This window comes from Hylobates moloch, unplaced genomic scaffold, assembly GCF_009828535.3.
Source record: "Hylobates moloch isolate HMO894 unplaced genomic scaffold, HMol_V3 SCAFFOLD_5, whole genome shotgun sequence".
In the NCBI taxonomy this organism is placed as follows: Eukaryota; Metazoa; Chordata; class Mammalia; order Primates; family Hylobatidae; genus Hylobates; species Hylobates moloch.
Window position 1 is genome coordinate 55,103,976 of NW_026652280.1, and position 61,869 is coordinate 55,165,844.

Here is a 61,869-nt window from a genome sequence, read left to right on the forward strand (position 1 = left end):
GCTCATCTTTGATGGCTGCTCAGATGCTACCTTCTTCAGGAAAGGTTCTCTGAACTCCTTCCCTCCCTGCCCTCCACACCCCAACCTGATCCAACCTCTCCAAACCTCTGCAGCACTGCATACCTGTCTTATGACACCTCTCCTCTTCCCATGAATTCATGAGATGCAGAACTATTTATGTTGTCACTTTCTTCCCTCTTCCAGGCTGTAGACACTATGAGGCAAGCCTATGTTTTGTTCAACTTTGTATGTCCCCACACCAACTCATGGTCAGCACCCAACAGTTATGAAATTCCATTCAAGTCAGCATCCAGGTGGATATGACTTCTCACAAGTATTGCAACTATCATTAAAAACAAATCAATATGGCTGGGCACGGTGGCTCACACCTGTAATCCCAGCACTTTGGGAGGCCGAGGCGGGTGGATCACAAGGTCAGGAGATCAAGACCATCCTGGCTAACACGGTGAAACTCTGTCTCTACTAAAAAAAAAAAAAAAAACATACAAAAAATTAGCTGGGTGTGGTGGTGGGAGCCTGTAGTCCCAGCTACTTGGGAGGCTGAGGCAGGAGAATGGTGTGAACTCAGGAGGTGAGTGAGTACAGTGAGCCGAGATCACACCACTGTACTCCAGCCCGGGTGACAGAGCGAGACTCCATCTAAAAAAAAAAAAAAAAATGTTATTTTTCTTAATCTGGGTGGTGTGTTCAGAAGCATCACTTCACTTTATTATTATTATTATTGTTATTATTATTCACTCTTTAATATGCCTGATATAATTTTTTTTGAGACAGAGTCTCACCCTGTCACCCAGGCTGGAGTGCAGTGGTGCAATCTTGGCTCATTGCAGCCTCTGCCTCCTGGGTTCAAGCGATCCTCCCACCTTAGCCTCTCGAGTAGCTGGGATTACAGGCATGCACCACCACGCCCAGCTAATTTTTGTATTTTAGTAGAGACAGGGTTTCCCCATGTTGGCCAGGCTGGTCTCGAACTCCTAACCTCAAGTGGTCTGCCTGCCTCGGCCTCCCAAAGTGCTGGGATTACAGGTGTGAATCACCATGCCCGGCTGCATACATTTTTTTTAAGCAAATAGGAAAACTAGAGCCTGAGCTCTCATAGATTCTCCATCATTTACACATTGCTTTCATACATGAAGAATTGCTTAAAATGTAGAGGGTAGACAATTCCCTGAGATTAATTCTGCTCTGGATTTCTCATATGCTCCTTAGAGCTGGGTCACTGCTACCTTAAGAAAGCACTCGTTGAAACTTAATGCCTATAATTCTTAATTACAATTGCATTGCTGGCTTTATGTGCATCTCTGCTCATTTAAACTCAATGCTGACTGACAAATTGTGCTCGTCTGCCTATTCGACAGTAATTTAGTCAGGCAACCCGCAGCTTGCACCAGATTGATGAGCAGCTGTTGGATCTGTTTGGGGGATGCATTGTTGTTTTCTTGGTGTAGGCTGCTTTGTGCGGCTGCTGAATGGATGAATGGTTTTGTCTTCTCCAGTGACATTGTGGGCACTCTGGATAGCCACTCCTGGAACTCCAAATGCACATTTCAAAAAAATCAATCACCCATCGTTCCAAACACACCCTCACTCAGAGGAGCAGGATGGAATGGCCCATCTGATTCAACTCAGATTCACATTGCTGTTTTCCAGGCCAGCGAAAGGTCAGGTTGATAACCAAAATGTGGCCATCCTTAGCCTCAAATCAAAACCTATTTAATTTGCTACACATGGTGACTTGTCTCTGAAGAGCTTTAGTCTAGCATAAATAGGCTTCCAGTACAATAACCCTGTGCACAGCTCCTGGGCTCATGCAATTCTGAACCATGCAGTCTCCCTCTGCCATAGCTCATGGCCTTCAGCCCCTTAAGCATGTTGAGGTTCTGAGTTAATTGTCTGAATCTCTTCAGCTGTATTTATCTCCCTCCCCCCAATCATTCACACTTGATTATTTTTCCAGTTCAACTGGTTTTTCATGGTGCCTGTGGCCTGCATATAGAGTTAAGGAAAAGTGTCCCTAAGGTATGAGCAACAACTTTATTGAGATATAATTCACAAACCACTCAATTCCCCCATTTAAAGTGTAAAATTCAATGGGTTTGGTATATTACAGTATTTTTTAAAATTGTAGTAAAATATATATGACACAAAATCTTATATTTTAACCTTTAAAAAAAAAATGAAAAGGCTGGAGTGCAGTGGTGCGATGTGGGTGTCACTATAACCTCCGCCCTCCAGCTCAGGTGATCCTCCCACCTCAGCCCCCTGAGTAGCTGGAACTTCAGACATGAGCCACTTTGCCCAGCTAATTTTTCAATTTTTTTGTAGATACTGGGTTTTACCATGTTGGCCAGGCTGTTCTCAAACTCCTGACCTCAGGTGATCTGCCCACCTTGGCCTCCCAAAGTGCTGGGATTACAGGTGTGAGCCACTGTGCCCGGCCCAGTTTTGGATATGAAAATAAGCTGACACCACCACATTTCAAGGAACTTAATCTAGGTCTGCTTTAATAATGATATTTTTCAGTGGTCTCATATTATGCCCTGAAACATTCAGAGAGGACACTGGGGACCCTAATGTCACACAGATCCTTCCCACTTGCAAATATGCTCATTGGTTCCTGTCAAGGGACAACATCAAGTGCACTGGGGAGTCACCCACAGGTGGCAATAAAGTATGAGTACCTAACAGTTAATACATTTTATATGTGTAAGGAAGTTTCCCAAAGTTGAAGACAAATATCATGGGGGAGACATTCAACCACTGAAATGGGGCAAGTAAGAATAAAAAATATGTGCACTTTTTCAAACTCCCAACCCCACACCAACCCAATATCACAGCCAATAATGTTGATTTCCTCTTCACTGAGAAAAGCAATTCACGTGGGCTCCTCAAATCTTCCTCTTCCCGGTTGAGCACAGTGGCTCAGGCCTGTAATCCCAGCACTTTGAGAGGCCAAGGAGGGCAGATCTCTTGGGGTCAGGAGTTCCAGACCAGACTGGCCAACATGGTGAAACCCTGTCTCTACTAAAAATACAAAATTAGTCAGGCGTGGTGGTGGGCGCCTGTAATCCCAGCTACTCAAGAGGCTGAGGCAGGAGAATCAATTGAACCTGGGAGGCAGAGGTTGCAGTGAGCCGAGATCAAGTCACTGCACTCCCACCTGGGTAAGAGAGCAAGACTCTGTCTCAAAAAAAAAAAAACCTCTCTCTTCCCCATCAAAATGTGTCTTTATCTTCCTGCTCTCCCTGCCTCCTCTCCTGCTGTCTGGAGGAGGTACCCCCTCTCCTTCAAAACTCCTTTCTTCTCATTGCCTCCACCCTTCTCAGATGCTAGGCCCCCACCAGCTTCGTCATCCTTTCTCCTCTATCTCTTCCCTCCAAAGACACAAACATCCTGACTTTTCTCACCTGGCTTCTCTCCCTCAAGCTGCTATTCCAGCTCTTCACCACACAAATTCTTCACAAAAACCTTTTCCAGTTGTTCATCTCATACAGACTTCTTAAAGCTTTGCAGTCTGGTGTTTCCCCTGGGCAACCCCCCTGGAACAGGGAACATGGAACAAAAGAGCACTGTGCAGGGCTGAATGAGGTCTAGAAACCAAGAAGGAAGACCAATGAAGCCATGAACTCAGAATGGCTGTGATGGCGTTGGGGGCAAAGATGCAATAAAAATAGAGAAAGAAATGTAGACAGACATACTGGCAACAGCACTCAGAGTTGACTAGTAATCGAGTCAGGCCCCTATTGTAAGGCTCCTGTCATCTTGCTCATAAGTACAAAGGGAGCTAGGAGAACCGAGCTCATTGGAACACTCTACCGAGTTCACTAATGACATCCTTCAATTCAAGTCATAGTTAGGATTGTCAGATTCAACAAACAAAAATGCAGGATGCCTAGTTAAATTTGACTTTAAGATAAACAATTTTTATTCATTATTTTATTTAGTTTGTCAATATTTTATTCATAAGTATGTCCCATGCAATATTAGGGTATCCTCAGCATAAGCATGTCCCAAATATTGCATGCCACTTACACTAAAACAAAATTTCATTGTTCATCTGAAATTTAAATTGAACTGGGCTTTCTGTAATTTACCTGGCAACGCTAGTCACTCTCCATACTTCACTTACAGAATTTTGACCAACCTCTTCCTCAATCCTCCTCCTCACTTGACTTCCAGAACACTACTCCATCTCAGTTCCTGTCAATGGCTTCTCTTCAACCTGGTCCTTGAATGCAGGGATTCCACAGGGTTTGGGCTGCAGGCCAGGTCCTGCTTGGCTCTGTGTCTTCTCCCCAGTCTGTCTGTTCCTAGGTCTTCCTCATGCCACACTTACAGCTGATCATTTCAGAACTTCAGAGCTGAGTCACTTCCATCTTTTTTAGACATCTGCACTTAGAATTGCTAGCCCTATGTCAAACCCAACCCATCTAAAACCAAACTCACCATGCTGATATACCGCCAGAATCGGTCCCCAGTTTCCCCCACTAAGCCATGGTGCCAACATCCTCCTGATCTTGCATCCAGGAAATGTCAGATCCAAATTCGATTCTTCCTGTTTCATTGCCTATATCCAGTCACCAAACACCTTTCATTCCATCTTTGAATATCTGTCATCTCTGTCACTGGGCCTCACCCTCTGATGTCTTGCTTGAAAAAATGTGACTCCTAGGCTTCCATCCCCCATCTCTCCAGTTTTTCTTCAAACGACTGCCATACAACATCCAAAAATGTTTTCCAATTACATCATTCCCTTCTGGAAGGTCTGCACAATTTCCACTGACTCAGAATAAGCTCCTACTTGGGCCTCCCTTCTGGTACAGAAGGAGCCTTCTTAACCGTTATGGCACCAACACCTATGAGAGTCAACCATCTACCTTCACCCAATTACAATGTAAATGTACATTTCTCTTTTTTTCAACTTGCAGAGAATTTGAAAATACAGAAAAGCTTAAGAATAAAATTCTATTTTTTAAAAGAATGACCTTTTATGCCAGGTGCGGAGGCTCACACCTGTAATTCCAGCACTTTGAGAGGCCAAAGCAGGCAGATTACCTGAGGTCAGGAGTTGGAGACCAGCCTGGCCAACATGGTGAAACCCCATGTCCACTGAAAATACAAAAATTAGCCGGGCATGGTGGCAGGCAGCTGTAATCCCAGCTACTCAGAAGATTGAGGCAGGAGTATCACTTGAACCCAGAGAGGTGGAGCTTGCAGTGAGTCGAGATCGTACCACTGCACTCCAGCCTGGGCAACAGAGCGAGACTCTGTCTCAAAAAAAAAGAAAAAAAAAAGGGAAGAAGAATGATCCCTTTTAATCCCTTAATACGGTGAAAGTTTCCATGATCTGACCCAGGCAATGTCTGCAGGCCCATCTCCCAGGGGGTACTTCCAAATATCTGAAACTAAGCCTCGAGGTTTATTCCTCATTTCCCAAATATGCTACCCTATCTCCTGCCCATGTGCCTTTTCCCAGCCTGAAATTCTCTTTTGCCCATTCCTCACCTGCTCAACTTCCAAAAGCAACTCTTCTGTGAGGCCATCCCTGGTTTCTGACCCACACACCCCCAACTCCTAGTTAGAAGTAATTTCTCTTTCTCCTAAATTCCCACAAAATTTGCCCCCTTATTTAGCACAGATTTATTTGTCTCCCCACTAAGTTGTTGAGCAAACGTGGACTGATGGGTCTGTTACTGGGACAGGGGCTGGGAGAGGCAGGATTGGTGAAGACAGCAGGACAATGAGACTTGGGGAGGGCAGAGGGTCAGGGAGGGCATCGTGACGTCAGCACATCTGGGCTCACATCAGGTGTCCCCACTCCCTGGCAGCAAGGCCTTGGTGGACTCGCTCAATGCCCCACCCAGAGCCCCTTGGCGAGGGCTCTCACCTGTGGTCTTCTCTAACTCATGGCTTCTTGACCTATGAGCCTGGGAGGTGACGTGGCCCCCAGGGAGTGCCCCATCTCCTTTTGATAATGGCTAATTCTGGGGTACAAAATCCTGACTCCTTTGCCCAAGTTGCACAACTTTTCAGTCCGATTTGGGTTCCAGAGACCTTCTCCGCAGCCCTCCACCCTCGGCAGGCCAAGGTAGACTCCACCTGAAACCTCACTTGCTCAGCTCCTTCCCGTCCCTCTCTGGGTGCCCTCACTCCCGGGGGATTCCCAGGGAGAGCACCCTCAGAAAGTCCCAGCACCTAAAGTCCTGTCCCATCATTTGGCCTTGTATCAACTTTGTGTTCTCTCTTTGACCTATCCCACTATCTCTGAACTGGAGGTAAAGTTCTCTCCCACAGTTGTGAATAAGGACTGTGGAAGCACTTAGCTGGAGACTGGGAAGTTACAGTTCCATTCAATGCTCCGGGCAACTGAACCTGAGCCCTCAGGAACCCAGTCCCCAGGGGCAGGCAATTAACAGTGCTGTGGTGGAAGTGGGCGTGAGGCGTCCTCCCTGGAAGGGAAGGAGAGCTTCACAATGAATGCAGTTCAACCTCACACCCCCCCCCCCCTTCCCCCTGCCTCACCTTAGTGAATTTTAATCATCAGTCTACCTTTACTGTTGACTGTGAACCTATCTTTCCTTTTTTTGTTTTGTTTTGTTTGTTTATTTGAGACAGAGTCTCACTCTGTCACCCAGGCTGGAGTGCAGTGGCGCTATCTCAGCTCACTGCAACCTCCACCTCCCAGGTTCAAGCGATTCTCCTGCCTCAGCCTCCTAGGTAGCTGGGATTACAGGCACCCACCACTACATCTGGCTAATTTTTATATTTTTAGTAGAGACGGCGTTTCACCATGTTGGCCAGGCTGGTCTTGAACTCCCAACATCAGGTGATCCACCTGCCTTGGCCTCTCAAAGTACTGAGATTACAGACGTGAGCCACCACACCCGGCCTCATGAACCGATCTTTCTGGATTCATTCATAAATTATTTCTAGTGATTGCTGTGTGACCCCAAGAAACTAGGATTTCTAGGCACCCCATTGTTGGTCAATAAGCACTGACTTAATATTAAAATCATCTAGTGAGGGGAACACTGACCTAGTTTCAACCTGTGTGCTCGTAGCAAGAGGACAATGGTGTAGAGTCTGATAAGATGAACGCACCGCAGAGGAGATGGGGTGCTAGCCCAGGGATTTAGGGCCCAGGAGGAGAGAGACAGGAATGGCTCACATTTGTCTGCAGAATACATTTCCCATTTGTTTCATGGCACACTAACCACTGTGCAGCTGTGACTTGCGAGTCTATTCGGTCCTTGGCTGCTTTACAATTTGATTCTTAAGCACTGAGGATTCTGCTTTTTCGGACTTGAAAAGCTTTGACCATAGAATGTGTTCATTTTCAAGTAGGTAAAAGATCTTCCTACAGATCAACCAAGAGCATTTCATCTTTTCTTTCTGTGATACCCATCCCAAGGCATACGGCACAATTCAAGAAACAGACATCATCACTGTAAAACAGAACCTAACCAGATGGTTTTCCAGTTCTGGCTATCTAAATACTGTGTCATCTGTGTTACATAATTCTTACAGAACGCACACTGCTTTAATTGTGCGGCATGGATCATGACAGATTGCTCCATTTTTTGACATCATTTTCTTCAGTGTTTGCTCTGCTCTGAGCTCAGGGAAACTAATTATGTCCAGGTGGGGTCCAGGTGCAGATATGTGTGCTAACTCCAGAGGGCCTGCTTATATATGAAATGGTTTTGCTGGAGTGTTGTAGCTTTGAAAACTTGCTCTCTTGGTCCTTTTTAATAAGTGCTCATTTCTCTCTAAATATTCCCCCATCCCCATGCTGACATGAGTAATTGAAGCTTTCAGGGAATGGGACCAGCTCTGAGAAGGAGAAGAGCATTCTCAGACTGGATTGCAGACAGTGGGCTGCCATTCCTTAGAGTCTCTCAGAAAACCTGTCTTTAGTGCACATGGTCTCACTCTTTAAATTATCACTCTCATGAACGATGCTGAGATGATTTAGCTTCACTTCAAGTTTAGAATGGAAAATCATACTTGTTATGAAGATGTATTTCCTGTTATGAAAAGGAACTGGATGGCTGGAGGTAGATGGTAGTGATGGTTGCACAAAAGTGTGAATGTACTGAATGCCACTGAACTGTACCCTTTAAAATGACTAAGATGGTAAATTTTGCTATGCATATTTTACCACAGGGAAAAAAAGGAACTGGTACTGTTTCCAACTTCAGGAGGTGGGATCCACGGAAATTAGAGCAATATGCCAACTTCAGATCTGTAATATTTACAGAATCCTTCTATTCTACTGGTTTTTGCAGAGACTTACACCTTACATTGGCATAGAATTGCTGTATAGTTTGAAAACCACTTTTATATATGCTATTGTATTTTATCCTCTCTGTGTATACAAGAGAAGTAGGTTTATCACCATATAACAAATAAGGTTTGTTGCATTATCTTTGCTACCTAAGAAATGACTCCAAGACCTAGCAGCTTAAGTATAATACTCATTTCGGCGGGGCGTGATGGCTCACACCTGTAATCCCAGCACTTTGGGAGGCCAAGACGGGCAGATCACTTTAGATCAGGAGTTCGAGACCAGCCTGGCCAATATGGTGAGACCCCATCTCTACCAAAAATACAAAAATTAGCCAGCCATGGTGGTGCATGCCTATAATTCCAGCTACCTGGGAGGCTGAGCTACAAGCATTGCTTGAGCCTGGAAAGTGGAGGTTGCAGTGAGCTGAGATTGTGCTACTGCACTCCAGCCTGGGCAACAGAGTAAGACCCAGTCTCAAAAAAAAAAAAAAAAAGAGAATACTTACTTATTTTACTCCACAATCTGCAATTATGTTCAGAGCTTGGCAGAGATGGCCACGTCTGCTCCATGAAGCATCATTTGAGGTGGCCCAACAAGGACTAGAGGATCCACTTCCAAGAATGGCTTCCTCACATGGCTGCCAAGTTGGTGCCAGCTATCAGCTGGGATCTCAGTCAGGGATGTGAGCTAGGCGTCTGAGTTCTTCTCCACATGGGCCCCTCCCCAGGACTGCTGGGGCTTTCTGCAGCACAATGGCTAGGTTCCAGAAGTGGGTGTTTCAAAAGATAGGAAGAGGTAGCTCCCAGTCTTTGAAGACTTGGGTGCAGGAATGTGCACATCTTCACCTGCACCGTATGCTCTCGGTCAAAGCAGCTGCAGGGCCTACCAATCTCCTGGGAAAGGAGACATGGACCCAATCTCTTGAAAGAAAGATTGTCAACCAATTTGTGTCCATCTTTAATCTGCCTCAAGGATGTCAAGACTTGGAATAGGTTGGCTGTGATTACTCAGATATGTGACCCTTCGTTTTCTCCAGGAGATTTCTGGATTGGTGTGATTATTATGCACTGAAGTCCATCTAAGTCACTTTAAATGATTTTCTTCGCATGAAATCTGTTGATAATCATGCTTAAACCACTTTCCCTCCTTTAAGTTACAGTACAAGAGTGAGTTCTTGAGAGTAATTTTTTCTACTATAGAATGCTTTGAAACACATCTCTTCCAGCTCCAAGATCTACATATATTCATGAAATCCTTAACTTAGTTTCTGCCAATGATTTAAACACTATTTTTATCATACTTATCACCACCAAATGTATATAAATGCCAAATCATATGTCCTAAATCAGTTTTAATGTCATGAATGATGTTTATCAGATTATCTCAAGTAAGAAGTGAATTCATTTGATGTTACCTAAAAATCTTAAAGATTATAAATGTGTTATTACAGTTGTGTTTTTATGATATGAAGCTCCTACTTTAGAGTGAAGCTCTTGTAGGTGAAATAACAATTTTCTTTGAAGAATTTTACCTTGCAGCTAAATTTGCTGGGAGTAAACCATTCCATCAAGTGGGAGATACCGGCCTATGAGTGCTGCATATTGACAAATAAGGTTGTTAAACTATGGAGACCAAGGAGAACATTCTTTACAATGAAGCGGTTGAGGTGGTCACCACCTTAACCAAACAATCAAACTCCACAACCACATCACTAATGGTGTAACAACCTGATGTTAAATGCTTCCCAGCATGATACAGTAGGAAGTAAAGGGTACCAACTGTAAAATAATCTTGCCCCAAATGACTTGACTCTAATTGAGCCTTAATATCTTTCAGTAAGCCTTTCTCAGCTAGTTCCTCAACTGAACCATGGATCCACAGAATATGAGTTGAGTGATGATTGTCAGTTCTCCTAAGAATGGAACATAACTAGTACTATTCTAGTTGCATGGGATAGAAGTTAATTCACAACCTAAAATGAGTGCCTTAGGACAATACACCTCAATTCTCTCATGGGTCCCCAGTTGTGAAGGGTCAAGTTCAATGAGAAAATAATCAGACAAATCCAGAATGTGACATATTCTACAAAACAATTCATCTACTTTCTCCAAAGAGAAAATATCGTGGGGGAGAAAAAAAAAAACATGATGATTATTAATTAAAGGAGTCTAAAGACTTCAGTCACAGTCGATGATAGTTTATGCCTCTTTTTGGCTTTCATCTACAAGGATTCATACAGTCTGTGCTCTTGTATCAAGCTTCTTTCACTCAACATGTCTGAGATTCATCTATGTCATTGCAAGATGCAGTGTCTCTTTCCTTTTGTTACTGTGTAGCATTCCTTCATATATACATATGCCACAATTCAGTTATCTATTTTATTGTTGATGGATATCTGTGACATTTCCAACTTGGGGACATCGTGAATAAAGCTGTTGTAAGCATTCTTGCACGGGTCTTTGATGGCATATGCAACTCTGTGGTGTAGACTTAGGAGACGAATTACTGGTTCATAGAATCAGTATCTATGGAAGGGTTTTAAATACTGCCAACAATTTTCCTAAGTGGTTCAACCAATTTGCACTTTCAGCCAAAGGATCTGGGAGGTTCAGTTGTTTCATATCCTTGCCCCTTCTAGGGGATGGGGAAGAGGTCATAATGACAGAGAAACAGCTTGGGGCAACCTTCAGGGGCGATAAAAATATTCCATATATCAACCTGGTTGGTGGCCATATAAGGGTCATAATTTTTACATAAGTATGCAAAAATTCATCAAGGTACAGGTTTAAGGTTATACCCTTGTATGTAGGTTCTACCTCAATGAGAGATGAGAGAGCAGGAGATTAAAAAGACAACGACCAAATGTAACGGATGAAACTTGATTGGCTCCTGGTTCAAAACAAAAAACACTTATCAAAGACAGTTTTGAATCACTTGGAGAAGTTTTCTTTCTTTTTTTTTCTTTTTTTTTTTTTTTTTTTTTTTTTTTTTTTTTTTTGAGACGGAGTCTCGCTCTGTCACCCAGGCTGGAGTGCAGTGGCGCAATCTCGGCTAACTGCAAGCTCCGCCTCCCGAGTTCACGCCATTCTCCTGCCTCAGCCTCTCCGAGTAGCTGGGACTACAGGCGCCCGCCACCACGCCCGGCTAATTTTTTGTATTTTTAGTAGAGACGGGGTTTCACCGTGGTCTCGATCTCCTGACCTCGTGATCCGCCCGCCTCGGCCTCCCAAAGTGCTGGGATTACAAGCGTGAGCCACCGCGCCCGGCCGAGAAGTTTTAATACGGCCTGGATATTAGATGTTATTAGGGAATTCTTTTTCATTATCTTAGGTGTGATCACTGTATTGGGGTTATTTAGGAGAATGTTCGTATTAGGAAATGCATGCTCGGGTATTTAATTAGGGGTAAATTGTGCTGCCTGTAACTTACTTTCTAATGTTTCAGCAAACGTGTCTGTCTGTGTGTGTGTGTGTGTGTGTGTGTGTGTACACATAGAGATAAATACAAAACAAATATGGAAAAAAATGTTAACCATTGTTGAATCTAGGTGGTGGATATGAAGTTGTTATATTATTTTTTCAACTTTTCTGAATATTTAAAACCTTCCAAAACAAAATAAAATGTGTTTGGGGGAAGATATAGAGAGTTGAAGTGACCAGCTTAAAATGACAAGGTAACAAGGAGAAGACCCTAAAAGAAAACTCTAGCAATCTTGACCCTCTCTGTGCCATCCTGTATATAGTAGCTTCCCGGTGTTAAAGACTGATTGTTAAATTTGACTATGTTTTTTAAATTTTATTTCCTTCTTCAAAGTGCTTCCAATAGTCTAACAGGAAAGCACAAAGACGCCCTCAGATTTCTCTTACAAATAAACTTGCATTCTGCCTGCAACTCAAACCTCCCCCGCCCCCATCTCTCGCCTGTTACACAGCTACTTTCAAAATCACTCCACAATCATTTGACCCATGTCCATATTCCCTTTTTCTAATGCAAAAGCTAAATTGAAAGCTAAGCGGCCCTGGCAGCCCACAAAACCCCATGATTTCTGCCCTGAGCGGGAGGGGACCCGGTGAAACGCCGCGCCGCTGTTTCAGGTTCACTGCCCAGCTGCCACGCTCAGCAGAGCTTCTCAGGTGGCTGAGCCACTTTGAAGGTTTACTTTCAATTAAAAAAAAAAAAAATAAGAAAGAAACCAAATCAGCAGCTGTCAGGGATGCAGGGGAGATTTATTCCAGGTGGTCAAAGGGGAGCGTGGCCAGCAGTAAAGGCCTAAAGGTAGGCAGGAAGGAAATTCAAGCTGGAGAGAGAAATTCCTCCTGGCAAGGTCAGCCGATGCTGGCCTAGTCCTTCTGGGTAAGGCTGCCCGATTCCTATTGCTGGACCTGCTCAAAAGGGAGCAGAGGAGTCGGCTTGCAGACACTTGGAGAGTGGGCTTGGGGAGGGAGACTGTCCAGGGGGAGCTTTGAAAGCAGAGCTTATTAATCAGATGAAACCAGGCCTGAGGGATCCAAACATGACTGATTTTCAAATTGCTTCCTGATTCAAAAGCTGGTGTTGCCCACCTCAAAATGTGATGAGAGGTGAAGAGGCCAGGTCCCTGGGCAGTTCTGCACGCATCGAGCTTCCATTGAAGTCGCCTGTGTGAAGAAGCAGAGCAGCTGTGCAGAGCGGAGCTGGAGTGGGGGCTGTGGTTTTATCACCTTTCATTTCCTGTCTCAGTTCTGATATGGCTTTAGACGTTTCACATGCGAGTGTGAAAACTAGCGTGTGCTTTGCAAAAGGAATCAGCCAAGCGCCCCGCTAACCCTGATCAATGCCCTGGTAACTTCTAGAACCAGTCAGTCAAGCTACATGCATGGGTTTTAAACTATTCTCAGCCCCTCTCCCCTGTTTACGGCCATGTTATTTATCCACGCAATCCCAGAAGTAATCGGAATACAGAAGCTCGAGTGGGTTCTATGCCCTCTCCATTTTCTCTGGACGTACTAATTATCCATGTTATACGTGCTTGCTTCTTACCATGGGTAATAAGGGTTATCACTGACGCTGTTAGTTAAGCTAATAGACATTGCCCAGATATCCCAGACCTCATTAGGTATTTAAGATACATATATGTTTTTTATATTTTTATGTATATTTCAAATACCTATATTTATTTTATATTTGTATGCATTTTAATTACCTAATGAGGTATTTAAAATACATATATGTATTTAAATAAATAAATATATGTATATATAAAATACATATAAGTATTTAAATACATACATGTATATAAATACATATATGCATATATAAAATACACATATGTATTTAAATACATATATCTATATAAAATACATATATGTATTTAAATATATATGTATTTAAATACAGATATATGTATTTAAATATATATGTATTTAAAATACAGATATATGTATTTAAATATATATGTATTTAAAATACAGATATATGTATTTAAATATATATGTATTTAAAATACAGATATATGTATTTAAATATATATGTATTTAAAATATGTATATATACACATATAGACAGAGATTTAATTTTTTAAAAGCAAACAAAATTATGATGAATTAAGCCCATTTTGTTGGATTTCCAGACGTTGCCCTTCTTGTATCTCTCCTGTCATTTCTGACAGTTCCCAAAGAGAGGCCCTTGCGCACGTCCATAAACCAGTCTGTCAAAGGAAATCAGCCTGAAGCAGCCACCCTCTTTTGAGTCATGGCTCTGGTTGTCACTTGCCCTAGTCCACCACGTGGACCTTCTGGGTGGGAAGCCCCAGCGCTTCCAGTGCCTATCTGGAGAATGCAGTGTTTATGCAGGCCTCCAGATGACACGTTTCTTCCATGGGAGCTCCACATTCCAGCTGGGTTGTCAAAATGCTGGGTTCCTTGCATCATGGACGAAAATGACTTCCTCTCTGGCTCTGTATCACATCATGACATCTGGTCACTAAGGCACCTCTGTTATGCCAAGAGAATCACAAAGTGTCTTTTGAAAGGTTTTATCAACTTCTGCATTTGTAAAGTAATTTCATAACTTCTGGTCATCATTCCTCTCTCCAGAGGAGTTCAAATATAAGCCAGGAAGATAATTACATTATACGCTGCTTTCTTTGTCTTCCTTTTTCTTCCCAGCTCCTTTTCCCCCACTTTTATTCCCAGATTTTCTTCTCCAAAATATATTTCTTTCTCTTTCCCAAGTTACAGAACAAAATCTCATAAGATTTAGTATACAAAACAGATATTGATAGAGATGGAATGAACGTATTAACACTATCTGGGACTGTCCCTAGTCAGTTGCAATTTTTAATAAATCTAAAAAGCCAATCTGGGCACGGTGGCTCACGCCGGTAATCCCAGCACTTTGGGGGGCCACAGTGGGTGGATCACCTGAGGTCAGGAGTTCGAGACCAGCCTGGCCAACATGGTGAAACCCTGTCTTTACTAAAAATACAAAAATTAGCTGGGCGTGGTGGCCCGTGCCTGTAATCCCAGCTACTCAGGAGGCGGAGTCAGGAGAAGCACTTGAACCTGGGAGGTGGAGGTTGCAGTGAGCCAAGGTCGAACCACTGCACTCCAGCCTGGGTGACAGAGCGAGACTCTGTCTTAAAAAAAGAGAAATAGGCTTATTTTGTGAATTATAAATAATGCCTACATTATGAAATAAATCAATCCTGAAAATTTGACCTTAGAACAATTTTCACCAAAACATACGTTATTTCCCCCATTAGCATCTATTATATTATCAAAGACAGAGTTCATAAAAGCAAAAATTTGGGTGTAACAGATGCCCCAATTTAAATAATATAAAATATGTGAGGTAAGATAAAGATTTGATGGGGAAGGGGTACCATATGTCTTTATGTGAAGGAATGGCACAAATGTAAAAGGTTAAGTAGATGTTTTGGTACAACTTATAGAAACAGTAAACGTCACCCCAACATGCACGTGCTGCCTCAGTGACCAAGAAGGAAGTCGCCCCATGGCTAAAGATAACGACTTAAAATGTGTAATTAGAGGCCGGGTGCAGTGGCTCATGCCTGTAATCCCAACACTTTGGGAGGCCAAGGTGGGCGGATCACTTGAGCTCAAGAGTGGGAGACCAGACTGGGCAACATGGTGAAGCCCCATCTCTACAAAAAAAAAAAAAAAAAATTAGTCAGGTGTGGTGGTACTTGCCTGTAGCTTCAGTTACTCGGGAGGCTGAGATGGGAGAATCACCTGAGCACAGGAGATGGAGGCTGCAAAGAGCCGAGATTTTGCCACTGCATTCCAGCCTGGGCAACAGAGCGAGGCCCTGTCTCAAAATAAATAAATAAATAAAATGTGAATTAGATTCATGGAACATGGTGTAATATGAAATTAGAAACTATTTTTGTAATAAAAATCATATCACTGTTTATACCCTGATCATATAATTACAAAAGAAGCTCTGTTGCTTCTTCTGGGGTTGGGCATTAACTGAACTGAGCTACAATACCAACTATAGCCAGTAGATGGTGCTTTCATAAAGGAAGAAAAGACTGGAAGCTGAAAATTCTGCTTCTGGGGAGATATTTGAAGTTAGAGATCTTGAATTTAATGGATACTTTAACATGTGGTTTCTACTAAGAAATAGCTACTTTGAGAGCTCACTGGGAACTGTGGATGTAAGAGCAGATATAAGAGAAATGCCAACAGAAGAATTGTTTAGGAAAGATGGACATAGGTTTGTGAATGGGTAAGATAAAAAGTACCTTTTTTCAGTGGATTTTGAGGAAGTAAGATTTTTTTTCAAGTTTTGGAGGTCTTGGAGTGTGGCTATTTTTTAAAAGCCAAAAGCTTTTAGGTGGGGCACAGTGGCTCACGTCTGTAATCCCAGCACTTTGGGAGGCCAAGGTGGGGGTGGATCGCCTGAGGTCAGGAGTTCGAGACCAGCCTGGCCAATATGGTGAAACCCCATCTCTGCTAAAACTACAAAAATTAGCCGGGCATGGTGGCAGGCTGTAATCCCAGCTACTCGGGAAGCTGAGGCAGGAGAATAGCTTGAACTTGGGAGGCAGAGGTTGCAGTGAGCCAAGATCATGCCACTGCACTCTAGCCTAGGCGACAGAGCAAGACTTCATAAAAAAAAAAAAAAAAGCCGGTAGCTTTTAATATTGTTAGGAAAGATTCAGGAATAACACTAATGACATAGATACAGAAAAACTTTTCTACTTACCTTATAGTCTCAGGGGATTTTAAGGGATTCTTGATTGTGATTCTGGTTTGTAATGTCACAGGGCAGAGAGGTGTGTGTGTGTGTGTGCGTAATGTGGATGGGAGGTGGATGGGGTGGGTTTTGTGGTGTGTGGAGTGGATATTGGGGGTGGATATGTGTGGGTTGGTGTGGGCCTGTGTCTGTGTGGATGAGAAGAAGTGTGTCACGCGTGGAGAGGGCAGGTGTGGGGGTGGATGCAGCGAAGTGTGTGTGTGTGCACACGTATGCCCTCATGTGAGCACCTGGGGCAGCCTTACCTTCTAGCAGGGGAAAAGGAGAAGTCATTGCTTTATCATTTTTTAGAGCGTTTATGTAGCCTTAACTGATTTTCTGAGTTTAATTTAATACAAAAAATTGAGAAGTGAGGGGGGTGCTGTGATCAGACTGCTTTACATTGTAACACAAAACAACCCTACCGGTGTACTCAGTAGCTGCACAGACAGAACTAGAACAGAGAAAAACTACGTGGAGCTACTGACATCTGGTGGACAACATAGAGACTGCTGATGTGGATGGGAGAAAGACCCTTAGATAGGGATTTTGTTGATTTAGATTTGCTTTTTAGTTTTGGTCTTGTTTGCTTGGGGTTTGTTTGTTTGTTTGTTTGTTTGTTTGTTTGTTTGTTGTTTTTTCTTTTTTGAGACAGAATCTCTCTCTGTGGTCCAGGCTGGAGTGCAGTGGAGTGATCTCGGCTCACTGCAGCCTCGACCTCCTGGGCTCAAATGATTCTCCCACTTCAGCCTCCTGAGTAGCTGAGACTACAAGTGCTCACCACCACGCACGGCTAATTTTTGTTCACCATGTTGTCCAGGCTGGTCTCCAACTCGTGACCTCAAGTGATCCACCCACCTTGGCCTCCCAAAGTGCTGGGATTACAGGCGTGAGCCACCGCGCCCAGGCAATTTGTTTTGTTTTGATTTGATTTGATTCGGTTTTTTGTTTGGTCCACTTACCAGTCACCTCTTTCTACGTGCTCTGTCTTATTAACTTCCCTATGTAAGAATGGTGTGAACAGAGCCTCCTGAGAGTGGAGAGACAGTGTGGGACGAAGCTTCAGCACCTGGACTCAAGTTTCAGATCCCTGAATTCAAGTTCTGGCTTCAGCACCTGCTGATTGTGCCGCCGGAGGCAAGTCAACTACTCTCTTCATCCATTTGTTTCTAAGGAATGAGGCCATTCATCCCCGTGCTGGTGGAGTAAGTACCGTACCTAAATTTCTGCATTACCATTATCCATGCAAATCCTATTTCAGCCTTCTCCAGTCAAAGCCTTGTCTGTACAATGTCCAAGACATCAGCTACACAGCCTTGCTGTGGAAGGACTGGGTTGCCTGAAAAGATAGAGGGCCAAGCAGGGCTGCTCTGCAGTGGGGCAGCTGTAGGGCACTGCCCTCTCTTGCATCCCTACAAATAGTACTACAAAAGAAACAATTAATCAAGCTATGTCACTTCACTGCAGCGCACATTCATGCTCGCGTTCCTGTTGACTCTGTGCCAGGCGATCTCTAACTCCTTAAAGGCAAGCGCTCTGCCTACCCCGTCCCCTAGTACCCACTCCGTGCATTGAACCTGGCTAGGGGCTGTTGTCTCAAAGCAGCAGGGATTTTCCTCAGTCTCGAGAATGGGCTAGAAGAATATGGCCTTCAGAACTTCAGATCATCCATGTGACGCTAGACGGAAAAAAAAACAAAATAAGAATTGTACTCACACCAACTTGATTCCAGAAATGAGACGCCAGGAAACGTAGAACATGCAACCATCCACCTAACTGGGCCATGACCCAGATGGCCTGCATTGGAGGCGAGGAAACAGGAAAGACAGAGTAATAATTTTAAAAACATTTGTTTCCAGCTATCTAAGAAGAAACTGGTAAGTGTCTTCCTATGGAGGAAAAAGCATATCTTTTTTTTTTTTTTTTTACATCTTTATCTTGCCTACTGGAAATTTTCGGTAAGGGTGAATATCAGAAAAATGTTCACAATTACCCTAAACTTATTTTGCAGGTTGTTTTCTTTTATGATCAACTGTGACCTTTAGTAAGAGAGCAGAGAACAGGCGGTTTGGAAATTTGAAATAAGAGATAAAGCCGACTCCTTCTACTAATCCTTTCACAAGAGCTACTAATCTTTCACCAAATGGGCTGGTTCTCTTTAAGGTCCCCTTTCTTCTTGCATTCCCTCACAGAAGTAGAAGCATGTGAAGAAATGACTATGAACATAAGCAAGGAGAAATGCATTTTTTAAAAAGGCACTATTTAATACAAACCGCATAACCAGTCCTTAGGTTGCAGTATATGACTTAAGGTGGAAACTTGAAGAGACTGAATGAGGTAATTCAGGGAAAGATGCTTATAGCTAAGAACAGCTTGTTTTTCCCTGCGATGCCCTTCCTCTTCCATTCTCACGGTACAATTTTACTCTCTTGGGTGCCTCTATCCTACTATTGTTATGTTGTGTAGTTTACGATATTTCAAAATCAATTATCTTTACCACTAAATCATTTCTCAATGAATATTGAGAAATAGCCATGACCTTAAAAAAAAGTTGGTTCTCTTGCATAATAATGCTCAGTAGCTTCTGTCTTAGCTATCACACAAGAATAAGCAATGTAAATATCTGCTTCTCTTTTCTACTCAACTTTCGGAGGCTGTTCAATACACACCAGGGTAAGTGCTTGACATGTCAGTTAGCTATTGCTGAATAGCAAACACTCCCAGAATGTAGTCTTATCATTGCTCAGGAGTCTCTGGGTCAGCTGGGTGGTTCTTCTTGTCTAGGCCATGATAGGCTTCCTTCAGCTGACCTCATTTTGCCTGGGATTGCCCACGCAGCTTCAATCAGCTGCTGAGTTAGCCTGAGTGAGGCTGGCTGGTCTAAGATGGCCTCACCTAAGACACCTTGATTCTGCTCCACGTGGTCTCTCATCCTCCAGGGGTCTAGCCTGGGGCATGTTCACCTGGCAGCTGGGAAAACTGCCAAGAGATAGAACAGATGACAGCAGTCTGTTGGCCAAAGCAAGTCACTCTTGAAGGAAGGAGCTACGAAGTCAGAGTGCAAAGGTGGGGGATACAGTCATGGTGCAAAGGCTGTGGAAGGTCTGCACATCGTGGAAGGTCTGCACAATGTATGAGGAAGACAATCAGATCTTCACGACAGCTCCAATTTTTGAATACCCCTCAGGGTAGATGTTTATTATCTCTACCTCCTCTTTTGTTTTTTCTTTCCCACTCTGTCACCCAGGCTGGAGTGCAGTGGTGCGATCATGGCTCACTGCAGCCTAAGACCTCCCAGGCTCAAGCAATCCTCTCATCTCAGCCTCCTGAGTAGCTGGGATCACAGGCACACACCACCAGGCCCAGCTAATTTGTTTGTAGAGATGAGGTTCTGCTATATTGCCCAGACTGTCTACCTTCTTCTTCTGGTAACCGTACACCCCTTCATTTAAGGAAATTGTTCCTCCCTCTTCTGCTCACCTGGTTTGAGCAGATCCTACTTCCCTGCCAGGAAGAGGAACTGACACAGGTGGGCAGTCCTGGCATCCACCCTCCCCTCTAGAGACTGGTTCAGTGACATGCACAAGATACCAGCTGGGCACTCTATTGATTTTTTCCAGCATTTTTTTCTCAATGTTACTAGGAGAGACCCTTTTTCTATCCGATTAAGAGGAACACAGGCATCCATCGTTCCAGCGCTGTGCAGAAGGCAGTCTGAGAAAACGAAGTTGTTGGAGTCTCTCGCTTTGGCCTTCCCTGGGGTCAGCTCCCACCACTGTCTTTATGTACTTTGGTTGTAAAAGCCAATTAGCTCACTTTTGCCCAGGTGGTTCAAATTGTGTTTCTATCATTTGTATCCAAGAGAATCCTAATTGATGAACCCCCAAGAACATAAAATTTCCAACAGAAAAGGCAATGTTTGTACTTTCCAGGGTACTCACTAAAATAATTTCATGAATCACATTCTTTTTACTTGTAGAGTAGGGGTTGCAATCTGGATGTCGAAAGGGAAGAAATAGGCACATGAAAAGGCCTAAATGAGGAAAGTGGAACCCTGGGGACTGACGGGTGTCTCTGTCCACTATCGGATTCAGCAAATTGTTTTCTTGAGAGAATGTGGGCCCAATATCACTGAATCTTTCCATTTTTTTCAGGCAAAAAAAAAAAAAAGCTAAAATCCCAATTTTAAGGAGAAATTTTCCCCTTTATAATTCATGACAACAAATTCAATTCATTGTATTGACCAAATGCATCCATGAACTCTTGGAACCTCTGTTATGAAATAGAGTGAACTCACCAAATTCAGAGCTGAGCCACTGCTCCACACCTTCTTGGAGTTCCTCATCTCTCCCTCACTTCCTTCACCAACACAAAAATGTTAGACACTTCGTAAGCATTGCTAACAAGAACAGAGAAAACTTCACCGCAACAAGGGTGCTAGGTTTAGCAGCCAAGTCACTCAGCATACCCACCTAATGGAACATGATTTGAATTTGTGCCTTAAGAAAAATACAAATTACTAGCCGGGGGCAGTGGCTCACACCCGTAATCCCAGCACTATGGGAGGCCGAGGCGGGTGGATCACTTGAGGCCAGGAGTTCAAGACCAGACTGGCCAACATAGGGAAACTCCATCTCTACTAAAAATACAAAAATTACCTGGGCATGGTGGCTCACGCCTGTAGTCCTAGCTACTTGGGAGGGTGAGGCAGGAGAATGGTTTGAACCCGAGAGGCAGAAGCTACAGTGAGCTGAGATTGTGCCACTGCACTCCAGCCTGGGTGACAGAGTGAAACTCTGTCTCAAAAAAAAAGAAAAGAAAAGAAAAAGAAAACTACAAATTACAATATGTAATGGAGTGGTAGGCTGCTTACGGTACAGTTGAAACTGTAGGTGTGAAATCCCTAAAGGCCAAAGTTCTACATTATTATGCTTAAACACACGATGCGTTTGCCAGTTATTTCTCTGTTGTCTATAAGCTTCAAGCCCACCTTTTCAGATACCACACCATAAGGCTGGAGCTAGGAGTCACACCTATTTCTCAGACTCTCTTGTCAACTGGTTCTCAGTTAGCTTCCACCAATGGAAAACACGGGCAAGAAATAGGAAGATGGGAGGTACTGAGAAGAAATTCACTTAGTGCTTCTAGCGTGAGCTAGCATCTCTCCAGCAGCAGTGCACAACAAGCCTCCTACTTCAATGTACCCCATCCAAGGGACCAGCAGCAGCCGCTACAGCTGTCCCCTCAACCCCACGTGGCAGTCTGAGCACCAGCTGGCCCCATCCCTTGGGATGCCCAAGCCCTAACCACAAAGCATCACAAATCAATCAGAAATCTAAGCATCAGTCCTCCAGATACTTCTCCAAGATCCTAGATTTTGATAACATCACTTCTCCCCTTATATTTTCTCAATTCCTAAGATGTTAGCTCTTTTCTGAAAGTATTAACCTCTGGGTTAACCAATTCCCCGTATTAAATTTCTTCTGCTTGAAATAATTAACGTGGTTTCTCTTTTCTTCATTCAACTTTGACTGATAGCAATTATTAGAATAAAAATTTTCTTTGTATTCTAGAATTTCTTTTTCTGAAATCATAATGTGAAAAAACGTTTCTTCAAATACCAAGATCTTTACTACAGGAAAGTTGTTACCAAAAAGCCACAAAAATATTTCTGTAAAATCCCAATTAGGGCCAGATGCGGTGGCTCATGCTTGTAATCCCAGCACTTTGGGAGGCCGAGGTAGGCAGATCACCTGAGGTCAGGAGTTCAAGACCAGCCTGGCCAACATGGTGAAACCCTGTGTCTACTAAAATACAAAAATTAGCTGGGGCTTGTTGGCAGGCACCTATAATCCCAGCTACTCAGGAGGCTGAGGCAAGAGAATCACTTGAACCCAGGAGGCAGAGGCTGCAGTGAGCCTAGGTTGCACCACTGCACTCCAACCTAGGCAACAGAGTGAGACTCCATCTCAAAAAAAAAAAAAAAATCGCTGTTAGGATACTTCAGCTACTTATGTCGAAAGCTTCATGACCCATAAAAACACTTGACCAGCCAGGCTCAGTGGCTCACACCTGTAATCCCACCACTTTGGGAGGCCGAGGCTGGCAGCTCACCTGAGGTCAGGAGTTCAAGATCAGCCTGACCAACATGGCGAAACCCCGTCTCTACCAAAAATACAAAAATTAGCTGGGTGTGGTGGTGGGCACCTGTAATCGCAGCTACTCGGGAGGCTGAGGCAGGAGAATCGCTTGAACCTGGGAGGCAGAGTTTGCAGTGAGCCAAGATCATACCATTGCACTCCATCCTGGGCGACAGAGCAAGATTCCATCTCAAAAACAAAAAAACAAACAAAAAAACACTTGACCTACAGTGTCATTCCTAATCAGCATTTATATCCCAAAGCCCTTCTTCACTCTTCAGGGGTCCATTTCTATACACACCAACTGAAGCCAATACTTAGGAGCCAATAGTCTTAGGAATGTTCTGCCAATTATGCCAGTGGATTTGGATCTGGATTTAGGATGAGCAAATAAATATTTAAAAATCAGATTTTATAAGCCTGCCATGTTTGGGGGAGAGAGCAGGAATTACTCATTCTAGAACAGAAGGCTTCATTTTATGAAAGCGTTTGCCTGAAGATATCCTTAGAAATTTATATATGCAAATATGTGTTTCCAAAAAATGAGATTACATTATGTTTTTTTTTCTTTAGAAACATCTACACTGATATGGTTTGGATTTGTGTCCTCGCCCAAATCTTATATCAAATTATAATCCCCCATGTTGGAGGAGAGGCCTGGTGGTGATTGGATGATGGGGGCAGATTCCCCCTTGCTGGTCTCATGATAGTGACTTCTCAACAGACCTGGTTGTTTAAAAGTGTGTAGCACCTTCCCCTTCTCTCTCTTCCTCCTGCTCTGGCCATGTAAGACATGCCTGCTTCGTCTCCACCTTCTGCCGTGATTGTAAGCTTCCTGAGGCGTCCCAGCATGCTTCCTGTACAGCCTACTGACCTGTGAGTCAATTAAACCTCTTTTCTTTATGAATTACCCAGTCTCAAGTAGTTCTTTATGGCAATGCTAGAACAGACTAATACACTCACCAAACTAATAATTATGGCTACTCTTTGTATATAGGAATTGTTTTAGTATTGTCTTTTCTTCTTACAATAAGTACACATTACTTTTATTATAATGGAAAAAATATTCTAAAGTTCTTCTAGTGCAAATTTTAAATACTTGAATTTTAAAGCTAGGATTCATCTTCTGTTTGAATGAAAATGCCTCAAGTATGCCTTTTCAGTAAGCATCTACTGAGCATCTATGGAGTGCCGGGTGGTGTACTAAGAGAAGCCCAAAGAAAAATTCCTGTTCCTGGACAATCTAAACCTTATTGGCACGGTTCACAGGCATCTTTACAACAAGTAGCTAATACATGATAGACGATAGACCTTCAATAAACACTTGTTTAATAAATATATGCATGTACCATCATAGGATTTATTTTTCAAACTCTCGTTTCACAGAGAATTAGCCTTGTTCAATTCACTTATCACACACACATCATACTTCATCACTTCTAAGACACATATTGTCCACATCTCAACTCGAAAATCAGAATGAAGCTTATTGTCAATGTGATTTTTTAAAGTATTGTATCAGACAATTTGCAGGATTTTCTCTTTCATAATGGTAAACGATATGGTTTGGCTGTGTCCCCACCCAAATCTCATCTTGAATTGTAACTCCCACAATTCCCATGTGTTGTGGGAGGAACCTGGTCGGAGGTGATTGGATTATGGCAGTGGGTCTTCTCTGTGCTGTTCTGGTGATAGTGAATGAGTCTCACAAGATCTGATGGTTTTAAAAATGGGAGTTTCCCTGCACAAGCTCTCTCTCCTTGCCTGCCGCCATCCATGTAAGAAGTGACTTTCTCCTCCTTGCCTTCCACCATGATTGTGAGGCCTCCCCAGCCATGCGGAACTGTAAGTCCATTAAACCTCTTTTTCTTCCCAGTCTTGAGTATGTCTTTATCAGCAGCATGAAAACAGACTAATATAGGGACAGCATTAGGAGATATACCTAATGCTAAATGACGAGTTAATGGGTGCAGCAAAACAACATGGCACATGGATACATATGTAACAAACCTGCACATTGTGCACATGTACCCTAAAACCTAAAGTATAATAAAAAAAAAGAAAACAGACTAATATAGTAAATGAAATAACAATATGTCTTATCTTGACAGCATCTTAGATTGAATGAAATACAATATGTATTTTATGTCTACTTTAGAAAATACATGTGAATACTTGGGCACACACCCCCTGAGGTTCAACTGGGAAAAGTTTTCATAGGACCACTCCATTCCATGAACGTTCAAGCCCCCAGTGATCACATGAAATCCACAACTAGTAATTTATATAAATGTGAAAATCAACAGCAGATAAGTAGCAAGTTTATAAAAATGTGTGCATTTATGAGTTTATTTCTCACATTTTTAAAATTATTATTGAATGTTAAACATGTATTTCTCATATTGAACTTTAATGTAAGGCATAAGTGTATATAAACATTATGTACATTTCTAAGCACTCATGTACTTAAAAGACTTTTGTATTTTAATGTTTGAAGTTAAAGGTTTAAAGTTTCTAAGAAACATGAAAATGACTAAACAGTGTAAGAACTGCAAAGTTATAAAAGAAACACCAATAAAATCTTATCGGAGAAATGAAATTAACTATGAGAAGAATGAAATTTTGTGACAAAGACAGGCAGAGAACACTTCAAGAAGAACAACAATTTAAAAAATTTTTTAGTGGGGCATGGTGGCAAGTGCCTGTGGTCCCAGCTACTCCGGAGGCTGAAGTAAGAGGATTGCTGGAGCCTAGGCAGTCAGGGCTGCAGTGAGCTGAGAGCATGCGACTGCACTCCTGCATGGGCAATAGAGCAAGACCCCCATCTCAAAAGAAAATTTTTTAAAAGGACAAAACATCACCAAACTAATAAAATGTGAATCATCAAAAAAGTATAACCTATACTAACCACATAATAAAAGAATACCTCTGAGCAGTACAATGTAAAATATTGGGCAAATGCATTAAAGACACTAAGTAAATACAACAATATTTTAAAATAATAATTGACATCCAGGCAATAATTATTTTGGTGGCTTGTGCCTATAATCCCAGCACTTTGGGAGGCCAAGGCGGGAGGATTGTTTCAGCCCAGGAGTTTGAGACCAGTCTGGCCAACATGGCAATACCCTGTCCTATCAAAATTAAAAAAAAAAAAAATTCCAGCCTGACCAAAATGGCAAAACCTCGTCTCTACTAAAAATACCAAAATTAGCCAGGCATGGTGGCATACACCTGTAATCCCAGCTGCTCAGGTGGCTTGGGCACAAGAATCGCTTGAACCCAGGAGGCAGAGGTTGCAGTGATCCCTGATCATGCTACTGCACTCCAGCCTGGGTGACAGAGCAAGAATCTGTCTCAAAAAAACTTTAAAATAAAATTTTTAAAAAAATAATTATTGACATCCAGGCTGGGCAACACAGTGAGACTTCATCTTTACAAAAATAATTTTTTAATTATCCAGGCGTGGTGGCCAGTACCTGTAGTCCTACATACTTGGGAGGCCGAGGCAGCAGAATTGCTTGAGCTGAGGAGTTCAAGGCTGCAGTGAGCTATGATTGCATTACTACACTCCAGCCTGGGAGACAGAGCAAGATGCTGTCTTAAACAAAAAAAAATTTTTTTTTTTTTTTTACAGAGAGTCTTGCTCTGTTGCCAGGCTGGCAACCTCTGCCTCCCGGGTTCAAGTGATTCCCCTGCCTCAGCCTCCCGAGTAGCTGGGACTACAGGCATGAGCCACCACAACCAGCTACTTGTTTTTAGTACAGATGGGATTTCACCATGTTGGCCAGGATGGTCTCGATCTCCTGACCTCATGATCCACCCGCCTTGGCCTCCCAAAGTGCTGGGATTTCAGGAGTGAGCCACCATGCCCCACCAACAAATAAAAAATTTTTTAAATAATAATTATTGGCATCTACTAGTTCAGTGACTGCATACCAGGTCTACCTAATTTAATCATGTAGTCTCTTCACCATCTCTTAGCCTTCTTCTTCTATATGTTCTCAAAAAAGGAAGCTGATGTGGAAGCTGGAAAAACAGAACAGGAAGAAATGGGACAAGCCATACTTTCAACCATTGGTGACCACTGCCTATTCCTTGCCTTCTGATCCTGTGACCACCAGGGCCTCCAAAATAACTTCACTGAGAACCTTTGAGAACTGCAGTCATCAGCTCTTTCCTCTCCCACACTACACTTTCTTCCTTACTGGGATTAGGAATATAAAATCTGGACACACACAGGAGCTCACCTGGGCACATTCCTGTTCACTGCTCTTGCCAACTCAAACCCTACCTCACCCACCCACTGATCAGCACAGAGTTGGGCAGTCCCAGCCAGGAGGTTCTTTTTCCTATTGCATGCTTTAGGGAATGATTTTCAAACTGGATAACTTTCTATTACTATAAAATAAAAAAGAGAAATTCACTTAAGACTGTATTATACATGGAACATAGAAAACAAAACTGGATTTTTGTAATCAGCATGATATTAAGATCTAAAAGACAAGGAAGAGGTGAGGACTAAGAAGAATATAGTACTATTATGACTACAAGTTTACAAAAATATTATCAAGTCATAATATTATACTGCTGTTATTCACTGGAGTAATTTTCCATTGACTTCAAAGTGCAGATCTGTTGGTAGAATGAAAAGGGCAAGATAAAGGGCAGACCTAATTCATTTAGGTGAGATTGAGACTAAAATTTACAGAAGTGAGAAAATTGTCTTTAAGAAGATACTGACCGACTGTGTGGTGATGGTAGAGGTTGCTTTTTTATACAAAATATTTTCAAGAAAGCCTTTTGAAAGCGCTTGTGACACAATGGATACAAAAGAGGATTGACAAAGGAATTGAACCACTGAAGCCAAAATGCAATTCTGTACCAAACTGATTTAGGACCTGTTGCGGAGGAGTAAAATGAAAGGACAATTGTGAACAGAGAATACAGAGCCCAGCAAACAGCAAAAACCCCTAAGAGAATGGCCAGTGACTTGGCTAATCTCCTGGCTCTAAGCAGTTCAACATGTTCCCTTTGGTGAAGAGCTACAGAATCTTACTGGGAGAAGGAACCCATTTTGGAAGCAATTGTATTGCTATTCATCTTGGTTCTTAAGGAAAACATGAGACTGCTCTTTCTCCTCTGTCTCTCTGAATGAAGAGATGCAGGTACTTCTGTCGATGCAGAAAGAGATCTCCTTGAAGATAGTCTACCTCTGAATGAGTGTCCACAGATGTTGGAAGAGACAGCAGTCAGTCCAGGATGGCTTTGGCACCTACTGAGATGATCACGCTTCCACAGGCTCCAATAAATATTCATGTTGAAATAAGCAACTAAGATGACTGGGATCAGGAATTCCAAGAATGATGTGATGGCAAGGATGTACCATTCCAAAAAACATCCAGGTTCACATTCACTACCTTCATCCTTCCAAGACTCTGAAGCTCGAATCATTGGCCCATGCACTAAGAAAGCCAGCACCCAAACGGCCACCATCAGAGTGACAATCTTCAAGATCCCAGTATGTTGAGTTCTATAAGACATCTAGAAGAAACCAAATTATTTTCAATATAATGAATGTACATTGAATGCATAAAGTATCTCATAGGTCCTTAGAAATTTCAGGGATGTGCAAAGGATGGAGACATTAACTAACCTGGGTATCATGATGTGGACCATGACAGAGGGTTTGACTTCAGTGGAGCCTGGACCAAGAGGCAGACTTTCTTAATGGTTTTCAGGGGAGAAGACTGTGACTTTCAAGGTTAAATCCCTGAATACTATAGAAAATGTCAAGGCCCATGTGTAAAATAAGAAAGCAGTTTTTCCTAATTGACACTAATCTGAATGTCAAACAACTGAAGTTGGACGCACCTTACCACAGTATTGCTCAATCTGCAGGCTGAGCATGACCAGATCTTTTTAATGAAATTGAATAGTTGATGTCAGAATGCATCACATATAGTGAGTGTAGGTGTTCTTTAATGATGTTTCATCAAATAAAGCAATATGTTTTTGGGAACAGAGATACATATATATAAATAAAGAGAAATGCAGTTTCTCTGAATCACAGCACCAAATCCATTTCTCACTGTGATCATGGTCAAGAGTTTGAAAGCCATTGCCTTATCTGATTCCAATATACAGAAAGAATCTACTCTGTGGTTTTTGCTGAGACTTCAAGGTGGAATCAAAAAGAGAAAGGACTCTCATCACTCCCAAGAAGATTAACCACAACAAAAAGACTTTTTTTTTAGTTTTTATTTTATTTTATTGACAGAGTTTCGCGCTTGTCACCCAGGCTGGAGTGCAATGGCGCAATCTCGGCTCACTGCAACCACCACTTCCCAGGTTCAAGCAATTCTCCTTGCCTCAGCCTCTTGAATAGCTGGGATTACAGGTGCCCACCACCACACTCAGCTAATTTTTGTATTTTTAGTACAGATGGGGTTTCACCATGTTGACCAGGCTGGTCTCAAACTCCTGACCTCAGGTGATCCGCCCACCTCAGCCTCCCAGAGTGCTTGGATTACATGTGTGAGCTACCGCACCTGGCCCAAAAAAGATTTTTAAACCTGCTGCAGATAAACACGACATTGCTATTAAGCATTACCAAGTCATTTCTTGGTGTTTGTTTGTTTGTTCATTTGTTTATTTCTGACAGGGTCTCGTTCTATTGTCCAGGGCTGCAGTGCAGTGGCACAATCACAGCTCACTGCAGCCTTGACTGCCTAGGCTCAAGTGATCCTCCTGCTTTAGCCTCCCAAGTGGCTAGGACCACAGGTGTACACCACCACACCCAGCTAAATTTTTTTGTTATTTGTAGAGATAATGTCTCACTATGTTGTCCATGCTGGTCTCAAACTCCTAGATTCAAGTAATCCTCCTGTCTTAGCCTCTCAAAGTGCTGTGATTACAAACTTGAGCCCACCCACATTACTTCTTTATGCAAGTGTTTCCACCTGACAAATAACAATGTCAAAGCTGTGACGACCAGCCACTTTGAGAGATACGACTGTGGCTAGTGCCACCATCTTTTTTAAGGATGAAGAATATTCTAACTCCCCTTGGTCACAAGGACAGGCTTCTATAAAGGAAAATGAGATTCTATGAGTGAGGACTGCCCTCCCATCACAGGACCCACAATCCTTATGTCAATCCTGAAATCTTTAATAATGTCTTCTAAATCTAAAGACCCCTAAGACCAATCACTCTATGAGGGATAAGGAACTCTTTATGAGGGATAAGGAACTCTTTATGAGGGATAAGGAACTCTTTAAGGTGACCTGGAACAGACAACCTCTCTGAACCTCATTTAAATCAGTAAGGTTTCGGCCCAGCATGGTGGCTCACGCCTGTGATCCCAGCACTTTGGGAGGCCGAGGCGGGCAGATCACAAGGTCAGGAGATCGAGACCAGCCTGGCCAACAAGGTGAAACCCTGTCTCCACCAAAAATACAAAAGTTAGCCATTTAAATCAGTAAGGTTTCGGCCCAGCATGGTGGCTCACGCCTGTAGTCCCAGCTCTTGGGAGGCTGAGGCACAAGAATCGCTTAAACCAGGGAGGCAGAGGTTGCAGTGAGCTGAGATGGAGCCACTGCACTCCAGCCTGGTGACAGAGTGAGACTGTCTCAAAAAAAAAAAAAAAAAAAAAAAACCTGTAAGGTTCCAAGTTTCTTTTCAGCTCTCTTGTTCAATGTTTCTCTGATTTCCTCACTCACAGGCAAAAAAAAATGGATCTACCCATGAAATTGGTACATGCTTCCTTTTTTCTGTTTCTTGTATCATATTTGATCTGTGAGATTTTAAGTCTCGTTCTGCATGGTTTAAAGGGGTGCAACATTGCCCAGCACTCTTTCTTTGATGGATCCTACAGGCTGAGAAGACCTCTATTGTCTGGAGGTAAAAGAAAGCTAGTTAATAATTTAAAAATAGAAACACTAAGTTCTCTTTTTAACTGTAGGGAGATGGATTTGGTTGTTTTGTTTTGTTTTGTTTTTTTTCTCTCTCAAATTGCTGGTCTTTCTGAGGCTAAGCTAAAATGCATATGGTGCTGACCACAAGCTCTCACATGCAATACACTTTTCTTTTTTTTTTTTTGCCTTCTGCTTCCTGTGCCACTAATTAATACATCTCTTGCACTAAATCTAATGATTATGAAGATGGTAACAATACCCAGATGGTCCTAAAGCTGCATTTAGTTTTTTAATTGCTCTGCTCAGCCTTGGTAATGATATAACACAATATGTTGGAAAGTGATCTCTCTTCCATTATGCATAAGGTCAATTGAGATAATGGACAGCCAAGGAGCTGTGAAGAGGATGCTGATCTCTGCATCTCCGGGGAGCGTTTTCGAAAGATAGACAGTTCAAGCATTGCTTGAATCCAGACTTAGGCTGCGTGGAGTGGTGTCCCTGAAACACCGCAGTGGCCTAGCTCTTGCCCACTACAGAATATGCCCATTATTCAGGACACTGTCTCTTACTCTAGTTTTTCCCCACCCCAATAAAATATCCACACCTTCTGTCAATCAGGTTTTTTTGGCGAGGCCGAGCGGCCTACTAGAACTTGTTGGTGTCAGTAATGAGATGGATTTCAGGACCATTCTAAGTGCCTGTTGTGGGTTAAATTATGTCCCCCAAAAAGGTATGGTGAAGTCCTAAACCCCTCAGTACCTGCGAATGTGACCTTATTTGGAAATACGGTGTTTGCAGATGTAATCCAGTTAAGATGAGGTCATACTGAATTAGGGGTCACCCTATCTAATATGTCCTCATAAGAAGAGAAAGCAGAGACACAGACACAGATCCAGGGAGACAACACCACGTTACAACAGACGTAAAGACTGGAGGGATGCATCTACAAGCCAAGGAATGCCAGGGGTTGCTGGCAACACCAGAAGCTAAAAGACAGGCACAGAACGAGGTGTCCTGGAGCCTTCCGAGAAAGGATGGCCCTGTCAGCACCTCGATTTCAAATGTCTAGTCTCCAGAACCGTGACAGAATAAATTCCTGTTGTTTTCAGCAACCCAGTTTGTGGTCTTGTTTTGGTAGCCCCAGCAAACAAACACAATGCCCCAGTGTGTCCTCCCAGCCATGAGATTTCCTGTGGTCTTGATTTTACTGTCAAGTTTCTTTCTTCATCTGCAGGTAAAGAAATACCCTTCTTTTACTATCTTAATTCTGTATACTTTTTTGTACTTTTTTTTTTTTTTTTTTGAGATGGAGTCTCACTTTGTCGCCCAGGCTGAAGTGCAGTGGTGTGATCTTGGCTCACTGCAGCCTCTGCCTTCTGGGTTCAAGTGATTCTCCTGCCTCCGTCTCCCGAGTAGCTGAGATTACAGGCGCCCACCACCAAGCCCGGCTGATTTTTGTATTTTTAGTAGAGACTGTGTTTTGCCATGTTGGCCAGGCTGGTCTCGAACTCCTAACCTCAAGTGATCTGCCAGCCTCGGCCTTCCAAAGCCCTGGGATTACAGGCGTGAGCCACCGCACCAAACCCTTTTTGTACATTTTAATTCCCATTCCCTCCAGCTACCATGAAGCCCTGCTGTTCTCATTCCCCACCCAACTCTGACTTCAGCCACATGGAATCTGCCCCTCCAGAAAACCTCTCTGAGGACTGTAATCATGTGCTCCACCTGCACTGGGCTTTTCTTTTCCAAATTATTGGCAGATTTCCATTTCCCAGGCCGCCCATCCCTTTCCCCTATCACACTGTCTCCTGTACTTTCAGCTACAGTAAGAGTTCAGCTTCCCCACTGCTACTTCCTATGGGATCCCAGTGGTCTTTGAAGGCTTCCTTCTGTTTTCACATGGCTGCATTTGAACTATTCGCCAGCAGAGGTACAAGGTCTGCCTGAGCACCCCTGCCAGCATCCACACATTCATTTGTGGAAACGCTATGTATTCTACTCTGTGCTGTGCACCGGGGACCCAGGATCTAGCCAACCCATCCATCACCAAGTTTACAGCCTGAATTGCCAGGGGAATTATTCAAGACAAGACTAGGATTTAAAAACAAAAAACAGGCCGGGCATGGTGACTCATGCCTGTAATCTTAGCACTTTGGGAGGCTGAGGGGGGCGGATCACTTGAGGTCAGGAGTTCGAAATCACCCTGGCCAACATGGCAAAACCCTGTCTCTACTAAAAATACAAAAATTAGCCAAGCATGCTGGCACGCGCCTGTAATCACAGCTACTCAGGAGGCTGAGGCACAAGAATGGCTTGAACCCGGGAGGGGAAGTTTGCAGTGAGCCAAGATCTTGCCACTGCACTCCAGCCTGGGCGACAGAACCAGACTCTGTCTCAAAGAAATAAAAATTTAAAAAAATAAAAACAAAAAACAAAAAGAAAGTCTACATTCCCTCTGGGCATCATCCCTCATCTCTCTGTAACCTCTAAGCACTTTTCCCAACTGGGTAAGCTGTCCCTTTTCTGCCCACAAACCTGAGAGTAAATTCAAAAGCTGGGACATCCAGAGAAGGAAGCCCTAGGAACATCCAGTGGAGATTAAAAAGAAATGTTAACCCAGAAAGAAAGGAAGTTTTGAAAGTACAAATGGGAAAGATTCTGAATTCGAGCATTATTTTTCAAACACTTGACTGTCATCTAAAGTAAAATTATAGTGTATATCACAACCAAGCACAGGGACGAAGTATTCATAAAACAGTATTTACTTTTATTATGTACAAGATAATCTGAAGTTTTCTAATTTTTTTATTTTGTTCTATTCCATTTCTTTTTTTTTTTTTTTTTTTTTTGAGTTGGAGTCTTGCTGCAACACCCAGGCTGGAGTGCAATGGTGCAATCTCAGCTCACTGCAACCTCTGCCTCCCAGGTTCAAGAAATTCTCCTTCCTCAGCCTCCCAAGTAGCTGGGATTACAGACAAGTGCCACCACGCCTGGCTAAATTTTTGTATTTTTAGTAGAGGCGGGGTTTCACCATATTGGCCAGGCTGGTCTCCAACTCCTGACCTCAAGAGATCCACCTGCCTTGGCCTCCCAAAGTGCTGGGATTACAAGCATGAGCCACCATGCTCAGCTGTTCTATTCTGTTTAATTCCATATTTTTTTCATTGAAAAAAGAAAGGTCACAACCCACTAAATTGATATCATAAATCAATAATGGGTCAAGGCCAGCAGTTTGAAAAGTATGAGACTATAGGCATTTGAATTGTTAATCCAAGCTCATCTGCACTCTCCACATACAATACAAACTGCAGTGGTCCCTGGCGCCAATGAAGTATGCGATGCTAAGGAGGAGACATAGCTGGCTGTCCTCCCACGTCCATTCTCCCCTCCTTCCTAACTATGTGGTGGCTCAACTAGAGTTTCCCAGCTTCCTTTGTGGCGAGATGGGACCATGTAACTAAGTTTCACCAATAAAATGTAAGTGGAAATGACTGTGTGACTCTGCACTACTTAGTTAAAAAATAAAAAAAAAAAAAAATTCCCTTGCTCTGGACTTCTTCCCTTTCCCAGAATCTAGTATGACAACAGCCTGACTTTGGCCATGCAGAGGAGGAGAATGGCCTAAAGCAGAGGCCAGAAAACTACTGTCCGTGAAACAAATATGGGCTAGGTGCAGTGGCTCATACCTGTAATCCCAGCACTTTGAGCACTTTGGGAGGCAGAGGCAGGTGGATCACGTGAGATCAGGAGTACAAAACCAGCCTGGCCAACACAGTGAAAGCCCGTCTCTACTAAAAATACAAAAATTAGCCAGGCTTGGTGGCGTGCACCTGTAATCCCAGCTACTCGGGAGGCTGAGGCAGAAGGATCACTTGAACCTGGGAGGCAGAGGTTGCAGTGAGCCAAGATCATGCCATTGCACTCCAGCCTAGGTGACACAGCGAGACCCTGTCTCCAAAAAAAAAAAAAAAGAGAAACAAATGTGGCCCACCATCTGTTTGGGCAAATAAAGTTTTATTGGAATAGAGCCAAGTACATTTTTGTATATATCATCTATGGCTGTTTGGGGGCTACAATGGCACATTTGAGCAGTTGCAACAGAAACCATAGGTTCTACAAAGCCAAATTATTTGTTATCTGGCTCTTGATAATGAAAGTTTGCCAGTCCCTGCCCTAAAGGGTGCAGAGCCACCCTACCAGCAGGGTTCCTGGGTAAGTTCCCGGAGCAGAGAATCCACTCTTTCATGGACTGTTATGTGAGAGAAAAATAAACTTTTATCTTGCTTAAGCCTCCACATTTTGGAGACTCTTTGTCACAGCAGTTTATCTATGCCTGATCTAATAAACCTTCTAATCCTATCAACCTCCAGCTGCACAATCATCCCAGGCTAGAGCTGTCACTGTCCTCTCAACACCCCAGGACAGCACTTAGTCCATTGTACTGAACCGACTTGTTCCTGAATCTGCCTCCACGTAGATGACTACGCTCGTCAAAAATAGAGACTCACACAAAAAAAGAAACAATAGATACTGGGGCCTACCTGAGGGTGGTGGGTGGGAGGAGGGAGAGGATCAAAAAACTACTGATCAGATACTGTGCTCATTCCCTGGGTGACAATCCCTACACCAAAACCCCCGCGACACACAGCTTACTCATGTAACAAACCTGCACACGTACCCCCTGAAGCCAAAACAAAAGTTGGAAAGAAAAATAAAATGGAGACTCTGCATATTCACTTCCGTATCCCAGCACTTAGCAAAATGCCTATCACACAGTAGTCCCCCAAACAGTTGGGTCCCTGAGAGGGGAGTGAAGGAAGTTTCCCATCTAGGCCTCAAAGGTTTCAGATCACTGCCCCACATTTCTATGGCCCCCTTGTCCTTACTTCAACCTTATTCTCTCTTTTGATCCATTGCTGAGAAATTTAGCTGACTTAAAAATTTCCACTAACTCATAGATGAGGCTATTCCAAATCTTGAGTAAGTTCCACCTTTCTTGGCCCAGATTCTAAAATGGCACGAGGACTTGATCTTTCTGGCTGGTCCCACTGTGTAAACTGTAGCTTCCCTATATACTGTCTTTTCCTTTGGCCATTCAGAATTGATTTTCTCATCACATTTCAAAGTATGGGATTCTTTCTACTGCCCTCCAAGTTCCATTCCGAGGAATATATTTAGGTCGCAATATGTCTGTGGAGTAGAACCCATAAACCTGTCATGAAGGTCGTGTCTATCCAATCTACTATAGACTCAGTATACCAGTTGGGACAACTTGCCTTGGGTTTTCTTTGATTCCTTCCCATTTCAATGGCACATAGGTGAGTGAATTATCCAAGTCACACAAACTAACAACCAGCAAGGACTTTATGCCAGACAACAAAAGGATAGGCCTCCTCTAAGGCCTGTCGATTAAATTAAAAATTAGGTTTAAAAGAATTTTTGCTTGGGGACCCATCATGTACATTTACATAATCTTCTAAGGGGGATAAATTAATGTTTTGACTTACAGCGTTTGAGACTGACAGGTATCGATCATAGCTGATGAGGACAATGTTATACACAGATGCTGTACATAAAAGATAGTCAGTAGTGAGCCAAAATACACAGATTTCCTTTCCAAAATCCCATTCGAACAGCGTGTGAGGGATGTACAAAGGAATGGAGATCACACCTGCACAGGAAAAACATAAGTGTAAAAACATAGCACACATCAATGAACACAAATGGGCATGTTTTAATGGCTACACAACACGATGACATATCTGAATTCACAACAAATGATTTGTCTCTGATTTAGAAATTCACGGTATTTCATCAAGCAGCTCAGGACTGATTTTCTACACACTCCTTAAATGCCATTTTTAGAAGAGGGGTCATGAACATTGCACAATGGGCCCTCCTTATCCGTGAATTCTACGTCTGTGGATTCAACCAACCACAGATAGAAAATATTTGGAAAAAACTGCATCTGTACTGGACATGTATAGACTTTGACTAATGGTAATGACTTCTGGTCATTATTCTCTAAACACTACAGTATAACAGCTATTTACATAGCGCTCATATTGTCTTTGGTATTATACACAATCTACTGATGATTTAAAGTATATGGGAGGGGCCGGGCGTGGTAACTCACGCCTGTAATCGCAGCACTTTGAGAGACCACGGTGGGCGGATCACTTGAGGACAGGAGTTCGAAACTGGCCTGGGCAACATGGTGAAACCCCATCTTTATTATCAAAAATAATAATAAATAATAAAGTATATGGGAGGATGTACATAGATTATATGGAAATACTACAGCATTTTATATCAGGGACTTCAGCTTTCTTGGATTCTGCTATCTAAGGGGATTCCTGGAACAAACCCCCCACAGACACCAAGGGGTGACTGTATTTTCAATGGCTCCTTTCTACTTTCCAAATTAAGTACAAGTCTTGTATTTCTAGCCACAGGCAGCATAAATCATCTTTACTTTTTTCATGCTCTAACCCCAACAGGATGGACCACCCTTCCTCCAAACACATGGCACATTTTCACATCTCTTTTTTCTCTGCCAACATCATTCTTTCTTCCTAAAATGTCTACCTGTCTTCTACTAAAAGGTCAATTCAGGCCGGGCACGGTGGTCCACACCTGTAATCCCAGCCCTCTGGGAGGCCGAGGCAGGTGGATCACCTGAGGTCAGGAGTTCAAGACCAGCCTGCCCAACATGGTGAAACCTCATCTCTACTAAAAATACAAAAATTAGCTGAGTGTGGTGGTGCACGCCTGTAATCCCAGCTATTCAGGAGGCTGAGGCAGGAGAATTGCTTGAACCCAGGAGGTGGAGGTTGCAGTGAACTGAGATTGTGCCACTGCACTCCATCCTGGGTGACAGAGCAAAACTCTATCTCAAATAAATAAAAAGTCAATTCACTTCTTTCTCATTTTTCACTGAGACCAAAAAGTGACCTCCTCCATGTCCTCTTTCTTGGAGCTTCCTCAGAGGAAGTGACCCCTCTGTCCTCTGCACTTTCCTGGTTCTTTGCTCATGTTTCCCTCTCTCATCCATTAATTACATTCTACTTTTATATCATAGTCATCTTTTTAGTCTGTCTCTCCTGAGGATTAGGGTCATATCGCAAATCAATGTTTGTATTTCCTGCAGCCTCTAGAGTTGGCCAATGACTTATACATTTCACTTAAATTAATAACAGCTAATATGTCTTATACAATTACCATATGGCAGACCCTGTGCTGTGTGCATTGCAAATGTCACCTCATTTCATCTTCATAGAAACTGTGTGAGGAAGGGACCATGCTGAGTTAACAGTTAAAGAACCTAAAGCTCAGAAAAGAGACAATTAGACCAAGGTCCACTCAACTAGCAAGTGAAGAAGATTGCATGTGAAACCAGGGATTGTGATTTCAGAACCTCTGACTTTATCTACAACTCTTCACTGCATGAACAAATAGATAAGCTCTACCACAGTGATTCAGCCCAGCATAGAAACTGCTTAACTGAAAAGTGACGAAACAAGGTTCCTTTCCCTTTAGCTTTTAGGGGTTTTTAATTGCATTGGCATTTCAAATAGGTATCATTAGTTGCTAAGAATATGATCTATTAAGTGGAAGCTGAGATGAAATCTTAATTTGTTGAGTTACTTCAAATGTATCAGGTACTTCCAGGAATTCCCATTTTTTCATGAGAACCGAATTAGTCTATTATTAAGAATAGCAAAGATAAAGGAAAAGGAAAGGAAGAAGGAAAGCCTGCATTCTCCAAAAACAAGACCACATGAGGCTATAACGGCATGGTTTCAGAACCAGTGGAAGGTAGTGCTAAACCCTCGTATTCTGTCCCTAGGTTTACATACAAAGATGAAAGACAAGACACCACAGAGATGAAGAGCTGCATGGTCAGTTCTTATATGTAGTTTAAACAACCTGTTTGTTTCATGTTTCAATTATATTTTTAATGATAAGTAAACTTCCTAGGGTGCCTTTCATCTCCAGGGTATGTGTGTGTATGTCTATGGTATAAAACAGGTCACTGGCTGAGAGTGGTGGCTCATGCCTGTAATCCCAGCACCTTGGGAGGCTGAGGCAGGTAGCTCACTTGAGCTCAGGAGTTGGAGACCAGCCTGGGCAACATGGCAAAACCCTATTTCTACAAAAAAAAAAAAATACAAAAATTAGCTGAACATGGTGGCACATGCCTGTAGTTCCAGCTAACCAAGAGGTTGAGGCAGGAGGATCACTTGAGCCAGGGAGGTCAAGACTGGAGTGAGCCGTGATCACGCCACTGCACTCCAGCCTGGGCAACAGAGTGAGACCCTGCCTCAAAAATAAGTAAATAAATAAATAAATAAACAAACAAAATAATATAGGTCACCAGGTCCACTTGAGGTAAATCAAAGTATCCCCAAAAGAGAGACATTTATTCTATTTCAGCCCACGGTTGTGGCTTCCAATGTTCCCACACGAGTATTTTCAACACTGGAACTCATTTCTTCCACAGAATGGAAAGAAGACAGATACTAGTAATGCATTCTAGACACCACTGACTGAGAGGTTCAGGGCAGGGGGTGGGAGGTAAATGCTCTTTGTCACACACTTTCTGATTTACGCCAAAGAGGAAGGATGTATTCAAAAGCCTAGATGCTGCTGGAAACAGTGGTTAGCTGAAGACAGGCTCTAGGATATTCCTTTGGTTTTCATAACCCCTACTGTGCTGTCACCCTGCATTCTAGGTAACGCTACCGTACTTGTGTCATGCTCAGTTCCTCTGTCTTGTTGAGCAACGGAGATGTCTGTGGCTCATTCCGAACGAGTTGCAAAAAAACTGAATCTGAACTATTTCTCTAATACACCTACTCTGAAGTGTTTCTACACCTTCGATTCTAGAATTGTGTTTTTGGGTCAAATGGAGCTGATAAGTAAAACTAAGAGCCAGTTTCTTGAAAAGATTAAGACAAAAGTAAAAGAAAACAAACTATATGCCCCCACCTCCCCAGTCCCACTCCTACTTCTCACCCCTCAATCACTCCACCCCAGCCCTTCTGGCCTCCAATGCACCACCCACCCTTTTGCCTCAGATCCTGCGCACCTGCTGTTCCTTGGCGTGAAATGCTCTTCCCCCAAGGGCGCCTTCTGTTTGCTCAAATGTCTTTCGTTTTTGTTTTGTTTGTTTGTTTTTTGACGCAGTCTGGCTCTCTCACCCAAGCCGGAGTGCAGTAGCATGATCTCGACTCACTGCAACCTCCACCTCCTGGGTTCAAGTGATTCTCTTGCCTCAGCCTCCTGAGTAACTGGGATTACAGGCACATGCCACCACGCCCGGCTAACTTTTGTATTTTTAGTAGAGATTGGAGTTTCACCATGTTGGCCAGGCTGGTCTCGAACTCCTGGCCTTAAGTGATCCACCCACCTCGGCCTCTCAAAGTGCTGGGATTACAGATGTAAGCCACCTCGCCCAGGCTTCAAATGTGTCTTTCTCAGTAAATTCTAGCTCCAAGGTTTAAAATTGCAGCCCCACTCCCAACACACTCCCTTTCCCTCCTCTCTGCATTTTTTTCAGTGGCAATTATCACCATCTAAAATACTATATAATTTGTTTAGTTATTTTTCTAGTTTATTTTCTGTCTCCATTGCCCTGCTCCCAGTAGAAATAGAAGCATCATGAGAGCAGGGATTTTCACCTGTATTTTTACTGCTCTATCCCCAGCACCTCAGAAAGTGCCTGCTTCAAAAGAAATAATTGGGCCGGGCACGGTGGCTCAAGCCTGTAATCCTAGCACTTTGGGAGGCCGAGGTGGGCGGATCACGAGGTCAGGAGTTCGAGACCATCCTGGCCAACATAGTGAAACCCTGTCTCTACTAAAAATACAAAAAAAAATTAGCAGGGCGTGGTGGCGGGCGCCTGTAGTCCCAGCTACTCGGGAGGCTGAGGCAGGAGAATGGCGTGAACCCGGGAGACGGAGCTTGCAGTGAGCCGAGATGGTGCCACTGCACTCCAGCCTGGGGGACAGAGCCAGACTCTGACTCAAAAAAAAAAAAAAAAAAAAGAAATAATTGTTGGATGAACAAATAGATGAGGATGGAGAAGCCCAGTTTGCTTTAAAATTGCCACCCATCTGGCATCGTCCCTTCTTTCTAAGGCAGCTAAGAAGCTACATCTTCCATGAGAAAATGGCAATCAAAAGATGGGAGGAGCTGAAATCCCCAAGTAAATCCTTTGGGCCGCCAGAGGAATGTGTGGATGACGGTGAGCGCACAGAGGGTGTTATGGCCTGAATGTGTATGTGCCCTCCCCAAATTCACATGTTGGAGCCCTACCCTAACCCCCTATGTGGCTATAGTTGGAACTAAGACCTTTAAGGACAAAATTAAGAGTAAAAGAGTTCATAAGAGTGGGGCCCTGATCCAATAGTGTCCTTATAAGAAGAGACAACAGAGAGCTCACTCTCTCTCTCTCTCTCTGCACACTCAGAGAAAGGCCTCTTGTGGACGCAGGTAGACGGCAGCCATCTGCAAGCCAGAAAGACAGCCCTTGTCAGGAACCAAAATTGGCCAGAATCTTGATCTGGGATGTCCCCAGCTCCAGAACTGTGAGAAAATAAATGTCAGTTGTTTAAGCCTCCCAGTCTAGGGTATGTTGTTACGGCAGCCTGAGCAGATAAATACAGAAGGCCAGAAAAGAGTCTTGAACTCAGGCATACAGGTATCAAGATAAATTCTGCCATCCTGAACACTTGGTTCAGGCTCTGATAGCAGCAACCACCTTTATCCCCTGAAGATCCTGTCCAGCCGTCTGTCACATGGTCTTGTAGGCTACAAATGCCAACACAACATGGAGATGAGAAGAAAGTACCCATAAATGGAAACACTGGTTACATGGTACCACTTTTATAGATATTGATGTAGATATAGATAGTATGTTTCCCAGAATAGTACACAGATGAGGTGTATTTATATAACGTCCGGTATAGCTAGTACTAGAATTTTTCCTCAATAAATCTTTGCTTTCAACAGTAAATTCAGCCTGAGAAGCTAGCAACTTGGGTGCCACAAATTTAGATTCTCCACAGAGGGCCAGTTCTGAAACCTGGGGGAAGAGGGCGTTCAGCCAGCAAAGCCACAGTTCCAAGCACATGTGAGGGTCTAATCTGCCCTGCCACGGTCACGTGGCTCTGGAGCTCTGGATCTCATGACCCCAAACGTTAAGAATCAATAGCTTACAGCTGCAGAATACCTCTCATGAGTTCTGCCCTGCATGCTCACCACCTCCACGCCTTCTTCCAGGCTGAGACGAAAGGTTCATTTCCCAGCATGGCAAAGGAGAAAGAACAGCATTGGCAGAAAACTTGAATCCTGTTACAAAAAGCTCCCAGGGCCTGTGTCATGGTGAGCCCTACGTTAAATATGCAGACCTCTGGATGAAGCTGGCAGGAGGCAGGGGAGATGTGAGGGATGAGGCTGGCAGGCAGATGAAAGGAGACTCTGACCTGCACCCAACTCCTTTAATCAGGAGCAAAAGAAATTATCAGAATTATTTCTTCACCCACCTGCTGATGGAGGAGATCACCAGGACTGCTGAATAACTACATCTGCAGGGCCATTTTCCAAAGACAAGCTCAAGCCCTTGAGGGTGGGACTGCCATGATGCTGGCCTTGGGCCAGACATGGAGACATTTTTACCTAGAACCATCTTTATTCAAAAGCTTCAGGCCCCAGGCTCTCTCAGCTGTCTCACCCTTCCCACCCTAAAACTGGGGCAGTCAGGGCCTCACTCCCTTTGGGTTAGTAAAAACACATCATCTATTTTAAGTGCTGACTGTCACAAGTCACAGGATCTTGTGAAGAAGGAAGAAGCAAAGGATACATATATTTATAGTGGAACTTTCTCTATGTTCACATAAGTAAACTCGTGTATTTGTACATGTTCATGGGAGCACAGAGAATGATGTGGAAGGATCTACATCAAGCAGCAAATGTTGGTTACCTGAAGGGACAGAATTGAGGAAACAAATGGGGAGATAGTGCATTTTTTCAATACTTCTTTATGGGTTAGCTGCCTTTATGTGTCATTTCTATGCCATGACTCCTAAATCAATCTCCCCAACTAGAATTTTTCTCCAGAACTTCCAGTGCAACATCAGAACCAGAGCTGTCCTGCCCAAATACTTCCTGTTTCTTTGAAGAGCACTGTACTGTTCTTAGTCTCAGAAGCCCAATCTTTAAATCAGCTTTCTCTTTTCCCGCCCAACCCCACCCTTAGCTGCTCTGCCTGTTGGCCTTCCTTTCCAATCATCCTAGCTCAGGTCCTAACTGCATGATTTCTGCCTAGATTGCTGCAGGATCATCTCTGAAACCATGCCACCCCGCACTCCAGTTTCCCCATTTCCTATGGCTCTTCCAATGCCTCTAAAGTAAAGCTTTGATCTGTTCAACCACTCTCCTGTTCTAAAATCTTTAAATCTCCACAAGGCCTGCTGAATAAACTCCACTCCACACTCACGCTGGTATTTAAAGGCCCTCACTTTATAGATTTCAGCTTCATCTCTACGGCTCCCCTGCACCCATCTGCACACCAGCCAACTCCAAGCTCTCCCTTAGAAGATAAGCACAGTGATTTTCTACCAGCATGTGCCTTTGCTCATTCTTGGAGCAAAGAACCGTTTGCCCTATCTCTGACTGTGGAAATTCTATCCATCCTTCAAAGTTCATGGTAAATGCCTTTATTCGCTAACTAAACGTGCTTTATCCCTCCTCCAAGTGACCATAGCACTTGTTAGGTCTTCGTGGGGTCTCATGTTACTCTATACTGCTATAGTCATTTCTGAACATCTCTTGTCCACTCTTCTACATCAAAACCTTACTGAAAGAGACTAACCTAATCTTCTATAGATCCCTTGATTACCTAATAGTGCTTGCATACCTAGCAGTATTATACAGGCCAGATACTATACTAACATTTGTGACCTAGATTGGGGTTGACCCATATCTGCAGAGAAATTTAAAAAAAAAAAAAAAGAGAACTAACATTTGTTGAGTAACCACTTTATTCCAGGGAACGAACTAAGTATTTTATGTGTTTATTTCACTTTAACATAAATGTAAGCTTTATGTAGTTATAAACAAAAATAATCTGAATATGCCAGATTAAATTATACTAGAAACTCCTGTAAAATAGTATCACCAGCTGACATTTCTGTACATCTACTTATTATGATAAGCATTGTTTAAAAATAATAAGCATCAGGCAGTGAAAAATTATAAAGTGCATGTTTTCAGAGAAAGTTAGTTTGATTTCTATGGTCTCTTAACGATGATATAATGCTATGATATCATATTATATGCAAGGCAGTTTACAGTTGGGTATATTTTACAAAATTCTATGCCATATCATTACATTAATACTATTAATCATATTATTTAATTGATCTGAATATGCTACTTTCTGATTGCACTAGTTACTAGCAGATACATAATTTCTTATTACTCCAACACTGTGATACCAAGAAAACCATATTTATTTAAAGAGGAATACTTATAAGCCTAAACATATGAGGAAAATAGCACCAGAAACAAGTAACTCTTATATTAAAATTTTGGAGCTATACTGGACTTATCTTTATTCTATAAAAATAAAATAAACTGTTTTCAGCTGAAAATTCCCCTACCACACTGATTTACATATGTATAACATTCCGTTAGAGTGCCATATAGTCCCCTCCAAAATTTAATAGTTAAACTTTTTGTGTTTATTTTTCCCTAGTCGTATACAGTCCCCTGAAATAACAAAAGCTTATTTTAAGGTTTTAGAAATAAATTAAAATTGGAAAAGATTGTCTTAAATAAAGACATATAACTTACCCACAAAGAAGTCAGAGATGACCAAGAAAAAAATAACTACTTCTATGTCTAAGTTTTTGTCCACCACAAAAGCTAAAATGACCACAGCATTTCCTAGCATTATAGCAAAAGCTACTAAGGACATAAAAAATGCTAAAGTAATACGAGTGCTTAGTGATAAGTTAATTGTGCTATTAGTATCTGGCATCACATCAAATGATGAAGAAGGTCAAATTAGCAAATTAATCCAGCCAGACAATTCTGAAGAGTATGTTTTCTAATCAGATACCTAAAATATGTAGTCTTCCACTCAAAACAACACTGTTTTAATCTAATGCTGGTCTCATAGTACTTCCTGATTCTTGATAAAGTAAGCTTGTGGTAACAGTTTCCCTTTAACTGACACTGAAAAAGTATTTCCAAAAAGCAGTGAAATGTTTTACCTTAAATATTTTACTGTGCTTCATCCATCTCCCATTATTAGAATAAAATCACATAATATCTATAAAATATAATCATTAGGCCGGGCGCGGTGGCTCAAGCCTGTAATCCCAGCACTTTGGGAGGCCGAGGCGGGCGGATCACGAGGTCAGGAGATCGAGACCATCCTGGCTAACACGGTGGAACCCCGTCTCTACTAAAAATACAAAAAATTAGCCGGGCATGTTGGCGGGCGCCTGTAGTCCCAGCTACTCGGGAGGCTGAGGCAGGAGAATGGCGTGAACCCGGGAGCCAGAGCTTGCAGTGAGCCGAGATCGCGCCACTGCACTCCAGCCTGGGCAACAGAGTGAGACTCCATCTCAAAAAAAATAAAATAAAATAAAATAATCATTATACAGGAAATAAATTGGACTTACACAAGGTTCATTTTTGTTGTTGTTGTTGTTGTTGTTGTTGTTTGGAGATGGAGTCTTACTCTGTTGCCCAGGCTGGAGGCCACTGGTGTGATCTCGGCTCATTGCAACCTCTGTCTCCCAGATTCAGGCGATTCTCCCGCCTCAGCCTTCCAAGTAGCTGGGATTACAGGCACTCATCACCATGCCCAGCTAATTTTTGTTATTTCTTGTAGAGATGGGGTTTCACCATGTTGACCGGGCTGGTCTTAAACTCACGACCTAAAGTGATCTGCCCACCTCGGCCTCCCAAAATGCTGGGATTATAGGCATGAGCCACCACACCAGGCCATTTTTAAAACTCATGTAGATTTAGTTAAATATTCTCATCTGGCCATAATGGAGTAACAGGGGCTGAATTTCACGGTCCCAACTGAAACAGCGAAAAAACTAGACAATGGTTTTCAAGGCACTTGTCATAAACAAGGAAGGACAGTGATCCCTGAGAGAAGGCATGAGGCCTGCAGTTGCCCCACCTTACTATCTTGAGAGTTCCCAGGGCATGGGCAGAGAGGGGAAATCCAGGCAGAGCCCAGGAGACTCCCTGGGATGAGGAAATGGAGTTGAGAGTACAGGAGTACCAGAGAGGATTCTGAACTGCAGAGCCACACTGAGCAGAACTCCAGAGATCTGCAGAGGATCCCCTTCAAGTATTCACCAGAGTACTGATTAGCACTTGTGGAGGAACAGTTTTTAGGCAAGAAAAAGAACCACTCAAAAATATTAGAGGCAATAGTACCCAATGCTCACAGAGGGCTGGTTATAGTGCCTGCTCCCATTAGCCAAATGGAAAAAGCTCCTAATTCATGGGATGTTGGGCAGTATACTCAGAAGGGTCTTGCCTCAGTAGTCAGGAATAATTAACCCTATACTAAATATTTCTTGGGTTCTTCCTAACAAATCTTAAAAGCAAAACCTGAAAGGATCAAACTGTTTCCAAGTAGCTTAATTGCAACCCTGAACACAGCTCAATAATATTTATATAACATAAAAATATCCAGTACCCAACAATGTAAAACTTACAATGTCTTAAATCCACTTAAAAATTATCTGACATGCCAAGAAGCAGGCAAATGTGATCCATAATAAGGGAAAAAACATCAATCAATTAAAGTCAACTCAGAAATCACACAGATATTAGAATTAACAGACAAGAACATTAAAATAGTCAGATGGAATATGGAAAAAGGAAAATGGAATATAGCTGTATTCCATATTTTCAAAAAGATATGTAAAGATATAGAAGATTTTTTAATCAAACATCTAGAAATAAAAACTAGAATGTCTGGACTAAACATACATTGGAAAGGATTAATGGCAGAGATTGCAGAAGATAAGATTAATGAACTTAAACATGTAATGATATAATCCACCTACAATGAAACACAGAGATAAAAGAGATTATTTTTTAATTAACAGTGTATCACTAAGCTAGAAGACAACTTCAAGTTGACTTAATATATATCTAGTAGGAGTCCCAGAAGGAAAGGAGAAAGGAAGGGACAGAAAAAAATTTGAAGAATCAATGGTTAAAACCTTTCAAAATGTGATGAGAACTATAAACCAAGAAGCTCAATGAACCCCAAACACAAGAAACAGAAAGAAAACTACACAAGGCGTATCAAATAAAATTGCTCAAAACCAGTGTGGAAAAGAAAAGCTTAAGAACAGCAGGGGTTGAGGGGGGACACATAACATACAAAATAAGAAAGGTATGGGTGTCAGCATGTTTCTCATCAGAAGCAACAGAAGCAGAAAAACAGTGGCTGCAATATCTCTCAAGGGTTGAAAGGAAAAAAAAATCAACCTAGAATTCTATATTTAGTAAAAAAAAAAAAAAGTTCAAAAACAAAGACAAAATAAAGGGTTTTTAGATATATGAGAGCTGAAATAATTCACCACCAGCAAACTTGCTCTACAAGAAATGGTAAAGGAAGTTCTTCAAGCAGAAGGAAAATAATGCCAAATGCAAAAATGACCCTACACAAAGGAAGGAAGAGTAACAGAAATGGAGATTTTCTTGCTGGCCCTCCTAATAGAACATAAGTTGCTAGAGAGCAGAGACTGCACTTTGTTTCATTTTGTTTTTGTTACTTTTTTGTTTAAGTATATGTATAAATCATAAATTGATAATTGATTAATTTTTACAAGCTGAACATAACCATGTAACCACCACCCACACCCTTTTCCAGTTACTCAGCCCCCATGGGTAAGCATTATCTGGACATTTAAAAACATAAGTTGATACTGCACATTTTTATTTTATAAATGCCATTGTACATTCAAAAATTATATAAAATACTTCTTCATATATATTCATTCTATGTGATCCACATTTGGTTGATTAAATTATTTAAAAATCTTTACATTCTGCTCTGTCATAATTTATTAATGCCATTTGCTTATAAATTGATTAAAATGAAGATAAAAAGCAATTAATTGTTGTATTAGTCCATTTTCACACAGCTATAAAGACATACCCAAGACTGGATAATTTATAAAGAAAAGAGGTTTAATTGACTCCCAGTTTCACATGGCAGGGAAGGCCTCAGGAAACCACAGTCATGGTGGAAGGGGAAGCAGGCATGTCTTACATGGCAGCAGGCAAGAGAGAGCATGTGAGCACACAGCATGGGGGAACTGCCCCCATAATCCAATTACTTCCCTCCCTCGACACATGAGGACTACAATTCAAGATGAGATTTGGGTGGGGACATAGCCAGACCATATTAATTACATTTTCCCTTTCTTAATAATTTCACTGGGGGGAAAAAAAACTATTATTTCTCATGTGCCAATCATAACCTGAGCCAGAAGCTCCTTTACTGGATCATTCTAGCTAATATGTATTCATTAGATATCCATTTCAAAAGCAAGACCAGAACCAGATTTTTTTAAAGGCAAATACCTGAGTTCAGAACCTACATCTTTTTCAGTTTAAAATTCACTTCCAGAAAGATGCAGTTTCCCACAGGAGAAAGACTCTGAGGAAGCAAGGGGCAAACTGAGATTCTCTCAACCCATCCCATTCCCCTACCTCAGACTTGAGAGAAACATAGAATTCTGGAAAACTTCTACCTTTTTTGTTTGTTTGTTTTTGAGACACAGTCTTGTTCTGTCACCCAGGCTGGGGTGCAGTGGCACAATCTCGGCTCACTGCAACCTCTGCCTCACGGGTTCAAGCAATTCTCCTGCCTCAGCCTCCTGAGTAGCTGGGATTACAGGTGTGTGTCACCACGCCTGGCTAATTTTTGTATTTTTTGGTAGAGACAGGGTTTCACCGTGTTGGTCAGGCTGGTCTCAAAGTCCTGGCCTCAATTGATCTGCCCACCTCAGCCTCCCAAAGTGTTGTGCTGGGATTACAGGTGTGAGCCACCATGTCTAGCCAATTTCTACCTTTTTAACTTATCTAAACTGAAGATTAGTTAGATCGTAGTAAAGTCAACTGATGGCACTCAGTTCACTGCTCACATAGGCAATGACATGCAAAATAACATTGTATTCAATGGACTTATATTTATCACTTTCAAAGTCGTGGGTTAATAGGAAATTGAAATGGATAACTAAAGTACCTCTTTAAGAAGGTGGGCTGGGAGGCCGAGGCGGGCGGATCACGAGGTCAGGAGATCGAGACCACGGTGAAACCCCGTCTCTACCAAAAATACAAAAAATTAGCCGGGCGTGGTGGCGGGCGCCTGTAGTCCCAGCTACTCAGAGAGGCTGAGGCAGGAGAATGGCGTGAGCCCGGGAGGCGGAGGTTGCAGTGAGCCGAGATCGCACCACTGCACTCCAGCCTGGGCGACAGAGCGAGACTCCGTCTCAAAAAAAAAAAAGAAGGTGGGCGTAACAAAGAATCAAATGACTATTCTACAAGCCTGCAGCTTTGTGTTTTGCAACCGTAGGTAAGGGGAACTAAAAGTGAAATTCCATTATGTAAATGATTATATCTGTTGGTGGAATTAGGGAGAAAGAGATAAAGAAAGAAACAAGTATTTGCATATAATCTTCCCTACTTCACCTCTATTTTCCTTTTCAACAATGCATCTGGTAATCCTTGCAACCAGGGCTACCATTAAGAATCCCAAAATCCACGTCGGGCATGGTGGCTCACGCCTGTAATCCCAGCACTTTGTGAGGCCAAGGCAGGCAGATTGCAAGGTCAGGAGATTGAGACCATCCTGGCTAACATGGTGAAACCCTGTCTCTACTAAAAATACAAAATTAGCCAGGCGTGGTGACATGCACCTGTAATCCCAGCTACTTGGAAGGCTGAGGCAGGAGAATCACTTGAACCCAGAAGGCAGAGGTTGCAGTGAGCTGAAATCGCACTACTGCACTCCAGCCTGGGCGACAGAGTGAGGCTCCATCTCAAAAAAAAAAAAAAAAAAAAAATCCCAAAATCATATAATATTCCAAAACAAGGTAATATATATATTAATTTGAACCTAAATGCAAAAATTCCAAAGAGATTGATGGTATGGATTATCTGTTCCCTGTACTTTGCCAAGGTGGGGCTGACTATGCAACTGTTTTGTTGCTTCATGGAAGGATAGTACCCTTTCTTCATATTTATCTGGTGTGATCCCCTACTATTGGGAATGACCCCAAAGGGAAACCCTGGAATATCTCATCTTGCTACCAAAAATATGGGCTAGTCCAGTGACAACCAGTGGGACCTACTTTAGAGGGAAAGGTTTGGATTTAAATTAATGATAAAAGGAAGAAAGGTGAAATTGTTGCTGAGGGAAGGGTAGTTACGAAAGGGAAAATCTAATATAATTTTGGTGGCTTGAGAGAATCTCAGAGCAAAAGAATAATATTCTCTTTTAGCTTTCACTCAGTGCCCCTTGCAGTAAAGGATTCAGTTTTCCAAAACCTCTTTCTGAAGAATCAAGAAGTAAGCAGTACAGAAGCCAACTCAATGAATGTAACATACACTTCTGAGAGTGGTCTTCATCCTCAAAATGGATGAGCAGATAGCAACTCTGACTATAACTATCTGGAACAATACAAATATGACTATGTCCTTTGGTTTCCATTTCATAAGATAGAGCTATGGTTGAAAACCTGAATTGGGAAGCAAACTATGGAATACATATCCAGTTGAATCTGGAAAACACTGATTACCATTAGTCTAAATGAACATTGTGCAATCATTGATTGTGATAATGAAAGTTTAAAGAAGGTACTGGGATACGATAGAAGGCGTTCATCTTTGGCATGTCCCATCTGTCAAAACATTATGTACAAAAATAGCTCTTGTTCCTGTTATTGGGGGTGGAAAGCCATAAAGAGATGGAGGAACAACTGAGATACTTGGATCGCTGAGAAAGGAAAATGATTAAATCTAATTTGCAGGCTCAAGTACTGAGAATGAAAAATCAGGAATTCTATGTGGATGGGTATGGGAAGCATTATGGTATACCCAAATCAAAGTCCATTTAGACGCCAGGCACAGTGGCTCACGCCTGTAATCCCAGCACTTTGGGAGGCCGAGGCGGGTGGATCACTTGAGGTCAGGGTTCAAGGCCAGCCTGGCCAACATAGTGAAAGCCAATCTCTACTGAAAATACAAAAATTAGCCAGGCCTGGTGGCACGTGCCTGTAATCTCAACTACTCAGGAGGCTGAGGCATGAGAATCACTTGAACCCAGGAGGCGGAGGTTGCAGTGAGCCAAGATCATGCCACTGCACTCCAGCCTGGGTGACAGAGTGAGACTCTGTCTCAAAAACAAAAAATCCATTTAGCAATGAGTACTACTCACATGGCTTTAGTTTGAGGGAGTCAACATTGTAGAGTCCAAGTTTATTTCCTAATTATAAGAAAGAAGTCAGTACTCAACATCAACAGTGGGTCTGGTGGATCAAACTGCACTGGCCTGCTTCATATAAGGGAGACTTCTGAGAATTCAGAGCTAGGCTGAGAGGAATTGATGAAGAGGAATTTCCTTTCAATGAGAGAAGATATTTTGAAGAGGAAAAAAAAAGACTTATTGTATAAACATTGAAACTGCAAGACTTCCTCCTCTAGGAGGAAAGAAAAGGATGGCAACTGAAATGACGACACAGCACTGATGGAACAGGTCTTGCATTAGAGTGCACAGTAAGACCATATGCCCAGACCAAGTGATGGGAATGGGCTTGCATATCACACAGCTGGGTTACAAGATATCTTCATTCAAATGGAGTCTGAGCTATCCCAGACCCGGGGGCCTGGGATTCCCACAGCAGAAGCACAGGATACACACTTAGGGGAGGCTGATGTGTTTCCCAGTCTATTGACATTTGTAATTGGAGAATACAACATACTGAGGTGCTCCTTAACAACTTTAGTGCCACAAGTGAATACTAACTATTAGTTTTCTGTAGTGTAACTTGTGGGTATTGGACACATTTTAAATAGGACTAGACAACTTCCAATAGGGAATAAATAGGCCCTGTTGGGGGACATGTCACCTGCTGGGAAAATGCTATCCATCAAACCATATGGCCAGAAAAATGGAGTTTATAAGAGGTTTGGAATGCTAAAATAACAGAGGCATGGCTTCTAAGCTCCACTCCCATGAGAAAAGGCAGATTTGTTGGGAGAGACAAAATAATACGTCATTATGTCTGCTTTATATTATACCATGTATTAGAGTACTACAATATAGAAATCACAGGTAAATTTAATATTGTAGAGGCTAATAGAACTTATAATAATACTGAGGTGGTTGATCAAATGTATTGTGAGATTGAATTAAAACCCCCTCACAACACTATCACTATGGAATAAAATTGGCCTGAAGAAGATTCAGACTTGATGAATTATTTTTAGGACTCTCAATCACTCATAGATGCATACCTGAGAGAACAGACAGCTATAAATCAGAGAGGCAAAAGAATTATGAAGTTAGTCCAAAATATGAGTAAGTTTGTTCCATTTTGTACTAGTATTATTGAACTGTTCAGTTGTCTAAATCCATACCAAACCCTTACTAGGTATTATAGATGTTTGGAATTAGATGCATTTTGATTGTCTATGTGATTTGATTATATGATGCTGTAATGCAAGTAATTGCTCTCAAACCGAGAGTTGCCACTTGGTTTTAAAAAGGCCTTGAAGATTGGTGGTGGGGGCAGTGAAATATGCTGCGAAGGCTCATTCGAGAAGGCTGAGTTGTTTTGCTATACCTGCGAAGCACTGCCCCCTGGTCAAGACATGAAATGTACGGATTAATAACATTGCTTTGTAACATGGGTCTGAGGAGTTTCGGGCCAGTTTGTTCCAGCTTTTAGCATTGCTGATTGGTACCAGTGAGACTGATGATTTGCACCTGGTCTTCATGAGCCCCAAGAGGCTCTGCCATTAGGGTTGACGACATAGCAAGAATATGCCTATGTGACCAGCAAGGTGTAAGAAACCTCAACTGAGGCTCCATTTTATGCTCCGTGGATTCAGGGTGTTTCATGCACACGTCAGTGGTTCCCAGACCAAGAGAGGACATGCATACGTGTGGCCCTTACAAGGAGAGGATACTGGAGGTCAGGCCTCGGTTCTTCAGACCTCTCTGCTGGTAAAGCAGCCTTTGGCTGAGACAAATTTCCTAACTTTAATACTGGTGCTAATCTAGTTCTTTTTCCTGCAATAAACCAAAGCACTGTCATTTTGGTTCCTGCAAGTCTTCTTTAGCAATCAAACCCTGTCTGTCACCATTAGTGCAGTTATTTTAGGAAAAAAGCAGGTACAGCTATAATTTCTCACCTGCATTTCCTCTGCCCCACTCCCACTGTCTCTCCTACGACCAGAGCTCACATCTCTCCCCCAACAGCAAACACAGTGGAAACTGCAAGATGGGAGAAAATACTAGGACTTGATTTCTTCCATAAGTGGGTGAAAAATCCCAGAAAATGGAGGGTAAAGGGATTCTAGTAAGAAAGGGAGAGGTCAAAGAAGGAAGACTTCAAAGAACAGGCAGAAGAAAAAACAAAAATGAAGGCTGAGAGAGTGTGCATTTGGGCCACCTCTGGAAGCTTACACAGCAAGAGTACACTCCTGGTGTAGCCCAAGAGGGTAGAGTCACAAGACCAATGGGATAATATCCAATCCACTCTCCACCCCACTGGGCCTAGACTCTGTACATGAAGATTTACAAGGAAGAACTGCCTAAACCTGCATCTGGAATTACTTCATATTCAGAAGGAACAAAGGAGAAGAGGAGCCCAGGGAAGCAAGGAGTAGTAGGCAAGCTAGCAGGTGTCTTAATTTGTGCTGTCCCAGAAGCAGATCAGACAAGGATTCAAATGCAAGTAGTTTATCTAGCAGTAATTCCAGGAAACACTGGGAGAGTGGGGGAAGGAAGACAGTCAATAAGGGTATGCTATCAAACAAGTTACCACTTTGGTTAACTAAAATAATCCCACTGGGAACTCTGGAAGCCAGTATAGAACACACCCTCAGAGTTACTCCCATAGCCACGAAGAAGCTGTAAGTCACTGGTTGAAGACTGCTGGGGTTTGGGAGTGGCCTTATTTTTCCAGCACATGAAACCGTCTTTTCCTCCTAGGCCTCCAGGCCTGTGATGGGAGGGACTGCCATGAAGACCTCTGACATGCCCTCAAGACATTTTCCCTATTATCTTGGGGATTAACATTCATCTCATTATTTATGAAAATTTCTGCAGCCGGCTTGGATTTCTCCTCAGAAAATGGCATTTTCTTTTCTACCACATTGTCAGGTTGCAAATTTTCTGAACTTTTATGCTCTGTTTCCCTTATAAAACTGAATGTTTTAACAGCACCCGAGTCACCTCTTGAATGCTTTGCTACTTAAAAATTTCTTCCGCCAGATACCCTAAATCATCTCTCTCAAGTTCAAAGTTCCACAAATCTCTAGGACAGGGGCAAAATGCCACCAGCCTCTTTCCTAAAGCATAACAAGAGTCACCTTTGCTCCAGTTCCCAACAAGTTCCTCATCTCCATCTGAGACCACCTCAGCCTGGATTTCACTGTCCATATCATTATCAGCATTTTGGCCAAAGCCATTCAATAAGTCTCTAGGGAGTTCCAAATTTTCCCACATTTTCCTGTCTTCTTCTGAGCCTTCCAAACTCTTCCAACCTCTGACTGTTATCCAGTTCCAAAGTTGCTTCCACATTTTCAGGTATCTTTTCAGCAATGCCCCACTCTACTGGTACCAATTTACTGTATTAGTCCATTTTCACACTGCTGATAAAGACATACCCAAGACTGGGCAATTTACTAAAGAAAGGTTTAACTGGACTTACAGTTCCACATGGCTGGGGAAGCCTCACAATCATGGTGAAGGCAAGGAGGAGCAAGTCATGTCTTACATGGATGACAAGAGGCAAAGAGAGAGAGAGCTTGTGCAGGGGAACTCCTCTTTTTAAAACCATCAGATCTCATGAGACTTATTCACTATCATGAGAACAGCACAGGAAAGACTTCCCTCCATGATTCGATTACCTCCCACCAGGTTCCTCCCACAACACATGGGAATTCAAGATGAGATTTGGGTGGGGACACAGCCAAACTGTTTCAGCCTCTAACTGTTTAATAGTCTTGATTAAAAGGGCTTAATCATGACCTTTTGAATATTAAAGTCCATGATTATAGAACAGTCTATGTGAACAGATTATGTTGTATGATGAAGTCATCTAAGAAGATTACTGATAATAGTTGATGGGGTTTAACTGTATGTATTTATTTTTATTTACAGAATTTGAGGGCCAGACATGATGGCTTATGCCTATAATCCCAGCACTTTGGGAGTCTGAGTCAGGAGGACTGCTTGAGCCCAGGAGTTCAAGACCAGCCTGGGAAACACAAGGAGACCCCCATCTCTACAAAAATTTTAAAAATTAGCCAGGCTAATGGTAGTGCACGCCTGTGGTCCCAGCTACTCAGGAGGCTGAGGTAGGAAGATTGTTCACTGAACTCCAGACTAGGCAATAGAGAGAGACTCGCTCTCTCAAAAATAATAATAATAATAATAATAATAATAATAATAATACCATAAGTATTTTAAAATAATAGAAACACTAGGTGTGACAGAGAAGGAAGGTGGTAGGGGGTGCTGCCACACAAGTTAGAAAAATAGAAAAAGATTTGACACTTAGGAGTAAGATTCAATACACGTAAGTAAGTTCAAATAGAGATCTAGAATGTTCTGCAGCTACACCAGTTCTATTTTCACACAAAGTAAGAGATAATGAAATCTGATCCAAAATGATTCCTCACTATTCTTTTTCCTGAACGTTATCTACCTGGCAGCCAACTTCCATAAAGACAGTTCCCCACAACCTAAGGCCACAAGGCGAGATCCCCAGGGCTCTCTGGTTGCTTTCTTTTCCCACATGAAATGACAAAAAGTAGTGATTACCACACACAGTACAGAGAACCAATCCCTGATTACTTTCTGGGTGAGTCACTCAGTGCCCCTTCATAATCTTATCCACAATGGTTGCAGTCAACGCATTTACATTTATATCTTATCTGACACTACAGACAAAGTCAGCAATGTATTTATCAGCCTTTCTTTCCTTCCCTCTTCACACCAAATGCTCTCTAGAGCCTCTGGTTTTAGATGCTGAAATTATAAAATTACATAACACAACTACTGTGCTGCTTTTGTAACAGCAAAAGCCACCTTGAAAGTTGACTAGGCCAGGCGCAGTGGCTCACACCTGTAATCCCAGCACTTTGGGAGGCTGAGGCAGGCAGATCACAAAGTCAGGAGTTCCAGACCAGCCTGGCCAATATGGTGAAACCCCGTCTCTACTAAAAATACAAAAATTAGCCGGGCGTGGTGGCAGGCGCCTGTAGTCCCAGCTACTCGGGAGGCTGAGGCAGGAGAATTGCTTGAACCCAGGAGGTGGAGCTTGCAGTGAGCTGAGATCGCGCCCCTGCACTCCAGCCTGGCGATAGAGCGAGGCTTTGTCTCAGAAAAAAAGGAAAGAAAGTTGACTAAGTATAACTACTGGCTATATTTTTGAAAAAAAACTTTGTAACTGTGGAAGAGTGTAAAAAAAAAATCCTAGTGCCTCTTGTTAGTAAATTATTAATAAGTGATGCAAAGAAGAGTGACGGTTGAGGAGAGTGGCAAATGAGCTCCCCCTCACTCAGATTTCCTTAAAAAGATTAGAAATAATTTTCATGCTATCAGAAAAATCATAAAAACCCAATTTTAAGTCATGGCTGTCTATATATGTATTTTATAACATACTTTTTTTTTTTGAGACAGAGTCTTGCTCTGTCACCCAGGCTGGAATGCAGTGGTGTGATCTTGGCTCACTGCAGCCTCCACCTCTGGGTTTCAAGAAATTCTCATGCCTCAGCCTCCCAAGTAGCTGGGATTACAGGCATGGGTCACCACGCCCAGCTAATTTTTGTGCTTTCTTAGTAGAGACAGGGTTTCGCCATGTTGGCCAGGCTGGTCTCAAACTCCTGGGCTCAAGTGATCTACCTGCCTTTGCCTCCCTATAACATACAGTTTTTTTGTTGCTGCTGTTGTTGTTTTTTTGAGATGGAATCTTACTCCGTTGTCCAGACTGGAGTGCAGTGGAGCAATCTCAGCTCACTGCAACCTCCACCTCCCAGGTTCAAGCGATTCTCCCACCTCAGCCTCCCAAGTAGCTGGAATTACAGGTGCCCACCACCTCACCTGGCTAATTTTTTTGTATTTTTAGTAGAGACAGGGTTTCACCACGTTGGCCAGGCTGGTCTTGAACTCCTGACCTCAGGTGATCTGCCCACCTCGGCCTCCCAAAGTGCTAGGATTACAGGTGTGAGCCACCATGCCCAGCCCTTATAACATAACATTTTTAAAAACTGCAAGTACTATCCTGCACATAAGCCTTCCAGCTGTATAAATGCAGTATGTGTATATATGTATATACACATATATATATACACACACATATATATGTACATATATACACATACTGCATTTATATATATAAAACAGGATGTCCATAGGATTTTGAAACAAATTGTTAAAACCTATAGTGACCAGGAGTGGTGGCTCATGCCTGTAATTCCCAGCACTTTGGGAGGCCGAGGCATATGGATAGCTTGAGCCCACGAGTCTGAGACCAACCTGGGCAACATAGCAAAACTCCATCTCCACAAAAAAAAATACAAACAGCAGCCCCCCAGTAACATGTGCTACTATAAATGCACGTACTTGTCTCTTGTTTTCAAAATATTGAAATAAAACCAGAGTAACTTCCCAACATGATTTTTTAAAATAAATTCTTCATTGGAATGTGAATTTAATCATTTTTTTCTCTTACATGTGAAATTGTAAAACTAGACGCTTATTTAAGCTGAACTTTTAGAAGCTTTCAACAAGGAAACTTTTTAGAAATTCGTGTTTCAAATATCAGATATATAATTTCTGTATGCTTTTCAATAAGTTTTGGGGATTGATTTATAATTTAATTAAAACGTATTTTATGGGATGCATGCTGCAAACAGATGTTTCACATCTGTTTTATAAAACCATTGTCCAAGATGGTGACAATCAAATATATCTTTGATTTTTAACTTTTCACATATAATTCAAATACAATGAAATTCACTCTTTTAAAGTGTACAATTCAGTGGCTTTTAGTATATTCATGTATAAGTTTTTATGTGGTCATCTTTTCTTAACTATATACTGAAAAGTGGAATTGCTGGGTCAAATGGCAATTATATGTTTAACTTTTTGAGGAACGCCAAACTATTTTCTGAAGCAGCTGCACCATTTTATCCTCATGTAAAAGGCAGTATTACAAGAGTTCCAATTTCTTCACATCCCTGTTAACACTGGTTACCTTCTGTTTATTGTTATTATAATACCCATCCTGGTGGGTGTAAAGTGGTATCTCACCATGGTTTTGATTTGGATTTCCCTAATGAATAATTTTTTATGTGTTTGTTGGCTATGAAATAGGAGCACCAAGAAACTCCCATAAATTAAATCAAGAAAGTTCAACAGATATATTTATGAAAGAGTATTAGAACATAGATCTATACCAATGGCTCACTCTGTTATCCAATCTATTGCCAGATTCTAATTTTGCCTCCTAAACATTTTTTAAATCCATCAACATTTTTTCTACTCCATTGCCATTATCATAGTCTAAACTAGGATAATGTTGCTATAACATTCATATGTAAGTTTTTATGTGGACGTGCTTTCAATTCTCTTGACTATATACTGAAGAGTGGAATTGCTTATTTCTGCAATAGCCTCTTATCCACTGTTGTTACTTTTCAATCCATTCTCTACCTAGCAACCAGAGGTAACTTTCTAAAATACAAATCTGATTGTGCCACTCTTCTGTGAGGTCGCAGTGAGCAGAGATTTTGCCACTGCACTCCAGCCTGGTGACAGAGTGAGACTCTGTCTCAAAAAAATAAAAAATTGAGTAGCTGTAACAAACCGTACAGCTCACAAAGCCAAAAATATTTAATATCTAGATGTTTACAGAAAACATTTGTCAATCCCTGGTTTATGCTTCTTGACTACATCCAGAGTTCTCCCTTGTTTCTCCCTAAGTAGTCTCTCAGTACCAACCCATGGCCTGCTTAGATACACGTGCTAAGTCTTACATCCTCAATAACTTCCCAGTCCTACCAGGTGATTTGTTCTGTCCTGCTGTCTGCCTAGCAGGACAACAGGAAAGACAAATGCAAAGATGGCATTTGCAAACAAGGGTCATCAATGACAGCCACCTAATTCCTTCATAAGCTTTGCAAAACTCAGTACAGAAGAGAGATAACTTGCCCAAGCTCTCAAGGCTAGTAAAAAGCAGACACAGGATTCAAACCCAAGTCAGATTTCAAAGACCTGGTTCTTAACTATTATACTATATCGTCTCCCTACAGGAGGCTAAGAACTTGGTAACCCCAATATCAACTTAGAATTCTAGGTACTTGCTGGGCGTGATGACTCACACCTGTAATCCCAGAACTTTGGGAGGCCAAGGAGGGTGGATCACCTGAGGTCAGGAGTTTGAGATCAGCCTGGCCAACATGGTGAATCCCTGTCTCTACTAAAAATGCAAAAATTAGCCGGGCATGGTGGCATGCCCCTGTAATTCCAGCTACTCGGGAGGCTGAGGCAAGAGAATTTTTGAACCCAGGAGGCAGAGGCTGCAGTGAGCCAAGATCGCGCCACTGCACTCCAGCCTGGGCGACAGAGTGAGACCCCGTCTTAAAAAAAAAAAAAAAAAAAAATTCTAGATACTGTTAAAATTCTCAGAAATAGCTTATCTCAAATACAAGGTATGACTTTATCAAATTCTTATCACATACTAAGCACCACAGAAGGAATCTTATTTAATCCCCATAACTAACCTAGACAGGGAGGAATTATAACCCACATTTTTACAAATTAGAAAATTAAGGGCAGGCCGGGTGCAGTAGCTCACGCCTATAATCCTAGCACTTTGGGAGGCCAAGGCAGGTGGATCACCTGAGGTCAGGAGTTCGAGACCAATCTGACCAAGATGAAACCCCATCTCTACTAAAAATACAAAAATTAGCCAGGCGTGGTGGCAGGCGCCTGTGGTCCCAGCTACTCAAGAAGAATTGCTTGAACCTGGGAGGCAGAGATTGCAGTGAGCCGAAATTGTGCCAATGCACTCCAGCCTGGGCGATGGAGAGACTCTGTCTCAAAAAAAAAAAGAAATTAAGGGCGAAAAGAAAGCTGAAGTTCCCAGATAAATTCACAGACAAGTATAGCAGTGGGATGGTGATAAAGTGTTGAAATTTACAGACTAGGTCATAAGACATGCAAAACTGTAACCTTATTTCTCTGTATCTGAACCAAGCTTGATAACAAGCACTCATCTTTCTATTCCTGGGAGAAAAAAATGTTAGTTTCAGATACTCAGTCACTTCGGGTACAAAATGCAGTAACCAAAAAGTGTTCAATTTTATTAATCATCAGGGAAATACAAATTAAAACCACAAAGTGATGCCATTACACACCACACAGTATGATGAAAATGAAAATGATAATGCCAAATGTACATGTGTGGCAACTAGAACTCTCATTCATTTACTGGCAGAAGTGTAAATTGGTATAATGATTTTGGAAAACTGCTTCGCAGAATGAGGGATGTCCTGGAGCTGGCTTGTACAAGCTCACAGAAGCAACTGTTAAATTTTTAGCTATTTTGTAAACCAAATGAATTCACTTTGGTAGCTTGAAACTGGAGGGAACGGGAGTATTTACACATAGAAACTTGTCAAACATTACAAATCAGCACCTAGCCCAGCACACAGCTGGGCAGAATATACCAAAGTTCCACATACACATATCCTAATGCCCAGCAAATTCATTTCTGGGTATATACCCTATAGAAATGTGTACATATGTTCACCAACAGCCATGTACAGAAATGTTGATAGCGGCACTAATTGTAATAGCTTCAAACTGGAAACCCAAATATCCATAAAGAGAATTGGTAAATAAACTGTCACATTCATTCGATGGAATACCATGCAGTGATAAGAATGAAAGAATTAGGCCAGGTACAGGCTGGGGTCACACCTGTAATCCCAGCGCTCTGGCAGGCTGAGGCAGGAGGATTGCTTGAGCTCAGGAGTTTGAGGCTAAAGTAAGCTATGATCGTGCCACTGCACTCCAGCCTGGGTGACAGAGTGAGACTCCAACTCTTAAAAAAACAAAAAACCAAAAAACAAAAAACCGAATGAAAGAACTTTTGCTACACGCAACAACCTAGATGAGTTTCACAAACAAAATGTTAGAAAAGGAGCCAAAACAAGGGTACTATATAATTCCACTTGCTTAACTGGCAAAACAGACCAAACTCATCTCTGGTGTCGGAAATTAGGGAAGTGGTTACTTGGCAGGGAGGACAGCAGATAATGACCAGTTGAGACACAAGGTGATTGTGAGGTGTTGGTGTTGCCCTTTGTCAATCTACGTAGTGATTACGTATGTGTTTACCTTGTGAATATTTATCAGTAAAAAGTTCAATCTGGCCAGGCATGGCGGCTCATGCCTGTAATCCCAGCACTTTGGATGGCCAAGATAGGCAAATCACTTGAGCTCAGGAGATAGAGACCGGCCTGGGCAACATGGTGAAACCCCATCCCTATAAAACATATAAAAATTAGCCTGGTGTGGTAGCATGCACCTGTAGTCCCAACTACTCAGGATGTTGAGGTGGGAGGATTGCTTGAGCCAGGGAGGTCAAGGCTGCAGTGAGCCATGATCAGGCCACTGCACTCCAGCCTGGGCAACAGAGCAAGACCCTGTCTCAAAAAAGTTCAATTTAAAAAAACTAGTCACTTCCATAACTGGACATCCGTAAGCAAAAAACAAAACAAAAAAACTTTGACTTTAATCTCACACCTTATGTAAAAACTAAAAATGGAAAATAGATCTAAATGAAAAATACAAAATGATGTAACTTTAAAAACAGAAGAAAATCTAGACCTGGGGTTAGGCAAAGTCCTTAGATGTTGCATCAAAAAGAATGATCCAAAAAAGAGGGAAAAAAAAGAT

The 61,869-nt window shown here is 42.3% G+C and overlaps 1 protein-coding gene across 1 annotated transcript; it reads right to left on the minus strand.

Annotated features, from left to right (window-relative positions):
• Positions 1-27,420: 27,420 nt before the first annotated feature.
• Positions 27,421-44,655, minus strand: HRH4 (histamine receptor H4). Its single transcript, XM_032151727.3, is given in 3 exon segments — positions 27,421-28,236; positions 36,116-36,279; positions 44,469-44,655. Coding segments are annotated over 3 exon segments (1,167 nt in total).
• Positions 44,656-61,869: the final 17,214 nt, after the last annotated feature.